The sequence below is a fragment of the Cetorhinus maximus genome, chromosome 23 (genome assembly GCF_964194155.1).
Source record: "Cetorhinus maximus chromosome 23, sCetMax3.hap1.1, whole genome shotgun sequence".
In the NCBI taxonomy this organism is placed as follows: domain Eukaryota; kingdom Metazoa; phylum Chordata; class Chondrichthyes; order Lamniformes; family Cetorhinidae; genus Cetorhinus; species Cetorhinus maximus.
In genome coordinates this window covers 56,715,978-56,788,066 of record NC_135901.1, presented here as the reverse complement: position 1 = coordinate 56,788,066, position 72,089 = coordinate 56,715,978, and the positions used below count along the sequence as shown (strand labels likewise).

At 43.0% G+C, this 72,089-nt stretch overlaps 3 non-coding genes across 3 annotated transcripts; all 3 read right to left on the bottom strand.

Moving 5' to 3' along the window:
• Nucleotides 1–32,959: 32,959 nt before the first annotated feature.
• Nucleotides 32,960–33,032, bottom strand: trnat-agu (transfer RNA threonine (anticodon AGU)). The gene has a single exon. It is a non-coding gene; the product is annotated as a tRNA-Thr (tRNA).
• Nucleotides 33,033–41,619: 8,587 nt separating this feature from the next.
• On the bottom strand, nucleotides 41,620–41,693 carry trnan-guu (transfer RNA asparagine (anticodon GUU)). Its single transcript has one exon. It is a non-coding gene; the product is annotated as a tRNA-Asn (tRNA).
• A 5,310-nt stretch (nucleotides 41,694–47,003) lies between these two features.
• trnae-uuc (transfer RNA glutamic acid (anticodon UUC)) lies at nucleotides 47,004–47,075 on the bottom strand. The gene has a single exon. It is a non-coding gene; the product is annotated as a tRNA-Glu (tRNA).
• Between the last annotated feature and the right edge of the window lie 25,014 nt (nucleotides 47,076–72,089).

Below are 72,089 nucleotides of genomic sequence, written 5' to 3'. Positions count from 1 at the left end.
GGCATGGGGAGGTGCCATAAGTGGGAGTTGAGGAGTAGGGGGTGATGGAGGAGTGGACCAGGGTGTCCCGGAGGGAAGTTCTGCCGAAGGGCCATGAAGGCTCGAAACTTTAACTGATTTCTTCTCCGCCGATGCTGCCAGACCTGCTGAGTTTTTCCAGGCAATTCTGTTTTTGTTTTGGATTTCCAGCATCCGCAGTAGCTTTTAGCTTTTTGTTTTTATCTCTGTGTTTAATTGACTGCCACCTCTCTTCAAGAAATACCCTCTTTGAAGAAGTACGGTTCTGTCCTCCGACAGGATTTCCGACTGCCTCTTCTGCCCTGCTCACCTTCATTGCTTTCCATTTCTCTCCTGGTGTTTGACAAGGTGTTTACTAAAACCCGCTTTCACAGCCATATCTCCTTTCTCAGTGACTGTCTCCGTCTCTGACTCACCCCACGTGGATTTCAACTGAAATTCCATCCCTCTTGTTTCAAACCCACCCAGGATTACAGGTATCTCCGGGACATAAAACGTTTCTCGGACTGCTGTTCCCGTCGCATTCTGAGATCCACACTCACTGCCATGCGCCGCCATATGAACACACTCGACCTCTCCCTCCAGCAGCACCGCCGCACCCCTTTTCCAAAGCTGCGCGTGCCCCCAGTTTCATTTTATTCTTCACCTCATCCGTCGCCTCAACAAGAAACTTTTTCTCTTTCTCTCAAGTGCTAAGGAACGCAAGCTCCAACAACTCATCGACACCAACACCCATCTGGGACCCTCCACCCCTGCTTGTCCCTCCGTCCTCACCCCATCTTCCAATCCCAGCCCCAGGCGCGTATTCACTATACCCCCTGACCTTCCCCTCTCCGATGCTGAACGTTCAGTGCTCAGCAAAGGACTTAGTTTCATAGCCTTACGCCCTCATCTCAATGAATTTCGGGATCGGCATGATGCTGAACTCTTCTTCCGCCGTCTTCGTCTCCGTGCTCACTTCTTTGGGCAGGAGTCCTCTCCCCGTTCAACGGATCCTTTTACCCACCTCCAATATTCTCCCTCCACTTGGACCCCTCCCTCTGGATTCTTACCTTCTCTTGATCTTTTCATTGAGAACTGTCGGCGTGACATTAGCCATCTCAATTTCTCTGCTCCTCTCACCCATTCTAATCTGTCTCTCTCTGAACTCACTGCACTCTGTTCTCTCAGGTCCAACCCCAACATTGTCATCAAACCCGCTGACAAGGGTGGTACTGTTGTTGTCTGGCGCATTGACCTCTACCTCGCGGATGCTGAGCGTCAACTCGCAGACATTTCCTCCTACCTCGCCCTGGACCATGACCCCACCACAGAACATCAAGCCATTGTTTCCAGGACTGTCACTGACCTCATCTCCTCTGGAGATCTTCCTCCCACAGCTTCCAACTTGATAGTCACCCAACCTCGGACGGCCCGCTTCTACCTCCTACCCAAAATCCACAAACAGAACTGTCCTGGCAGACCGATCGTGTCAGCCTGTTCCTGCCCCACGGAATTCATTTCTCGTTATCTTGACTCCCTTCTCTCTCCCCTTGTCCAGTCCCTTCCCACCTACATCCGTGATTCCTCTGACACCTTACGTCACATCAACAATTTCCAGTTCCCTGGCCCCAACTGCTTCCTCTTCACCATGGATGTCCAATCCCTCTACACCTCCATCCCCCACCAGGATGGTCTGAGGGCCCTTAGCTTCTTCCTTGAACAGAGGCCCCAACAATCGCCATCCACCACTACTCTCCTCCGTCTGGCTGAACTTGTTCTCACACTGAACAATTTCTCCTTTAACTCCTCTCACTTCCTCCAAATAAAAGGTGTGGCTATGGGTACCCGCATGGGCCCCAGCTATGCCTGTCTCTTTATGGGGTATGTGGAACATTCCTTGTTCCAGTCCTACTCCGGCCCCCTCCCACAACTCTTTCTCCGGTACATCGATGATTACTTCGGTGCTGCTTCATGCTCTCGTCGGGACCTGGAAAAATTTATTAATTTTGCTTCCAATCTCCACCCCTCCATCATCTTCACATGGTCCATCTCTGACACTTCTCTTCCCTTCCTTGACCTCTCTGTCTCAATTTCTGATGATAGACTGTCCACCAATATCCATTACAAGCCTACCGACTCCCACAGCTACCTCGACTACAGCTCCTCACACCCTGCTTCTTGTAAAGAATCCATCCCATTCTCTCAGTTCCTTCGCCTCCGTCGCATCTGTTCTGATGACGCTACCTTCAAAAACAGCTCCTCTGACATGTCCTCCTTCTTCCTTAACCGAGGTTTTCCATCCACAGTCGTTGACAGGGCCCTCAACCGTGTACGGCCCATATCCCGCGCATCCTCCCTCACGCCTTTTCCTCCTTCCCAGAAACATGATAGGGTCCCCCTTGTCCTCACTTATCACCCCACCAGCCTCCGCATTCAAAGGATCATCCTCCGCCATTTCCGCCAACTCCAGCATGATGCCACCACCAAACACATCTTCCCTTCACCCCCCTTGACGGCATTCCGTAGGGATCGTTCCCTCCGGGACACCCTGGTCCACTCCTCCATCACCCCCTACTCCTCAACCCCCACCTATGGCACCTCCCCATGCCCACGCAGAAGATGCAATACCTGCCCCTTCACTTCCTCTCTCCTCACCGTCCAAGGGCCCAAACACTCCTTTCAAGTGAAGCAGCATTTCACTTGCATTTCCCCTAACTTAGTCTAATGCATTCGTTGCTCCCAATGCGGTCTCCTCTACATTGGAGAGACCAAACGCAAACCGGGCGACCGTTTTGCGGAACACCTGCGGTCTGTCCGCAAGAAAGACCCAAACCTCCCTGTCGCTTGCCATTTTAACACTCCACCCTGTTCTCTTGCCCACATGTCTGTCCTTGGCTTGCTGCATTGTTCCAGTGAAGCCCAACGCAAACTGGAGGAACAGCACCTCATCTTCCGACTAGGCACTTTACAGCCTTCCGGGCTGAATATTGAATTCAACAACTTTAGATCTTAAACCCCCCTCCCCCCATCCCCACCCCGTTTCTTTTCCCCCCCCACCCGCCTTTTTTTTCAATAATTTATATAGATTCTTCTTTCCCCACCTATTTCCATTATTTTTAAATCTAAAACTAAAACCTTGTTAGTCTGTCCACCCCACCCCCACTAGAGCTGTACTTTGAATATCCTGTCTTGCATTCTTAATTAGCACTTTTCTCAGACAAAGACCACCACCTTCAACACCTCTTTGACCCTTTTGTCTCTGACATCTTTTGATTATCTGCTCACACCACACCCTCAATGTGTCTCTTCCCCCCCACCCACCTTAAACCAATTTATATTTCTCCCTTGTTGAAACTATGCTTCAGTTCTGCTGAAGGGCCATGAGGGCTCGAAACGTTGACTGATTTCTTCTCCGCCGATGCTGCCAGAATTATTGTACTAGACCCAGCCTCAGTTTATATTAATCCAAGACCATTAATCCAGTGATCATTGTACTGGACCGAGTCTCAGATTATATCAATGCAGACCCTGCAGCAGTAGTCACTGTAATACATGCCGTCTCAGTGAACACCAGTCCAGACCTTATATCACTAATCACTGTAATAGACCTTGTCTCAGTTTATATTAATCTAGACCCTGTATCAGTAATCATTGTAATACACCATGACTCAGTTGACATTAATCCATATTTTGCATCAGTAACCACTGGTAGAGACCTTGCCTCACTTGATATTAATCCACACATTGTATCAGCAATCACTGAAAGAGATTCTGCTTCACCTTATATTAACACAGACCTTGTATCAGTGTTCAATGTATTCGACCCTGTTGGTGTTTATATTAACCTATGCCCTGTATCAGAAATCACTGTACTACACCCAGTATCAGATTATATCAACTCAGACCCTGTATCAATTGTCGCTGTAATACACCCTGTCTCAATTTACACCAGCCCAGGCCTTGTATCAGTAAACACTATAATAGACTCTTTCTCATATTATATTAACCCATGCCTTGTATCAGTAATCACTGTAACGGACCCTGCCTCAGTTGATACTAATCCATACCTTGTATCAGTAACCATTGAAAGAGACTCTGCCTCAGTTTATATTAATACAGGCCATGTATAGTAATCACTGAAATAGACCCTTTATCCATCTACATTAATCCATACATTGTAACAGTAATCATTGAAATAGGCCTTCCCTCAGTTTATATTGATCTAGGCCCTGTATCAGTAATTACTGTAATAGACCCTACCTCAGTTGATGTTAATCCATGCCTTGTATCGGTAACCACTAAAAGAGACCCCGTCTCCGTTTATATTAATAGAGACATTTTATCATTAGTCGCTGTGTAAGACCCTCTCTAGGTTTATATCAATCCAAACATTGTAACAGTAATCACTGTAACAGACCCTGTCTCTGTTGATATTAATCAATGCATTGTATCAGTGACCACTGAAGTAGACCATGACTCAGTTTATATCAATATAGGCCTTGTGTTGGTAATCACTGTAATAGATCATGTTTCTGATTATCTTAATCGATACCATGTATCAGTAATCATTGTAATATACTGCTTCTCAGTATATATAATCCCCAGACCCTGTATCAGTAATCATTGGAAAAAACCCTGTCTCAGTTGGTATGAATCCATAACTTGTATCAGTAGTCACTGTAATAAACCCTGTCTCAGTTTATGTCAATTGATACCTTGTATCAATGATAACTTTAAAAGGCCCTGCCTCAGTTGATATTAATCCATACCTTGTATCAGCAAACAATGTTAGAGACCTTGTCTCAGTTTACATTAACACAGACCTTGTCTCAGTAATCAGTGTAAAAGACCCTGACTCGGTTTATATCAATCCATACATTGTTACAGTAATCACTGTAACAGACCCTGTCTCTGTCGATATTAATCAATTCATTGTATCAGTGATCACTGAAGTAGACCCCGACTCAGTTCATATTAATACAGACCTTGTCTTGGTCATGACTGGGATAGACCCTATCTCAGTTTATATCAATCCAGGCCTTGTATTGGTAATCACTGTAATAGACTCTGTCACAGTTTCTTTTAATACATACCATGTGTCAGTAATAAATCTAACAGCCCTTGTTTCACTTTGTTTTAATCCAAACCTTGTATCAGTAATCATTGGAATAGACCATGTCTCATTTTATATTAATACAGACCTTGTATCATTAATCACTGTAAAAGACCCTATCTCAGTTTATATCAATCCATATATTTTAACAGTAATCACTGTACAGAACCTGCCTCTGTTGATATTAATCAATACATTGTATCAGTAATCACTGAGGTAGATGCTGACTAAGTCTATTAGCACAGACCTGGTCTCGATGATGACTGGAATAGACCCTGTCTCAATTTATATCAATCCAGACCTTGTATTGGTAATCAATAAAAGAGACCCTGTCTCTATTTACCTTAATCTAGACCATTTATCAGTAAGAAATTTAACAGATCCTGTACCAGTTTATTTTAATCCATATCATTTATCTGTAATTACTGTGATAGACCCTGTCTCTGTTTATATTAATAAGGACATTGTATTGGAAATTACTGTAATAGAACCTGTCTCAGTTTATATTAATTGACAACTTGTATCAGTAATCGTTATAATCAACCCTGTCCCATTTTTAATTAATCCATACCATGTATCAGTAAGAACTCTAACAGACCCTGTCTCAGTTTATATTATTCCAGGCCCTGTATCAGTAATCACTGTAATAGGCCCTGTCTCAGTTGATATGAAACCATAACTTATATCTATAATCACTCTTATGGACCCTGCCTCAGTTTATATTGATCCATATGTTGCATCAGCAATCACTGTAATAAACCCTGCCTCAGTTTATGTTAATGGATACCTTTTATCAGAAATCACTGTCATAGACTCTATCTCAGTTTCTATTAATCCTATTAATCTTGGATCTGTTATCACTGTTATAGACCATGTCCCAGTTTAGATTAACCTAGACCCTGTATCATTAATCGACGTAATAAATCCTGCCTCACTTGGTATTAATCCATACCTTGTATCAGTGAACACTTTTAGAGAGCCTGTCTCAGTTTATATTAATGCAGACTTTGCCTCAGTAATCACTGTAAATGTCTCCATTGATATTAATCAATGCCTTGTGTCAGTAATCACTGAAGTAGGCCCTGTCTTTATTTATATTAATCGAGACCCTGTATCAGTAATCACAGTAATAGAGCCTGTCTCAGTTGATATGAATCGATATCTTGTATCAGTAATCAGTGTAATGGACCCTTTCTCCGTTTATATTAATACAGACATTGTGTTGGCAATTACTGTAAAAGACCCTGTCTTAGTTTATGTTAAATGATACCATGTATCAGTCATAACTGAAATAGACCCTGCCTCAGCTTATATGAATCCACACTTTATATCAGTAATCGCTGTAACAGACCTTCTCTCAGTTATTATTCATCTAGGCCCTTTATCAGTAATCACTGCAATAGACCCTGAGTCAGTTGATAATAATCCACATGTTGTAACAATAATCAATATAACCGAGGCTGTCTCAATTGATATTCGCCAATACCTTGTGCCAGTAATCGGTGAAGTAGACCCTGACTCAGTTTGTATCAATCCAGTTCTTGTATTGGTAATCACTGTAATAGATCCTGCCTCAGTTGATATTAATCCATACGTTCTATCATTAACCACTGAAAGAGACCCTGTCTTAAATTATATTAATACAGGCCTTGTATCATTACTCACTGCAAAAAAACCTGTCTCGTTTTATATCAATCTATACATTGTAACAGTAATAAATGTAACAGACTCTGTCTCTGATGATATTAATCAATACCTAGTATCAGTAATCACTGAAATAGATGCTGACTCACTTTATATTAATGCAGAACTTTTCTCGATAGTGACTGGAAAAGACCCTGTCTCAGTTGATGTCAATCCAGGCGTTGCATTGGTAATCACTGAAAGAGACCCTGTCTCTGTTTACCTTAATCTAGACTATGTATCAGTAATAAATGTAACAGACCCTGTCTCAGTTTATTTAAAATCATAAAATGTATCAGTGGTCACTGTAATATACCCAGTCTCAGTTTATATCAAAACGGACATTGTATTGGTAATTACTGTAATAAATCCTGTCTCAGTTTATATTAATTCATATTTTGTATCAGTAGTCACTGTAATAAACCCTTTCTCATTTTTTGTTCATCCATGCTATGTATCAGAAATCACTGCAATAAAACCTGTCTCAGTTTATATTAATCTAGATTCTGTATCAGTAATCACTGTGATAAACCATGTCGTTTTTTTATCAATCCATACCTTGTATCTGTAATCACAATAAAGGGACCTGCCTCACTTTATGTAAATGCAGACAATGTATTGGTAATTACTGTAATAGACCCTGCCTCAGTTTATATTGATCCATAAGTTGTATCAGTAATCACTGTAATAAACCCTGTGTCAGTTAATGTTAATTGGTACATTGTATCGGTAATCACTGTAAAAGACCCCGCCTCAGTTTATATTGATCACAAGTTGTATCAGTAATCATTATAATAAACCCTGTCTCAGTTTATATTAACCTAGACCCTATATCAGTAATCACGGTAATAGTCCCTGCCTCAGTTGATATGAATCCATCCCTTGTATCAGCAATCACTGTAATAGACCTTCTCTCAGTTTATATTAATCTAGATCCTGCATCAGTAATCATTGCAATAGACCCTGCCTCAGTTGATATTAATCCATAGCTTGCATTCAGCAACCACTGTTAGAGACCCTGACTCAGTGTATATTAATACAGACCTTGTATTGGTAGTTACTCTAATAGACCCTGTTTCAGTTTATATAAATCTCAACGCTGTTTCAGTAATCACTGTTATAGACCCTGTCTCAGTTTATATTAATATTGACCTTGTCTCAGTAATCACTGCAACAGACCCTGTCTCAGTTGAAATTAATCAATACCTTGTATCAGTAATCACTGAAGTAGACCCTCGCTCAGTTTAGATCAGTCAAATCATTCTAGTGGTAATCACTGTAATAGAACCTGCCTCTGTTTATATTAATTCGGACTCTGTATCAGTAATCACTAACAGACGCTGTCTCAGTTTATTTTAATCCATACCATATAACAGTAATCATTGTACTAGACCTTGTCTCAGTTTATATTAATACAGACACTGTATCAGGAATCACTGTAATAAGCCCTGTCTCAGTTGATATGAATCCATATGTTGTATCAGTAATCACTGAAATAGACCCTGACTCAGTCGATATTAATACAGACATTGTATTGGTAATTACTGTAATTGACCCTATCTCAGGTTATGTTAAACCAAAACTTGCATCAGTAATCAATTTAATAGACTCTGTCTCAGTTTATAGTAATTCAGACCTTGTATCAGTAATCACTGTAATAGACCCTGTCTCAGTTCATATCAATACGGACATTGTATTGGTAATTACTGTAATAGAACCTGTCTCAGTTTATATGAGTCGATAACTTGTATCAGTAATCACTGAAATAGACGCTGTCCTGAGTCCATATTAACCTAGATCCTGTATCAATAATCATTCTGATTGACCCTGTTTCCATTTATATTAATCGAGACCCTATATCAATAATCATTGTAATAGACCCTGTCTCAGTTTATATTGATATAGACTGTGTACTGGTAATTAGTCTAATATACTCTGTCTCAGTTCATATTAATCTAGGCCCTGTATCAGTAATCACTGTAATAGACCCTACCTCAGTTAATATGAATCCATGCCTTGCATCAGGAATTACTGTATTAGGCCTTCTCTCAGTTTATCTTGACCCTGTATCAGTAATTATTGTAATAGGCCCTGTCTCAGTTGATATAAATCCATGCTTTTTATCAATATTCATCATAATGGACCCTGTCTCAGTTGATATTAAGCCACGCCTTGTATCAGTAACCTGTCTCCATTTACATTAATACAGACCTTATGTCAGTAATCATTGTAAAAGACCCTGTCTCCATTTATATCAGTCCATACATAGTAACAGTAATCATTGCAACAAGCTCTGTCTCAGTTGATATTAATCAAAACCTTGTATCAGTAATCACTGCAGTAGACCCTGACTCAGCTGGTATTAATACAGACATTCTATTGGTAATTACTGCAATTGACCTTATCTCAGGTTATGTTAAACCAAAACTTGTATCAGTAATCAATTTATTGGACTCATGATCAGTTTATAGTAATTCAGACCTTGTATCAGTAACCAGTGTAATAGAACTTGTCTCAGTTTATATTAATCGATAACTTGTATTATTAATCACTGAAATAGACGCTGTCCTGAGTCCATATTAACCTATATCATGTATCAATAATCATTCTGATTGACACTGTCTCCATTTATATTAATCTAGACCCTGTATCAGTAATCACTGTACTAGACCCTGTCTCAGTTTATATTGATACAGACTGTGTATTGGTAATTAGTCTAATAGACCCTGACTCAGTTTATATTAATCTAGATGCTGTATCAATAATCACTGTAATGGACCCTATCTCTGTTAATATTAATCCATGTCTTGCATCGGTAATCATTGTATTAGGCCTTCTCTCAGTTTATATTAATCTTGATCCTGTATCAGTAATCATTGTAATAGACCCTGCCTCAGTTGACATAAATCCATGCCTTGTATCAGTAACCACTGTTCAAGGCCCTGTCTCTGTTTACATTAATACAGACGTTATCTCAGTAATCATTGTAAAAGACCCTGTCTTGGTTTATATCAATCCATACATTTTAATAGTAATCTTCGCAACAGACCCTGTCTCAGTTGTTATTAATCAAAAACTTGAATCAGTAATCACAGTAATATACCCTGTCTCAGTTTATATTAATAGAGATCTTGTATTGGTAATTACTCTAATAGACCCTGCCTCAGTTTATATTGATCTAGACCCTGTGTCAGAAATCAATATAACAGGCCCCGTCTGAGTTTTTTTAATCCATACCATATATCAGTAATCACTGTAATAGGCCCTGCCTCATTTTATATTAATCCATAACTTGTATCAGTAATTACTGTAATAGACCCTGTTACAGTATATGTTAATCTAGACCCTGTATCATTAATTATTGTAATTGAACCTGCCTCAGTTTATATTAATCTAGACCCTGCATCAGTAATCAATGTAATTGACCCCATCTCAGTTGATATTAATCAAAACATTGTGTCAGCAATCACTTCAGTAGACCCTGACTCAGTGCATATTATTACACAACTTGTTTCGGTACTCACTGGAATAGACCCGGTCTCAGTGTATATCCATCCAGACCTTGTATTGGTAAACACTTTAATAGACCCTGTCCCTGTTTACATTAATCTAGACCATTTTTCAGCAATAACTGTCTCAGTTTATATTAATCCGGACCCTGCATCAGTGATCACTGTAACAGATGCTGTATCAATTGATATGAATCCATACCTTGCATCAGTAAGCACTGTAATAGACCCTGTCTCAGTGTACATCAATCCAGACCTTGTATTGGTAATCACATTACTAGACACTGTCCCTGTTTACATTAATCTAAACCATTTTTCAGCAATAACTGTAACTGACCCTCTCTCAGTTTATATTAATCCAGATCCTGCATCAGTGATCACTGTAACAGATGCTGTATCAATCGATATGAATCCATACCTTGCACAAGTAAACACTGTAATAGACCCTGTCTCAGTTTATATTAATACAGACATTGTATTGGTAATTACTGTAATAGACCCTGCCTCAGTTTATGTTAATCTGAAGATTTATATCTGTAGTCACTATAATAAGCACTGCCTCAGTTTATATTAATCCTTACTTTGTATCAGTAATCACTGTAATTGGCCTTGTCCCAGTTTATATTAAGACAGACATTGTATTGGTAATTTCTGCAATAGACCCTGTCCTTAGTCTGTATTCATCTAGGTTCCGCATCAATAATCATTGTGATTGACCCTGTCTCCATTTATACTAATCTAGACCGTGTATCAATAAGCACTGTAATAGACCCTTCCTCAGTTGATATTAATCCATACCTTGTATCAATAACAACTGTTAGATACCTTGTCTCAGTTTATATTAATACATACATAGTATTTTGTAATTAATGTAATACACCCTGTCTCAGTTTATATTAAGCCATTACTTGTAGCAGTAATCACTGCAATAAACTCTGTATCATTTTTATTAATCCATACCCTTCATCAGGAATGACTGTAATACACCCTGTCTCAGTTTATGTTAATTCATTACTTGTATCAGTAATTAAACCAATAGACCCTGACTCAGTTGATATTAATCTAGACCCTGTATCAGTAATCACTGCAATAGACCCTGCCTCAGTTCATATTATTCTAGTCCATGTATCAGTAATTACTGTAACAGACTCTGACTCAGTTATATTAACCTAGACCCTGTATTAATAATCTCTGTAATAGACTCTGTCTCAGTTTATATTCATCTAGATCATCAGTCATCACTGAAATGGACCCTGGCTCAGTTGATATTAATCGACACCTTGTATCAGTAACCACTGTAATAGAAACCGTCTCAGTTTATATTAAAGCAGATCTTGTCTCAGTAATCACAGTAAAAGACCCTGTCTCAGTTGATATTTATCAATACCTTGTATCAGTAATCACTGAAGTCGACACTGACTCAGTTTGTATCAATCCGAGCCTTGTATTGGTAATTACTGTAATAGACCCTGTCTCAGTTTATATTAATCCATAATTTGTATCAGTAATCACTGTAATATGCCCTGCCTCAGTTTAAATTAATCTAGACCATTTATCATTAATAACTGTAACAGACCCTGTCGCAGTTTATTTTAATGCATGCCATGTATCAGTAATCACTCTAATAGACCCTGTCCCAGTTTATATTAACCCAGACACTGCATCAGTGATCACTGTAATAGACCTAGTCTCAGTTGATATGAATCCATTCCTTGTATCAGTAATCACTGTAATAGACCCTGTCTCAGATTATATTAATCCATACCTTGCATTGGTAATCACTGTAATAGTCTCTGCCTCAGTTTAATTTGATCTTGACCCTGTATCAGCAATCACTGAAATGGACCCTGACTCAGTTGATATTAATCCATACCTTGTATCAGTAATCACAGTAATAGAATCTGCCTCAGTTTATATTAATGCAGACCTTGTTTCAGTAATCACTGTAAAAGACCCTGTCTCAGTTTATATCAATCCATACATTGTAACAGTAATCACTGTTACAGACCCTGCCTCAGTTGCTATTAATCAATACCTTGCATCAGTAATTACTGAACCTGACCCTGACTTAGTTTATATCAATCCATATCTTGTATCGGTAATCGCTGTAATAGACCCTGTCTCTGTTCATATTAATCTAGACCCTGTAATAGTAATCATTCTAAGAGGCCCTGTCAGGTTATTTTAATCCATACCATATATCAGTAATTACTGTAATAGGCCTTGTCTCAGTTTATATTAATCCAGACCCTGTATCAACAATCACTGTAATCGGTCCTGCCTCAGCCTCAGTTAATATGAATCCATACTTGTATCAGTGATCATTGTAATAGACCCTGTCTCAGTTTGTATTAATACAGACATTGTATTGATAATTACTGTGATATACCCTGTCTCAGTTTATCTTAATCCATAATTTTATCAGTAATCACTGTAATATACTCTGTCTCATTTTATATTAATCTAGATCATTTATCATTAATAACTGTGACAGACCCTGTCTCAGTTTATTTCAATCCATACCATGTAACATTAATCACTCTAATAGACCCTGTGTCAGTTTATATTAACCCAGACACTGAATCCGTGATGACTGTAACATACGCTGCCTCAGTTGATATGTATTCATGCCTTGTATCATTTATCTCTGTAATAGACACTGTCTCACTTTATATCCATACACGTATTGTATGGTTCATTACTATAATAGACCCTGTCTCAGTTTATGTTAATCCAAAACTTGTATCAGTCATCACAGTGATAAGCACAGCCTCAGTTGATATCAATCCATACCTTGTATCAGTAATCAGTGTAATAGACTCTGTCTCAGTTTACATTAATACAGACCCTGTATCAGTAATCACTGTGATAGACCATGTCTCAGTTTATATTAATACAGACATTGTATTGGTAATTACTGTAAAAGACCCTTTCCTCTGTTTATATTAATATAGATCCTGTCTCAATAATCATTGTGATTGACCCTGTCTCCATTTATATTAATCTAGATCCTGTATCGGTAATCAATGTACTAGACCCTGCCTCAGTTTCTATGAATCTTTACCTTGCATGAGTACTCTCTGTAATAGATGCAGTCACAGTTTAACTTTATCTCGGCCCTGTATTGGTAATCAATGTAATGGGCCCTGTCTCCATTTATATTAATATCGGCCCCGTATCACTAATCAATGGAATAGGCCCTGTCTCAGTTTATATTAACCGAGGCCCTGTATCAGTAATCATTGTAACAAACCCTTTCTTACTTTATATTAACCAAGGTCCTGTATCAGTAATCACTGTAGTAGATGCTGTCTCAGGTTATTTTATTCTAAGCCCTGTGTCAGCATTCACTGTAATTGACCCTGTCTCACTTTACAGTAACCAAGGCACTGTATCTATAATTACTGCACAAGGCCCCTTCTCAGCTTATAATACTTAGGGTCTGGTAAGTTATTACTGCACTAGACTCTATTTTAGTTAATACCAATCTCATCCCTGTTTCTGTAATCATAGCACGAGGCACTGCCTTCGTTCAGATTAATCTAGGCCCGAAATCAGTAATCACTGCACTATGTTCTGTCTCGGAAGAAATTCACCTAGCGACTGTTTCCTTCTTCTTAGTCATTCCATCAGGGTCGAGGATGACATGCTGCCATGCCACTTCGATATGTTCTGATTTGGCTGTTAAGCCCAATACGTCTTCTGCAGACTCTGCTGAAGATGGATGGACCGAGGACATTGCTTTAATGAACTCCTGCAGTAATGTTCTGGAACTGAGATAATTGATCTCCAACAACCACAACCATCTTCCTCTGTGCAACATATGATAGCGACCAGAAGAGAGTTTCCCCCTTGATTCCCATGGACTCCAGTTTTGCAGAGACTCCTTAATGCCACACTCTGACAGATGCTGCCTTGATATCAAAGGCAGTTGCTCTCACGTCACCTTTAGATTTTAGCTCATTTGTCCATGTTTGGACCAAGGCTGTAATGAGGCCAGGAGCTCAGTGGCCCTGGCGTGACTTCCCTGAAGGGCATTAGTGGACTACAGCCTTCCTGAATAAGCTTCATTGATTTTGGTCAGCCGCAAACTATGGACCCCATGAGTTGGCAGATCTGTTCGACCTTTTCAGGGATGCTTTGAGCACATCCCTCAAGCACTCTAGTTGCCTCCTGCCGCGACAGAGTTCCAAGTGGAAAAATGACTTTGGGAGTTTTGTGTTAGGCATACGAACCATATGTTCCACCCAGCAGAGCCGGTATTGACTGATGAAGGCCTCTCTGTTGGGCATGTTGGTTTGAGAGTGGACACTGCTGTTTGACTGCCTTTCCTCACACTCGATTTGTAGAACATTCTAACGGAACCGCTGGTGTTAATTCTTCAGAGCTTAGAGGTGCCTACTCTACTTTGTCCAACTCTCCGAAGCATTTAGGTGCATGGAGATCACTGCTGCCCGGTATACCATGGCCAGAGACTTGGGTTTGGAAGTCTAGTCCTCAAATACCCTGATCGTCTTTCGGACGACGGCTGACCTGGCGCATTAGACTCGGTGATTAATTTTGTTGTCTATTTCTGCCTTCCTAGATAGGAGTCTCCGAAGATATTGATGAAGATCCATTTTTTTAGGATCTTGCCAATGGGGGAGGTTTAGTGGTCTGGGGGCTGTTTGGAAGTGAGTCTTACCTTTCTTGGTGTTTAATGAAAAGCCATTTTTTTCATATCCTTCAAAGAACGTGTCAGCAATGACCTGGAGCTTAGTTTTCAGTTAGTGCGCACACAAGAGTCATCTGCTTACTGAAGCTCAATGAATGATGCTGGGTGAGTTTGGTTTTGTATTCAAGTTGGTGTAGGTTCAGCAGAATTCCCGTCTGTTCTGTAGCTTATCTCCACACCGGCGGGTAATCTGCTGGAGGGGAGGTGAATTATTACAGAGAGAAAACAATGAGGAGAGGGTTGGTGCGATGACACAAGCCTGTCAGACCCCAGTTTTCATTGAGGTAGGGTCTGTATTGGTTCCTTTGGTGAGGGTCAGGCCTTGCAATCCATCGTGGAACAGATCGAAGATGTGAAACATTTCTGATGGCACCAAATTTGAGGGGATACTCCACAAGTCTTAATCGTCGGCAGGGGAAAAGACATTTCTGATGCGGAGCAAGTCCGTGTGCTGCTCCTGGCATTTCTGGTGGATTTGCCACACAGTGAAAACCTTTCGATGGGCGAAAATGTCACTGCGCCTCTCCAAAGAGCTCTGTGGTCATGGTAAGGGTGTGACGAAGCTGGATGCTTGCAATAATCTTCCTTCTGGAAGACAGCAAAGGGGCTCCTTTCTGGTTACTACAATCGGGCTTGTCTCTCTTCTTGAGCAGGCTCATGATAAGAGCATCCTTGAGGTCCCTCGGCATGCAGTCCCTTTCCCACGTGAGGGGTATGAGGATGTAAACCTATGTCAGGTGATGTATCGGTAATGACTGCACCAGATTCTGCTCTGTTCATTTTAACCCAGGCCCAGTATCAGTAATCACAGAACTTAACCTTCCCTCACTTTATGTCAACCTAAGTCTTGCATCAACAATCACTGCACTTGCCCCTGCCCTAGTTTATATTCACAAAGGCTCTTAATCAGTAATTCCTTCACGAGGCACTGTCTCGGTTTATATTAATCTCTGCACAGTAACAGTCATCGCTGCACTAGTCACTGTCCCAGTTTATATCAATGCAGGTCCTTTATCGGTATAATCACTACACATGACCATGCCTCAATTCATTTAAACTTAGACCCTGTTACAGTAATCACTGCAACTAGACCTCGTCTCAGTTTATATTCATCCAGGGGCTTAACCAGTAATTCCTTCACTCAGCCCTGTTTCAATTGATATTAATCCAGGCCCTTTATCGTCAATCACTGCACCAGGCCCTGCCTCAGTTGTTATTGATCAAACCCTATATCATCAGCCAGTGCACTTGACTGTGTCTCCGTTTATATTGATCAAACCCTGTATCATCAATCACTGCCCCTAGGTGCAGTATGAAATTATTTTCCTCCAGATACTTTGTATGTAATGGCTGCAGTGGATTCTGCCTCAGTTGTACTGCTCTAGACAATGTCACTGTTACTGTTACAGCCGAACATACTTCATCTAATATTAAAATAGTCCATATCTCTATTTTTATTAAATTATGTTAATCTCGGTTATCACCTTCAAGCCGGAGTGCTTTTAAATTACACAAGGTTGTTCCTCGGTTAGACTGATCCAAACACTGTTTATGTTAACACCACACTAGGCCTCAGCTCATTTAAGACTACACTAAACACCATCTCATAGACAGACAGATATATAGATGGATCGATAGATCGATAGATCGATAGATGGATCGATAGATCGATAGATAGATCGATAGATCGATCGATAGATCGATCGATAGATAGAAAGAAGGAAAGAAAGAAAGGCAGGCTTCGCGAAACACATTTAATCTCTCTCTATGTCTGTCTGTCTCTCTCTCTCTCAACAGCTCAGCCACTTAACCTCTTTTCTTTTCAAAACACCAACTCACTCACTTAAACTCTCTCAGACACAACCAAAATTGTTTAACCCCGCTCGCACACAGAGGCCATTTAACTCTCTTAAACTCTCTAGTCCCTTTCTCAGACAACACATGATCCATTTAAAACATTCTTTATCCGAAGAGTCATCCGTGAGGGATTTTTTTAGTTTTTATTTTTTTCTCCCAGTGATAATTCTTAACCCACCTCCACCTTCAATAAACGTGCTACAACCAATATAAACTCATATGTTTTGTTCTTTTATATGGGAATGGATGTGAATGCAATGTTAGAACTAGGAACAATTTATGCTGTGCTTCTTGATGCTGTCAGAGTGAGCTCACCCTCACAGGCAGGAAATCTGTTCATGGTGATAACATGAAACTGACGGCTGTTGTTTCATTCTCAGGTAACACCACTTCCTGTTTCTTTGCTGCTGGTTCCTAACCGCACATCTCACTTCTGAGCAGAAAATAAATCTAGGGGCCACAATCTGGTGGAAACATCTGTCAAGGCGGCCTATATCTGGCCAGAGAGTCAGTGCAGAGTCACACAGATCACATTGCGGTGAGATTTACAAATGGGGCTGCTGTGATCTATTTCTATTTAGAGTTGCCATTCCAGGACATAACTGGATGTGTCTGTGGATCATTCACTGAACATCCCCTGTACTCTAAAGCCGGGAAATGACCACTTGCTCCCTTATATTTTGTGCCATTTCCTCTGTGTTACTTGTTGGCTTTATTTCTCAGCTTATCTCTCTCACCGCCTCTTCCTTCTTTCTGTTTTCCCTCGCTCAGTTTTATGCTCTGTGTCAGTTCCGGCATCTCTCTTCATCTCTGCATCTCTTTCATACACATGTTCAAAATCATTAAGGGTTTGATGGCTTAAATAAAGAGAGCCCGATCAGCTGGCACAACAATCAGTGATCAGAGATGACAGATTCAGATTAATTCAACTGGATGGTGAGATGAGAACTGATTTTTTTAACACCGTGAGTTGTCATGAGCTGGAATAAACAACCTGAAATAATAGCAGAAGCGAATTCAACTTTGGAAAGAGAATACATACTTTAGAGCTTAAAAACTGCCGGATAATAGAAACATAGAACCATATAAAAGTTATGGTGCAGAAAGAGGCCATTCAGCCCATTGTGATTGCACTGGCCAAAGATAAAAGAAACTCGCCGCTCATTTTAATCCCACTTCCCAGCACCTGGTCCATAGCCTTGCAGGTTACAGCAGTTCAGGTGCAGATCCAGGTGTCTTTTAAGTGGGTTGACCGTTTCAACTTCAACCACCAACTTAGGCAGTGAATTCCAGATGTCCACCACCCTCTGGGTGAAAATGCTTTTCCTCATGTCCCCTCTAATCCTTCTACCAATCACCTTAACTCTTTCCCCCCTGATAATTGACGACTCAGTTACGAGAAACAACTCTTCTCTGTCTGCCCTACCTAGGCCCCTCATAATTTTGTACACCTGAATTAGGTCACCCCTTAGCCTTCTCTGTTCTAAGGAAAACAGCCCTAGCCTATATAATCTCTCCTCATAGCTGCTATTTTCAAGCCCTGGCAACATTCTTGTAAATCTCCTCTGAGCTCTCTGCGAGCGATTATGTTTTCCTGTAACGTGGTGACCAGGATTGTACGCAAATCTCCAGCTGTAGCTTAACCAGCGTTTTAAACAGTTCCATTATTACATCCTTTCTTTTCTGTTCAACACCTCGCCCAATACAGGAAAACATTCCATATGTTTTCTTGACCACCTTGTCCACCTGTCCCGCTAACTTCTGGGGAGCTGTGTGCATACACTCCAAGGTCTCGCACTTCCTCAACCTCTCAATATCTTCCTCTTTATTGAGAATTCCTTTGCTTTGTCCCCTCCCCCCTCTCAAATGCATTAGCTCACACTTTTCCAGATTGAATTCCATTTGCCACTTCGCCTACTCAACCAAACCATTGATGTCATTTTAGAGTCGACAGCTGTTCTCTCCACTATCAAGTACACGGCAATTTTTTGCGTCAGCTGCAAATTTCCCAATCATGCCTCCCACGTTTAAGTCTAAGTTATTAACATATATAATAAACAGCAAGGGCCCAGCACTGAGCGCTTTGGAAAAGCACTGGGAACCGTTTCCCTTTCGCAGAAACATCCATTGACCATCACCCTTTGTTTCCTGTCGTGAGACAAATTTGGATCCGACCTGTCACCTTCCCCTGTATATCCTGAGATCTCACTTTCCTGACCATTGGGGAATGTAACTAATTGGACAGACCTTTAAAAGATGGGTTTAAGGCCTTTTTCAATGATTTTCTGTCTTTCTTACAGTTTATGTTTCTGTTTTTATGTATCTTCTTGTTGCAGTATCATTTCGGTACCTCCTCTGTCCTTTATTGGGCCCAAATAAAATGTGATAATTACACAGTTTACCTGGTGGGCTAATCCTGCCGTCTGAAAGTGCCTGCACGTGTAATGCTGATTATTGTCAGGTATCTTTCAAGAGTTTTTTTTTATAAACTTCAAGTGAATGTCACTCGATCGAACTCTGATCATAAAATCTCCAACTCCTGAATCTCTGTAGCGCTGAATTTTGCCCGGGGAAATTTTGCTATTTGACCTTTTCAGTCACGATGTGTATCAAGAAGAAGATTGAAAATGTCGGTTTCTTTGAGCTGTCAGATTCGGCCCATGTGCCTCTGTGTAACTCCAAAACTTCAGGAAAAGCTGTGAAGGAACAGATCCGTTTCTGTTCCTCTGACAGGTGCGTCACTGTCACCTCAGATAGCAGAAACCTTTGCAGTGTCTATGTCCTCATTGCCTCCCCCTTGGGTATAACCATTCTTAGTCAGCAGGAGTCAGTCACACGGGCCTTTGTCATGATGTCTCCATGACTTTCTTATCACACAATTCCCTCCCCCACTCATCACTGCACAGGAGCCTGCACTATGCCCAAAACACCATTGTTTCCTTCCAGTTTGCTTTACAATTACATTCGGATGTTCTTTGCTCATCTACCTCGCTCAATGCAAGAGTACAAGCGGTAAAAACGGCCTCTGTCATTCATACATTGCAGGCGGCCTCTGTGATCATTATTATACCAGGCTCCAATCTGCCCGAGCCATGTAATCGCCACTTGTTTCATAAATCTAAATGGAAGAATTTTGTTTTAGTGAACGCGCACGTCAAACGTGTGATTGTGTCGCAGGAACCCCTGCCTGGCTGGATAGGGACACTGTGCAGGATTCTTCTGTCTGCTATATTACCTCACCGATTCTGAGTATAAGAAACTATTGGGCAAAAGGACGTAAAGGCAATTAAACTTGAATTTACACTGACACCTGTAGAATCCACCCAGGTTATGGGGTCCAGTCTCTTTTTTTCATTCATTCACGGCATGCGGGCTTCGCTGGCTGGGCCAGCATTTATTGCCCATCCCATATTTCCCTTGAGAAGGTGGTGGTGAGCTGCCTTCTTGAACCACTGCAGCCCATATGGTGTCGGTACACCCGCAGTGTTATTAGGGAGAGAGTTGTAGGATTTTAACTGGAGGGAGACTTGAACCCAAATATTTTGACCCAGGAGTGAGAGTGCTGCCAAGTATTCAACACGGACATGATCTGTTCACAGTTCACATCGCAAACCTTATTCCATTCAGAGTTCAATGGTCCTTGATTCTGTTATTCGGCAAACTATTTGCAACTTTGTCGGAATCGCACTCACTAATGTATGACACCCTAACTTCGGTTTTGGCGCACTAGAGACCGATGGTGCTCTCAGCACACTGGATTCAGTGATGTGTTCAGTAATACACTGCAACCTGCGGCTGTTAGTATTGGATCGAACACTGTCCTCGTTACATTAAAATTCAACAATGCCTTTGCTGTAAACACACTGGGCTCTGAGTCCATTCTTAGTGCATTGCCTCCTATTTCGGTAATTATTACACTCCACTCCGGCCACTGTTCCAGCCAGAAAATAACCTGCTTATCGATCCAATTTAATATACGCCTATTATTATGGGAACATTGTTCCCGTCTATTTTCAACAGTAACATGTTCCTAACATTCATGAATTTGACAGTCCTCACTTAGTGATACACTGGCACCTATTTCGGATATCATTGTGCAAAGTATTGTATTCATTATCATTAAACAAAGACTTTTTTCTTCTATCTTTACACTAGGACCTGTCTCTGCTATTAATGCAGTAGTACATATATTTGTTTATATTACACCGGGTCCTGTCTCTGTTATTACCGCATTAGATTATCTCTGTTTCTATTACAATTGGCCCTACCTTTGTTGATACTGCACTAGCCCATATCTCTGTTTGTAATACATCGACCCTGCATCTATTTATGCTACAAAGGGCCTGAGTCATTCCATGGAATATGCAGCATAGGAGCAGAATATGCAGTGCAAAAAAGGATTAGTGCATTTGTAGTGGAAAGAGTGGAAGTAACACTCAAAGGTTGCAGAAACAAAAGAGTGAAAATTCCCTGGAGATCAAGGAATGTTTCAACCCTTTCCATCCCTCTGAGTAATAAATCATAGAATTACAGTTGTAGTAACCTCACAACAGGTACAGTTTCAATTTGTCCACATTGCTTCCACAAATGATCACAGACTCATGGTATAGACAGGAGCTTCTGTAAGATGTTGATGTGATCATTTGCCAATAAGCTGCCCTTATTCTCGAGGTAATGTAATCCACATTCTACCTGATCACCTGAGACAGATTAGTCTAGCTGGGAAAGGACATAGACAGTCTGAAATCACTTTATAAACAAGAGCACACAGCAGAATGGTTATTAATAAGTAGTTACAATATTAAACGATCTTCAGCTGAAATACATGAATTGTTCTTTTTGGTGTGTTAACACATTCACTGAAGTTACAGAAAGACCGTGAGGTGTGTGTGTGTGTGTGTGTGTGAGGGAGAGAGATAGAGAGAGAGAAATGGACAGACAGGCAAACAGGCGGACAATGAGTTATGCATTGCATCAGATAGAGGGGCGAGAGATAGATTGGTGATTGGCACCTTCATCTCAGTAACGAAATGGCCAGTATGCCATGATTTTCTACACAATAGTACAGAGTAGAAAATGAGACCAATATTTTTTTTCTGCATTAAAAGATCGGCAGCCACAATTTGAATAAGAGAACATGAAATGCCAAAAAAATGGTGGCGGTAAATTATTTATCTTTGAGGAATTACAGTGCAAGTGTGAAGAATGATTCTCTTCATGAAAATATACAGAACAGGTGGCATATGATCAGTGATACTGTCGACTGTAATGAAACTGAATATCAGGCGCTGCATTGAATGGGCCGCCGATCTCAAGCCGCCCATCTTTGGCCAAGGTCAGGGACCATTTTCTAGCTCATTACCTTTATTTATATTATCTCTCTATTTCACATAGACACAGCCTAGCGCAGTAATAACTCAGATTGGATCAAGCTTAATTTAAGCTAAGACATGGTCTACTGAAGTAGCAACAGAGATCGGGACTAGTGCAATATAAACAGAAAAGGGGTCTAGTTTAGCATTAAAAAGGCAGGGTCTAGTGCAGTAATAACTGCAACTGCATCTTCTGTAGCCTGTGAGACATGGTCTAGTAGAGTACAAACAGAGATAGGGCTAATGCAATATAAGCAGAGACATGTAGTAATGCTGCAACAACTAAAACAAAGCTTAGTGCTGTATATAGGGACCATTACTCCAGCGCAGTAAGAACTGGGACTATGCCGTATGTATTACAAAAAGAGACATGGTATACTTCCAGAACAACTGAGATGGGGCCAAACACTGATATAACTGAGGCAGGAACTGGTGTAATATTATGATAGGATCTATTTGGATATAAACCGAGACAGGGTCAGGTGCAGTAATACTGAGACAGGGAGGAGTGCACAAATTATTGCTACAACATCTTCAATAATATAAAAGGAAACTGGGTCAAGTTCAATAATTACTGAGACAAGTTCCAGCGTATTAGTAACAGACGTGGCCTTATGTAATATAATCACAGGCATGGTCTGCACTGCATACAAAAAGACAGGGTCTATTTCAATATAAACACATGCAAGGAAACGTCCAGTGGAATGTCAGCAGAGAGATGACCTAGATTGACATGAAAAAAGAGATGATCTAGTGTAACGTAAACAGAAATGTGATCTCGTGTATTATAAAGTGCAGCAGTGCTGGGTGCAGGAATAGATGAGGCAGTAGCGTGTGTAATTTAAACTGATACATGGACTGACGGAATAATAAAGGAGACAGAATCTAGTGTAAGGAAACTGACACAGGGTCTAGTGCAGTTTTACTTGATAAAGGACCTTATGCAATATAAATTAAAATAAGACCTAGTGCAATCACTCCTAACCACGTACCTAGATTAATATCAATAGAAACATGGACAAGTGCAACAATGAGAGAGACATGGTATAGTACAATAGTAACAGAGAAAGGACATTGTGTGATATAAACAGAGAAATTGATATGCGCAGCATTAACTGTGAATTTTTCAAGTTTAGTATAAACGTGGCAGAGCAAAAAGTGAGACACAGCCTCGTGTGATGCAAACATGAGCATTTTCTGGTTTAGTATTAAAAGAGACAGGGCCAAGTTCAGTAACAATTGAGACATGACCTAATGCCATGTTAGCCGAGAGATGTTTCTGTGCAGTCATAACTGAGAGAAGGTTTGATATAATAGAAAGAGGGCCCGGACCCGGTATATCAACAGAGATTGGGCTGAGTAAGGAAACAAATAAACATGACTTGCGGTAAAATGATCAGAAATATGAACCTGTGATATGATCAGAGACGGAGCCTAGTTTAATTTGAACAGAGATAAAGCCCATTCCGGTAACAATTGACACAATGACTGTTTAATGTAAAGCAACCTCGGCTTCACTGCCATCTGCTGGACAAATGCTGCTATAGTCAATGCCGCGTAAATGCCAATTTCAGTTCATGCTTGTGATATAAATCATTGAATCATGGAATGCTTGCAGCACAGAAGGAGGCCTGTAAAGCTTAGGAGATTTTGAGATATAAAACCATTTTAGTTAATATATCTACGTTCCGAATTCTTGATTTATATTAATGGAGTATTTAATTGTGCCTGATCTAAAAAGTTCCCAATAAGTGGTATTTATGGATCGAGTAGAATTTATGAAGCAATATTTTCAGGAAGAGAGTTCCAAAGACTCACGACCCAGAGCGAGAAAGAAAAATCGCCTCATCTACGTTTTAAAGGAGCAGCGCCGTATGTTTAAACAGTGATCCCTGGTTCCAGATTCTCCCATAAGACAAAACATCCTCTGCACACCCTCGCTGTCAAGGACCCCCAGAATCTTACATGTTTCAACCAAGTCGCCTGTTACTCTTCTAAACTCCAGCCTAGCCTGTCTAATCTTTCCTCATAAAACAATCCGCCCACTCCAGGTATGAGTCTGGTAAACTTTCTCTGAACTGACTCTAACGCATTTACATCCTTCCTTAAATAAGGTGACCAAAACTGCACACAGTACTCCAGATGTGGTCTCACTAGTGCTTTGTGTAACCGAAGCATAGCATCCCTACTTTTTAATTCAATTCCACTTTCAATAAATGATAACTTTCTATTTACTAATTACTTGCTGTACCTGCATACTAATTACTTGCTGTACCTGCATACTACACTACCCTTTTGTGATTCACACACTAAGACATCCTGGTCACTGAATCTCAGAGCACTGCAATCTCTCACCATTTAGATAATATGTTTCTCTTTTATTCTTCCTGCCAAAATGGACAATTTCAAATTTCTAATATTATTCTCCGTTAGCCAGACCTTTGCCCACTCACTTTACCTATCTATGTCTTTTTGTAGCCTCCTTATGTCGTCTTCACAACTTACTTTCCTACCTATCTTTGTGTCATCAGCAAATTTGGCAACCATCTCTTCCATCCCTTCATGCAACTCATTTATGTAAATTGTAAAGAGATGAGGTCCAAGCATTGAGTCCTTTGGCACATTACTCGTTACACCTTGCCAACCTGAAAATTCCATTTATTCCTGTTAGCCAGCCAATCTTCTATCCATACAATATGTTACCCTATATACCATGGGCTTTTGTCTTCCGTAATAATCTTTGATGTGGCACTTTATCAAATGCCTTCTGCCAGCCTTACTGCAGTATATCCATCGTTTCCCATTTATCCACAGGCCATGTTACTTGCTCAAAATCATGCTGGCTCTCCCTGATTACCTTGAACTTATCAAAGTTATCTGCTACAGCTTTTTTTCACAGTAGCTTCTAACTTTTTCCCCATAACAGATGTCAAGCTAACAGGCCTGCAGTTTCCCGCTTCCTGTCTCCTTCCCTTTTCTATCCCAAACTAAAGGGACCTCCGCTGAATCTAGTGAGCTTGGAAAAACATTAAAGCAATGCATCAACTATCTCACTAGCCACTTCTTTTCAGACCCCAGGATGACGTCCATCAGGACCCGGGTAGTTGTCAGCCCACAGCTCCAACTATTTACTCAGTACCACTTCTCTGGTTATTGTAATTTTCCTGACTTCCTCCCTACCTTCCATTTCCTGATTTACAGCTGCCTCTGGAATGTTAATTGTATCCTCTATAGTAACTACTGATGCAAAGTACCTGTTCGATTCATCTGCCATTTCCGTGGTTTCCATTATCAATTCTTCAGACTCACTTTCTCTGTTGCGAACGCTCACTTTGATAACTCGTTTCTTTACAAAAAGTATTCATGGAAGCTCTTACTATCTGTTTTCATATTTGTGGCAAACTTTCTTTCTTATTTTATTTTATTCCCCTCCTTATTAAACTTTTAGTCATCTGAAGCTGTTCCTTCTCTTCTGCTCAATCTACTGGCATTCCACCTATCAATGCACAATCATATATTTGTTTTCTTTAACTTAGGTACTCTCGTTCACCTTTCTAGTTAACCACGGATGGTGTGTCGTCCCCTGGACTTATGTTTTTACTCGCTGGAATGTATCTATCCTGTGTAACTTGATATATCCCCTGAAATGTTTACCATTACTTCTCTATTGACCTATCCCTTAACTTAATTTTCCAATTCACTTTAGTCAGTTCAGATTTCAAGCCCTCATAATTGCCCTCATTCAGCCTTAAAAACACAGTCTCGGACCCAGTCCTCTCTCCCTCAAACAGAATGTAAAATTCAATCATACGATGGTCACTACTACCGAGGGCCGTCTTCACTATGAGGTCATTAATTAAAACTATCTCATTGCACAATACCATGTCTGGTATAGCCTGCTCTCTAGTTTCCTCGAAAACTAAGAAACAATCCCGGAAGCATTCAATCAGCTCCTCATCTGGGCTACCTTTGCCCATCTGACATTTCCCATCCATACGTAGTTTAAAAGCTCCCATGATTATGGTTGTGCCTTTCTGACAAGTTCCCATTATTTCTTCCTTCATGCTACCGTGTGGTTACTATTAGGAGGCCTGCACACGACTCCTACAAGCGATTTATTTACTTTACCATTTTTCATCTCTATCCAAACCGTTTCCGCGTCCTGGTTTCATGAGCTTGGGTCATCCCTCTCTATTCTGCTAAGCCATCATTAACTAGCAGAGCCACCCCTCCACCACTTCTTCTCTTCATGTCCTTCCAAAATTCCCTTTGATATTCAAGTCCCAATCCATGACCTCCTTCAGCCATGCCAGCAATTGCTATCAAATCGTACTTCTTTATTTGTGGATGTGCTATTATTTGGAAAGAATCAAAATTAACCTCTTTCATTGACTTGGGGTGAGGCTCATTTGGTGTCACTTCATCTCTATATCTAAAGCCATGAACACTGAAGACAAATCTGCATCTCTTATTCCCTGGGCCCCCGGTTGTATATTCAATTGTGAGCAAATAACACACCATTGTAAATACAGAGCTATTGCAAACAATGTTACATCTTCTTATCAATAATACAACTTATCGCATATAGCCACGTCAACACTTGTTTTAGCACCATACCAGAGATACGATACATTAATACTAAATGTTAGTAATACTTCCTACAGTTATGTCAAGACAAAGGCTGCCGGCCAATACAGATATTCTGTTCTACGGATATGGTTAATCAATTGAACCAAGTCATAGATCGTTTAGTTTTAAGATGAGGTGTCATGTTAAGCTAAAGCTGCTGAATTCACCTTTTTTGTTTATCCCTTTGAAACTGACAAAGAATCCCTCAATTGCACAATTCAAATAAAACACATATAATTCATCGAACCTAGGCTTCTCGGTACCTTAAAGTAATTAAGGCAATAACACCGGTTCCTGCTCCCAGCCTAAAATCTATATAGCCTCAGTAGCAGAAACTCAAACTGAGCTGTAATGATAACATAAATATTATTTCATTTCAACATAAAACCCTTTAATATTCCATTCGTTCTTACTGTTCTTGTACTGTAAAGGATTAATTCATCTCCTGCCACCCTCTGTCTGCTCCCCGGAGGCAAGATGTTTCCCTCCTTTTCATATCATTATCCAATTCCATTTTGAATGACTCAATTATCAGGGCCTCCACCACATCCTCAGGCAGTACATTCAAGGTCCTATCCACTCGCTGCATGAGCAAAAGTGTTTCCTCGTGACGCTAATGCTTATTTTCCCAATTACCTTAATTCTGTGCCCCTTGGTTCTCGATCCTTCCACCAATTGGACCGTTTTCTACTTTCTACTCTGCCCAGACACATCAAGATTTTGAATACATCTATAAATTCTGCCTCAACCTTTTCTTCTCTATGGAAAACACTCCGAATTCCTCTAATCTACCAGTTTAACTGAAGGTCCCCATCCCTGGAACCATTCTCGTGAATCTTTCCTGCTCTCTCACTGATACGTTCACACTTTTCCTAAAGTGTGGTGCCCAGAACTGGACGCAAATGTTCATGTTGAGACTTTAACAGTGTTCGAAAAACTCTTTGCTTTTCAACACTGTGCCCCAATTTATAAAGCCTCAGATACCATACGCTTTATTAACCAGCCTGTCAGCACTAACAACAGAGACAGGGCATCGTGTTATATAAACAGAACATGGGCTTGTGCAGCATTAACTGTGACCTCCTCTAGCTTCATGTAAACATGGCAGGGTCAACTCAAGTAATAACTGAGGGAAAGCCTCGTGTAGTGCAAACAGGCACATGTTCAAGTTTAGTACAAAGGGAGACATTGTACAAGGCATTAACAATTGGGACATGAAGTTTTGTCATATAAGCTGTGACATGGTTCCGTGCAGTAATAACTGACAGTGTCTCACAAAACAGAAAGAGGGCCTTGGTTGAGTATGCTATCAGCAGAGATTGGGCCGAAAACAGAAATAAGTGAGACATAGCCTCCTCTAATCTAATCAATGACACGACCTATTGTTAGTTAAACAGGCACGGGATCTAGCTTGATATGAGTGGAGACAGGACTAATGCAGCAACCATTGAGAAATGCCTGCCTCACGCAATTTGAACAATCACGGTTTCGGTTCCATCTGCTGGACAAACCTTGCTATTGCAGATGCTGTGAAAATGCTGATTTAATTTACTGTTTCTGAAGAATTGAAGAATTCTTACAGAAAAGAAGGAGGCAATTTTTCTGGCCCGTACTAACCCTCTAAAGGAGCAATTAACCTCGTTCCACTCTTTTCCCCCCAGTCCAGCATTTTTTCCCTTTTCCGAAAATGATGCCATTTATTTTTGAAAGCATCAGTTGAATCTGCCTCCACCCCACACTCAGCCTGTCCACTCCAAATCCTAATCACTCACTGCGCGAAAAAAAGTTTATTTTTAAATGTCGCCGTTGCTTCTTTTCCTGATTATCTTATATCTGTGCCCTCTTGTTCTCGAACCTTCCACCATCGGGAACACTTTCTCCCTGCATACTCTGTCCGGACCGTCATGATTCAGGACAACTTTAACAAATCTCCTTTCAAATAAGGAATGGCAAGGGAAGAAAACGCTAATATATTTGTGTTGTGGATACAAAATAATCACATATATGGTGTGTGAAAATGAGATCCAGTGAGGGCATCGCAACTGATGCTAGGCGGTCTGTAATTGCGGTAAATATGTACTTTTGTTTCATCTTCTATGAAAGAGGGAACAGTTAACATATACATTTGATCCGCAAATGAGACCATTGGACTTTCAGTGGTAAATTGCTACATTTATCACATTAGCACCAGCATGGTTGATGAAGAGCTGTGGAAATTCAGCTGAATCAATCCACGGTCCAGATACGATGCATCCGAGGATTTTTATGGAAATAAGCTAGAAACTAGCAGGTTCTCAGTCATAAAGCTATGAAAAATGATTGAATTCCGCAAAGACGCCTGGCGAGCAGATAAAATAAATGCAGCGTTTATTGTACTTTGGTAAAATGTTTGCAAAAGTGAGTCAGGAAACTACAGACCATGAGTTACCCCTCGTAAACCCATATGAACGGAACGTTTATGGGGCATGTGGAGAGAAGGAGAACCTTTCATTGTAGCCAGTAAGCGCCCTTGAAGGAAAGGACTTGCTTATCTAGCTGACTGGTCACTTTGAACGTGAGCAAACCGAGCTTCATAGGGGCAAGAGAGAAAGTGGATGTGATGCATTTGGATTCCTGTCGGCTTTCTAAACAGTTCCTCTGGAAAGGATAGGATTCTGGAAGAAATATCGCCACAATAAGAGGGGGAAATGCAAGGGAATCGGAATTAGTCGATTGATAGATTCCAGATTGTAATGATACATGGATTGTATTCGGACAGGAAGAATATTAACGGTGAGATCCCACATTGTTCTGTTTCATTCCTCAATAGCTTAAGATGATAATAAATGAAGCCAGAAGATCAATGCTTAAAACTGCAGCGAGGGGAAAGGCTAATGAAGTTCATAGGTGCATATCTGATCAGGGTAAGCTATGGGCGGATTTAAATACTTGAAAAATAAGCAGAAAGGCAATGGATAGCATTGCTCAGAGAGGAATTCAAAATTTGTCACATGCAGATAAGGACTGAGGGAAGGAAATATCACATATGGAAAAAAAATAACCTGTATGGAAAAAGAAAAAAAAACCTGTGGTTTCTGACTGACAAGAGTTGATTATATTTCAACAATGTGCAAAGCAAATGAGGCCATGGGACGGACAGAGATTCCCTCTCTCCACGCTTCCTGGCGCCTTCCCCGGCATAGTGCCAGCCTTGCCTGCTTCCAGCCTGCCTCTAATGGACCTGGAAAGTTCAGGTTAATATTCCACTGTGTGTTCGATGTATGGAGCAGACTCTCGAAAGCAGGGAAGCCGTTAACATTGATTCTTACAGGAACAGAAGAAAAGGAGCAGGAGTCGGCGGCATGGCCCGTCAAGCTGCTCTGTCATTCTGAACTTGGGCTTCAACTCCATGTTTCCGCCCTTTGCCCATATCCCTTAAATACTCGAGACACTGTAACTCTGCCTATCCAGAACTTAAGTGGATGGAGAATCCAGAGCTCTCTGGGGTAGAGAATTCCAAAGGTTCAGAACCCTTTGAGTGAAGTAATTTCTCCTCATCTCAGACAAAAATGTTCGGCCCCTTATCCTGAGACCATTCCCCGTGTTTTAGATTCTCTGACCAGGCTGTAAAGATGTGAAAATAAATTCTCTCCCATATATTGTTTGTGTTTGATATGTATAATTTTCCCCCTAGGACAAAGAATGTGAGAAATGGAGAACATTGTCTTCGAGACATAAGTGGTAAAAAAGCTTTAAGAAGATCGAATGTGTCGGGTTGAACATTGACAATGTCTTGCAGAGGAATTACAGAGCACAGCAAAGTTTAACTACTCCCATTCTGAAAGAGATTAGAGTCTGATAACTGTATCAAATGTGCACATTTCAGTCTGAAATAACTCCCAACAACCAGCTCCAGCCAATACCTCCAATGGGGAATGATGAGAGTTCATGTACAGGGTCAGATGTTAAAAGAGCGAACCCTGCTGCAAACTTCAATCCGATACAGTATTGTTCGATATTTACAATTCATCAATATGTTTTGAAATGCAGCCATGCAGTAACTGAACTTCTCTGAGACTGGCAAACAGCTCCGCCTGTAGTGGCGGTAAGGTGCCAGCAGAGGGTAGGGTTGTATCACTTTAATCACAAGACAATGAAACGGGTTTGAGACGAGGCTTTGACCCATTTAATTCATTCATGCGGTACTCTTTGCCATTGAATAAATTCATTTATCTAAAATTCTTCAGCTGGAATACTTGCATCATGTATCACAAATGCATTGTCAGCATCCTGGAGGTTACCATTGACCAGAAACTAAACTGGGCTAGCCATATAAATACTGTGGCCACAAGTGCAGGTCAGAGAGGCTGGGAATTGTGCGATGAGTAACTCACTCCCTGACTCCCCAAAGTCTAAACCATCTAAAGGCACAAGTCAGGATTGTGATGGAGTACTCTCCTCTTGCCTAGATTTGTGCAGCTCCTAAACACAAACTCAAGAAGATTGACACCAAAGCATCCCACTTGATTGGCACCCCATCCACAAACATTCACTCCCTCCACCACCGACGCACAGTAGCAGCAGTGTGCACCATCTACAAGATGCACTGCAGGAATTCACCAAGTCTCCTTCGACAGCACCTTCCAAACCCATGGCCACTACCATCTAGAAGGACAAGGGCAGCAGACACATGGGAGCACCACCACCTGGAAGTTCCCCTCAAAGTCACTCACCATCCTGACTTGGAAATATATTGCCCTTCCTTCACATGCTTCCTCCACTTTCTCGCTTTATTTGAAATTAATATTCATAAATCTAATTGTGTGGGAACTTACTGAATAACAGCAGAAATAGCAAAGTTTGGGCAAGATTTCCTTGTAGCCAAAGGGCACATAGCAGAACCATGTCAGTGATATAAGTAGACGCAGGAAGAGAGGGAGTCTAAGTTGTCTTAAACCATTAAACCTTCAGTTGGAAGCTAATTTCGTTCAAAACGTATGCTCTAGAAATACCCTAGTGGGTCAGATTCGGTGCTTTCACCGCCTGGGTTCTATTCCCTGTCTCGATGTTGTGCAAAATGCCGTAACCAGCACCCAATTCATGGTTTGGAAAAGAGTCATATTAAACTTGAAACCTTCACTCTGTTTCTCCCTTCACATTTGCTGTCAGACCTGCTGAGAACTTCCAACACTTTCTGTTTTTATTATAACATGAATTACTGTCTTTATCATACACATGAACACAAGAAATAGGAGCAGGAGTAGATCACATGGCTCATCGAGCTTGTTCCATCATTCAGTTCAATCATGGCTGATCTTGGGCTTCAACTCCATTATCCTGCCCGTTCCCCATATCCCTTAATTCCCCGAGAGAGCAAAAACCTGTCCATCCCAGTCTTAAATGTATTCAATGATGGAGCATCCACAACCCTCTGGGTAGAGAATTCAAAGATCTGCAACCCTCTGGGTGAAGTAATTTCTCCTCATCTCAGCCCTAAATTATCGGCCCTTTACCCTGAGACCGTGCCCCAGTGTTTTAGACTCCCTGACCAGTGGAAACAATCTCTGTGTCCACCCTATCAAGCCCTCTCAGAATTTTGTAGGTTTCAATGAGGTTGCCTTTCATTCTTCTAAACTCCAGAGAATAAAAGCCCAATTTATTCAGCCTCTCATCATAGGACAACCACTTCATCCCAGAGACCAATTTAGGGAACCTTCTCTGTACCGTCTCCACTGCCAGTATATCCTTTTATAAATGTGGAGATGAAAACAGCACGCGGGATTCTAGATGCCGTCTCACCAAAACAGACATCTTTATCCTTGCTTTATTACAATCCCCTTGCCATTGGCCTTCTTAATTGCTTGCTGTACCTGCATGCTCGCTTTCTCCGTTGCTTGCACAAGTCTCTTTGAACATCAGCACTTACAAATTTCAAAAGCATCCTGCTGTTCTAATTTTTACGACCAATGGAACATATTCACACACCTGTCAACAATATATCCTATCTGCCATCTCATTGCCCACTCACATAACTTTCTGATATCCTGTTACAGTGCTCTCCTCAAAGGTTACCTTGCTACCAAATTTCATACATTTTAGTTGCAGGCCCCAGTGAGAATTGAACTCACGACCCCTAGTTTACTAGACCAGTGCGCTAACCACTGAGCTATGGAGCCACTTGCCACAGCTTATTCACGGTAAGTCTCCTAGTGGAACGAGGAACAGGACAACGTTCTCCATCGATGAGAGATGATAGATCTGGAAATGTCTGAGATGGAGAACAGATAATTAAAAGATGCGACATGAAAACGGCAGAATTTGATGTGCTTTCAGTGATGAATGTCTGCCGTGGTTATGTGAGAGATTTTACTGCTGCCTGTTTACACTGACACAAATATCACTCCTGACCAATCAATCTCCTTGAAAAAAGCGCGCCAGGCCGAATGGCCTCTTTCTTTGCTGGAACTGCCTATAATGTTATTTTTTCCAAGCATCATTTCCCAGTCATTCCGACATTTTTATTGCACGCTTGGGGGAACGTACTTTCTTACATTCTCGCTTTTGAAGTCAAGACACTGAGCAATTTCAAAATTTTTCATTAATTTCAGCACAGGGTTTGGAACCAGACCAGTTGAACGACACTTTATTGGTGCGAATCCTTCACTGCAGCTCACCCATTAAAAACAGTGCCTGTCATTGTCCGAAGATGTCATTTATGATAAAATTCTGTCGGAGAAACTTATCTTTGGTGAAAGTATCCGAAAAAGGGCAAATGGGGCGGGGATAAAGCACGTTGCAAGAGTTATAGACAGCTTTCCTTGTGATTTCGAGGTGAGGATTCGGCCCTTTCATTGCCGTGGCCTGGACTCGATTCCCGGCCAGGCAATGAAGGTTTATTGATCTGGCACAAACTGTTAAAACAGGCCTCATTTACTTATTGATTGATATCCGAAACGCGCAATAGTTCCGCCCGAATCTGTGGAGCGAGAGTTGAAGTTTCACACCAGAGCTGCAAATATCACACGTGGAACAGCTTCGAGAAGAAATACAGTTCCTCATGTCCGAGGGGTATCAGTTTGGAGTATTTGTATTTACAAATCATTCTCTTGATGTGTTAATTGCCTTAACCACTCGACCATATGGGCTCGGTGTCTGTCTGTTTAAATGTTGCTCAGTGAAAATTTCAATTATCCTCCGCTAATGTAACATACGGACTCTTAATAACTGAACAGTCTCCACTCAGAAATAGAGAAAGAAAATTCCTCCTGAACCTTTTAAACCTGTTTTTCTTTTCTCTCTACGATTTTAATATGAAGCCACGCAACTAAGGTGAATAAAGTGGGGATTGGTAAAAATGAGGAACTGAAGCACTTTGACACACACAGCGGGACACTCACAGACAAATACACGGAGAGTGACAGAGGGCTAAGGAGAGACAAACAGCCAGAAAGAAAGCATGTCACCAAACCGGCTCAGTTTTGTTCCATTTCCATATGCAGATTTTGCAAATCATTGCAGAAGAAAGCGCGGGAGTTGTTGTTTGATTCCATTTATCCGATAACTAATCCTGTTGGCACCTGGTTAAAATCGGGAATAACGAGAACCGCAGTCAGCAAACCAACATTGGGGAAACCCCGATGGATGTCAGTACCATTGCCCTCAGCATTCGTCCGCGACTAACAGCATTTCCTGAGGGAAAACATGTTCATATCAAATCAGAGATGACTATGAAGTAAGTCGTACGGCCCGTCGTGTCTGTGCTGGCTCTCAGGAAGAGCAACTAAACCAATTCCACTCACACGCCTTTCTCCCACAGCAATTTCTATTGACATTGTCTCTCCTCGTTCACCCTGTCAAAATAAAGGACCACAACCCGCCCCAACCCCCACCCCCCGTATTAAACGGGACTTGTCTTTTGCTCACACAAATGGAATTCCTAACCTGCCCGAAAGTGGGAAGCAACTGAAAATTTGGGAGCGGTGGGATTCGGACCCACTCCTCCAGAGACTGGAACCTGAATCCGGCTCTCCCGTTTGTAGAGCAAATGGAATTAGATTGTAGACATCTGCTCAGAAATAATAATGACCTGCTTGATCAGGGTAAAGTTCTTTTGCAATTCGATATGAAATCAATTGCATAAATAAATAATGATTGTATCAAAAACTGTCTGAGGAATCCTAGTCCAACTCTTCATGTCATTGGGTCAGGGAAACTTTGTTAACTAAGGCAAACTGTGCATGGATTCTGCAGAAACTCCTTCTTCAAGCGAGAAATGGACAATGATTGAAAGGGGGAAAACTAAGGTTTAAGGAAAGAGAGAAGGAATTTGAGACGAATTGGTTAGCTCTTTAAAAATAGCTGGCACAGATACGATGGGGTGAAGGGCTTCACGTTGTAGTAAAAACAGGAAATGCTGGAAAAACTCAACAGGTCTGACAACACCTGTGGAGAGAGAAGCAGAGTTAATGCTTCGAGTCGGCCTGAATCTGAAGAAGAGACATACGGACTCAGAACGTTAACTCAGCTTCTCTCTCCACAAATGTTGCCAGACCTGATGAATTTTTCCCAGCACTTTCTGTTTTTATTTCAGATTTCCAGTATCTACATTATTTTGCTTCCATCTTAGGGCCTCTGACTGAGCTGTGCCATTTGATGATGACATTGTTGATCAGTCTGTCTCCAGCATTCCTAATGAGAACAGCCGAATTCCATTTCTTCAAAACAAAGACCCAAAGTGCTGCTGCATGACGTCACCGTTTAACATTCCAGACAGCTCCATTGGGATCTTTACAGCGCAGGGTTTGTGCAGGGCAGTGGGGGGTCACGGTCATTTCACATGTGGCAGAGCAGCGGTTTGAAGCCGGGCAAAAACATTATCCAAACTTGCTCATTTAAGTGTGAGTGAATGTTCAATCATTTACATTTGTTGTTAAAAATGAACACATGAGTTCGAATCCTGCCGCCTGAGGATTTATCATTTAAATAGGAAAAAACCTATCCAAACACATCCGTATTTTCTTATTAATTTGTTGGCATTCAGGAAGTGGCGTAGTGGCATTGTCATGGTCTAGAAATCCAGAGATAAAAACAAAATACAGTGGATTTAAATAAAAAAAGAAAATGCTGGAAAAATTCAGCATGTCTGGAAAGAGAAACAGAGTTAATGTATTTCCGTATGACCCTTCTTTAAAGTTCTTTGAAAGCAGCACACAGGGCCGAATTGCCTCTTTCTTTACCATAACTTTCTACAATTTGATATTTCCTAACATCACGGTTACTTCTTTCACACTGATTCTGCCATTTTATAATCCACTCTTGCGAGTGGGTTCAAAGCTTAACAACGTGCACAAGACTGGGAGGAGTCTGCGACTGTGGATAATCGGCACTGTGCACATTCCTGTAATCCGTATCTGGGAGAATCAGGAAGATGAGATTCTAGTTTATCTTTTCCATGTCACCTGCAAACTCACTATTTCTAAAATCCGTGGGTCCCACATTCCCAGTCCCTGCTTTCCATGTCATGAACTTACTGTACCTGCATCAAGCAGCTAATTAACCTGGGAGCTGGACAGGTAGAAGGAGCTGGAGGCGAGGCAGGGACAGAAGCAGAAAGAGATGAGACATGAAAGAGTTTAGAATTTGATGTGTCTCAGTTACTTTCAGTGATGAATGTCTGCCGTGTGTTCCCTTGTCAGTTTCACAGGAGCCGCAGTGATGGGTTTAGGAAATTGAGCAGCTTGTGGGGCTATTTCATCTCACTGTCAATTTCTTGTTCCAGCTCACAGAAACCGTTGTCGTCATTGACTGAAGAATTGGTTCCATCTAAAATGGAAAAATGGATAAAAGCAACGTCGATAAACCAAACTGAAAGCAACTTGACAGCTTCCCTAACAAAAACAGAAAAAAGAATATCTGGAAAAACTCAGCAGGTCTGACAGCATCTGCGGAAAGGAATACAGTTAACGTTTCGAGTCCGTATGACTCTTCAACAGAACTAAGGAAAAAAAGAAGAGAGCTGACATATAAGCTGTTTTATGGCGGGGGAGGGAGTGGGTGGGGGGCGGGGTGTGGGGGGTGTGGGGGGTGGGTGGGGGGCGGGGGGGGTGGGGGGGTTGGGGGGAGACAGGTAGAGCTGGCTAGAGGGCCAGTGATAGGTGGAGATTGCCAAAAGATGTCATAGACAAAAGGACAAAGAGATGTTGACGGTGGTGATATTAGCTAAGAAATGTGCTAATAGGTGACATTAAGGGTAGAAATCAGGACGAGCAAGGTACAGGTAGCCCTAATGGGGGTGGGGTGGGGGGAAGGGATCGAAATAGGCTAAAAGGTAGAGATAAAACAATGGATGGAAATTCATTTAAAAATAATGGAAATAGGTGGGAAAAGAAAAAAATACATAAATTGTTGGTAAAAAAGGGGGATCGGAAAGGGGGTGGGGATAGAGGAGAGAGTTCATGATCAAAATTTGTTGAACTCAATATTCAGTCTGGAAGGCTGTAAAGTGCCTAATAGGAAGATGAGGTGCTGTTCCTTCAGTTTGCGTTGAGCTTCATTGGAACATTGCAGCAGGCCAAAGACGGACATGCGGACATGAGGGCAGGGTGGTGTGTTGAAATGGCAAGCGATAGGGAGGCCTGGATCATGCTTGCAGACAGACCGAAGGTGTTCCCCAAAGTGGTCACCCAGTCTGCGTTTGGTCTCTCCAATGTAGAGGAAACTGCATTGGGAGCAACGAATGCAGTAGACTAAATTGAGGGAAGTGCAAGTGAAATGCTACTTCACTTGAAAGGAGTATTTGGATCCTTGGACGGTGAGGAGGAGGGAAGTAAAGCGGCAGGTGTTGCTCCTTCTGCGGTTGCATGGGAAGGTGCCGTGGGAGGGTTTGAGGTGTAGGGGGTGATGGAGGAGAGGACCAAGGTGTCCCGGAGGGAACGATACCTGCGGAATGCTGCCGGGGGTAGGGGTGAAGGGAAGATGTGTTTGGTGGTGGCATCATTCTGGAGTTGGTGGAAATGGCGGAGGATGATCCTTTGAATGCAGAGGCTGGTGAGGTGATAAGTGAGGACAAGGCGGACCCTATCATGGTTCTGGGAGGGAGAGGAAGGTGTGGGGGCAGATGCGCGGGAGATGGGCTGGACACGGTTGAGGGCCCTGTCAACCACTGTGGGTGGAAAACCTCGATTAAGGAAGAAGGAAGACATGTCAGAGGAACTGTTTTTGAAATTGGCATCATCAGAACAGATGCGACGGAGGAGAAGGAACTGAGAGAATGGGATGGAGTCCTTACACGAAGCAGGGTGTGAGGAGTTGTAGTCAAGGTAGCCGTGGGATTCGGTAGGCTTGTAATGAATATTGGTGGACAGTCTATCACCAGAAATTGAGACAGGCAGGTCAAGGAAGGGAAGGGCATTGTCAGCAATGAACCATGTGAAAATTATGGAGGGGTGGAAATTGGAAGCAAAATTAATAAATTTTTCCAGGTCCCGACGAGAGCGTGAAGCAGCACCGAAGTGATCATCGATGTACCGGAGAAAGAGTTGTGGGAGGGGGCCGGAATAGGACTGGAACAGGGAATGTTCCACATACCCCATAAAGAGACAGGCATAACTGGGGCCCATGCGGGTACCCATAGCCACACCTTTTATTTGGAGGAAGTGAGAGGAGTTTAAGGAGAAATTGTTCAGTGAGAGAACAAGTTCAGCCAGACGGAGGGGAGTAGTGGTGGATGGGCATTTTTCTGGCCTCTGTTCGAGGAAGAAGCTAAGGGCCCTCAGACCATCCCGGTGGGGGATGGAGGTGTAGAGGGATTGGACGTCCATGGTGAAGAAGAGGCAGTTGGGGCCAGGGAACTGTAAATTGTTGATAAGATGTCGGTGTGTCAGAGAAATCACGGATGTAGGTGGGAAGGGACTGGACAAGGGGAGAGAGAAGGGAGTCAAGATAGCAAGAAATGAGTTCCGTGGGGCAGGAACAGGCTGACACGATCGGTCTGCCGGGACAGTTCTGTTTGTTGATTTTGGGTAGGAGGTAGAAGCGGGCCATCCGAGGCTGGGAGACTATGAAATTGGAAGCTGTGGAAGGAAGATCTCTAGAGGAGATGAGGTCAGTAACAGTCCTGGAAACAATGGCTTGATGTTCTGTGGTGGGGTCATGGTCCAGGGGCAGGTAGGAGGAAGTGTCTGCGAGTTGACGCTCAGCCTCTGTGATGTAGAGATCAGTGCGCCAGACAACAACAGCACTACCATTGTCAGCGGGTTTGATGACAATGTCAGGGTTGGACCTGAGAGAACGGAGTGCAGCAAGTTCAGAGAGATACAGGTTAGAGTGGGGGAGAGGAGCACGGAAATTGAGATGACAGCTTCCCTGATGGTCTAGTGGTCAGGATTCAGCACTTTCTCAGTAGCAGCCCGGGTTCGATTCCCGATCAGGGAATGTAAATTTGTTATCTTGTTAAAATGAGTATTAATTACTTATGGATTGAAAAAATTTAACAGCTCCACCAGAACCAGTGGGGTGATAGTTGAACGTTCGCCGCAGAGTTGGAAATGTCATATTTGGACAAGTCGAGAACAAAGACAGAAGCGGAGTGAGGGAATGAAAAGAGGACAAGAGAAGGGCTGGGTGCAAAGCACTGACCACAGAGCTGGTGGCGCCAGAAAAAATATGTGTGGGAAAAGGTCAAATTTTGCTGCCTACTGTTTGCACTGACATAAATATCACTCCTCATGGATCAACCAATCATTACTGCACATTGACAGCTGCACGCCAGGCCGAACGGCCTCTTTCTGTGCTGCAACTTTCTATAATTTTATGTTTCCCAACAGCACGAGTCATTCTTCCATTTTATAACCCACTCGAGCGAGATGTACTTTCTTACCTTGTATTCGGCTTGTTTGAAATCAAAGCACAGAGCAAATTCAGCGAGATTTATTGTCATTTCCAGCACGAGATTTGTCACAAGACTAATTGAGCGACACATGAATGGTGTCAATCCTTCACTGGAGCTCACCGCGTCCAAAGAGCATTGTTATCGTCTGCCTGTTATGTAACTTCTTGCAGTACATCTGCTGAACTATATAAGCTTTTCACAGCTCTGCTTTCTTCACATTGAAATCCAATGTGAAAATATGAGCATTTTCAAAGCTGAACAACGTAGACAAGACTGGAAGGGAAGTGAGATTGTGGATAATCGGCACTGTGCACATTCCTGTAATCAGTACTCGGGCGAATCAGGAAGATCCTGGTGTCTCTGTCCGCTGCTATCTGTAAACCGATCACGTTCTGTTTTACGTTCACACCATCTGACTGTGTTTGCATCAAGCAGCTAATTGACCTGGATGGGCAGAAAGAGCTGGAGGCGAATATCTGTCCTGCACAAGTTTCACAGCTAATTCAACAACCCCGCCTTTTCTCCACAGCCATTTATATTTTGATGTCTCTCAGTATTTCTGTTAAAGTGAAACACCGCACACACCTGCTTTAACTGTGAGCTGCCACTTTTTCGACCAAAAGGACAATTTCAGCAGCAGTGGAAGTGGTATTTGAAACCGAGCTTCATTATTACTGCTCATCGCCTTTCCTAGCATTGCTACTCAAATAGAACAGAATCAAAGCAGCAACAATACGTCATAAGGCCCCACAAGCCTCCTCCGTCACTTTATAAGATCATGGCGGATCTCCAGCCTCAACACCAAATTCCCACCCGATCCCGATCGCCCTTCATTCCCTTAGAGTCCAAAAATCAGGATAATGTTTGGATATTTTTTCTTCCATTGATCCGAGTGTTCTGTGGACACCAGGTTGAAATCAGCAATAATAAGAAGCACAGTCGGTAAGATTGGAACTTTCCTGGGGAAACCCCAGTGGATTTTAAAAGCATCGTTTTCACCACTGGGACACGACGATTGACCAAGGCCCCAATGCTTTGCACTCAATCATCAATAACATAATTCATAGCTTCCGCTTCTCAGCTGCAACTGCTTCCAAACATTATGATCCATTTTCCTCTGGATCTGTTTCTGGATTCAACATTTAACTGCTTGTGTCCTCATTTTGAAAACAGATTCGCTTCAATATCCAGCACAAATTGAATTGCAAATCTGAAGGACAATCATTGTAAAACAAGTCACTCGGTAACTCAAATCCCATGGTGCTCATTTTCAGATTCATATCAGTCAGCTTTTGAATAAAATGAAGGAATTTGACAGTGAAAAGATTTAGAAAGTTGGTGTGACTTTTATTTGTGACTCACTCACTCGGGTATTCTGTAAATGCTGCTCCGAGGTTTTGTGACCGTGATATAATCTACCTGAGTTTTCCTGAGCCTGTGCTCGGTGTGTTGTGAGGTTTGGCCCTGGTTGGGGTATCTTGCGTCTCAGGGATGGGCAGTAACCCGCTGACTGAAGCTGCAGTCGCCGCTTTCTGCTGGCAGCGGGTGATTGGAGAGTGCGGGGCCGGAATATTGCTGCTTTTCTGCTTTTCCCTGTCTCACTCACTGTGCAGCTGAGGAAGAAAGAACAATTGATGGGTTTGTTTGAATCCAATAACTTCATAAATTTCCAGTGTGTTGGATATCGGTACATGGTAGGTCTAAATGTTTTCTCATTATATTTGAAATGAATATTCGAAAAAAAACTGCTTACCTGGGAGCTCACTGGATAATAGTGGAGCCGGCAACTTTTCCGGGATCTTGACATTCAGCACCAGTAGTCAATGACAACCGGGAACTGAGTGACAATTAATGCTGAAAAAAAGGGGAAGTTTCGTCCCTGGGTGGTCTCGAACCACCAACCTTTCGGTTAACAGCCGAACGCGCTGACCAATTGCGCCACAGAGACCGATGCAACTGCTTATAATGGTGTCATCAAGTTAAAGTTTCAGATTGCTGCTCCAGGAATGACAATTATTCTCTATCAGTTTTACTCTTCCAAAATAAAGGGTGGGACATTCATTGTGGATACATGGAAACAGTCTGATCCCACCCACTGCAAACACATCCCTGTCACCGGGAACCAGCTCTCCTACAACCGGTGCCGTCTTCCTTCGAGTCTTTCTCTGTCTTGTCTGTTACCAAGTATTCTGATTGTCCCAAAGCCGATATTAAGTTTGAATTCCTGAGGTGCAGTAACGAGAATCCTTTCAATGTCTCAGATCAGCTAATTTCACTGATAACATGGGGTCAATGTTCCAACGTCTTAAAGAAGGGAAAGGTGCCTTGACTGTCTCTGGTCAGTCGGACAGTTCACCCTTCATTCTCCTCTGATTCCGGTTCCCAAAGAATATCTGAAGATTCACAAAGCTGGAGACTGAGAGTTCTGTTTTGGTTCTTTCTCCATTTTCCGACCTGCCAACTGACAATATTTTCTAAAATCTCGTCTCAATCCTCCGCATTGCATCATGTCCAGAGATGAGGAAATTCAGTTTTGTGGAGAGTTTATGGAGACCGGGATTGTCCTCTATGGAGCAAAGAAGGTTAAACGGAGATTTCACGGAGCTGCTCAAAGTGATGGGGGTGGGGGCAACGGGGACGGGGCGGTTTGATGGAGCAGATGGGGAGAAACTGTTTCCACTGACGGGGGTCAGTAACCAGAGGAATGGGATTTAAGATAATTAAAGAAGGACAGACTTGCATTTTAATAGCGCTATTCCAGACCAGTGGATGTCTCAAACCACCTTCCAGCCAATTAAGAAATAAAAACAGACAATGTTGGAAAACTCAGCAGGTTTCTCTCTCAAAAGATGCTGTCAGGCCTGCTGAGTTTTTCCTGTATTTTCTGTTTTCCTTTCCAGATTTCCGCAGTTTTGCTTTTATTGAAGTGGAGTCATTGTTGTAATGCAGGGAACACGGCAGCCAATCACCGCTCAGGAAACAGCCAAAAGCAGGCACGTCACAATGAGCAGATCATGTGCTCTTGGTTGAGGGATAAACACTGACCAGGTCACGTGGCTTCAACGTGAACCCACAAATTATGATTATGGCTCTGCCCAGTTTTGAACCGGAGAACGTTTCATGTGTTAGACAAGCATGAAAATCACTGCACCACAGAAACAGAAAACAGCACAAAGGCTCAATTGGCTTCACTAAAATGTTAAGCGGTGACGTCATGCAGCAGCACATTGGATATTTGATTTGAAGAAATGGAATTTGGCTGTTCTCTTTAGGAATGCTGGAGACAGACTGATCAACAATATCATCATCAAATGGCACAGCTCTACAAGAGGTCTTTCGGACAATCAATCTATGTTAGTTTTGTTTAACGAGCTTTCTAGTTAATCTCAATTTACTTGTCTCTTTCCATAACCCTGATCTTTTTCTCCCTTTCAAGTCATTGTCCAATTCCATTTTGAAAACTCTGCGTTAAGAAAAAACAATATTGAAAGAGATGCAGGGCCCTCTGCTGTGTCTATGCACAATGTCTGAAAGTTAACAAAGTTTTCCTGACCCAATGACATGAAGAGTTGGATTCTGAAACCTTTGACAGTTTTCAAATTTTTTGAAATCGTTGATGCCAAATCGAATTATCAAAAAATATTTACCCTGACCAAACATCTCCTCATTTTTCTCAGTCAACATTTACAATCTCATTACCTATTACCAACATTTCATTGAGTAAACACGCAGAGTCACAAAGGAAAAAAATAAACATCATTTGAAACATCGAAATAATGAAACATTGAAAAAAGAAGTTAGCAGTGGAGATGATTTCTGTTTGTTACAAAGTGCAGGATGATCTGATTCACTGGCGGAGCTGGTTCTAGTTTCCCAATGACCCCCCCCACCACCCGCCCTACTCCTTTGCTTCTGTTCTTTTCGTTGGCAAGACCAGTGAAGTAAATTATGTCTAGCCCTTTAGAAACTGTTGGCGTGGCTGAGTGGTCTAAGCCGCTGGATTAAGGCTCCAGTCTCTATAGAAACATAGATTCCATTCGAATCCCACCGTCGCCAAACGTTCAAGTTACCTTCCTTTTAGGATCTGCAGCTGTCCAATTTGAACCAACAGATCCCAACTCACATTAAACCCAGCGGAGTGTGCGGTGTTTTACTTTGATCGGGGGAATGAGGAGAGACAATATAAATATGAGTTGCTGTCGGAAAAAGGCGGGGTGTGGAATTGCAGTCGGTGAGTTGCTCTTCCAGAGAGTCGGCATGTGAACAATATGCTGAATGACCGTCTGATGTAGCCGTCTATGATTTTATACAAACTACATTCAAGCAAATCTGGGGCTTGGATTCGCGACTGTCTTGCTAAGGCAACAGGTTTTGAATCTATTGGGGTCTCCACAGGTGGGCTGGAATCCTGACAACTACTCTTCTTATCATTCCTGAAATTTACAGTGTACCTGCACAATTAAATTTCGACTAAGTTGAATAAAAAACATCCAAAACCCCCAGCGTTCTCTAATTTCCATTCATCTGCAAGCGTTCAGAAAAGTTACAGCTAGAAATGGGACAAAAACAAAGCCTTGCTTTCTGGATGTTTGCCTCGCCTTAGAGACAAACCCTTGCCCTCTGTCAGTCTCAGTGTATATTCCTGTGTGTGTTTCAATGCGGTTCAGTTCCCCATTTCACCATCCAAACATTATTCACGTTAGTTGTGTGGCTTCATATTAAGGTGGTACAGAGAATAAAAAGAGCAGTTTTAAAATATACAAGAGGAGCTTTCTTTCTTTTTTTTGAATGAAGACTTTTCAGCTTCTGAGGGTCGATTAGGTACAAAGTGGAGGATGAACGAAATTGTCACTGAGCAACATTTAAACAGACAGACACCGAGTCCTTGTGGTTGAGTGGCTAAGGCAATGGACACATCGAGAGAATGAATTTTTAAATACAGATAGTCCAAACTGAAATCACTCGGACATTAGGAACTGTTTCTACTGCTGTCGGGTGTCGGAAGGAACAGAAATATAAAAGTTGATTCACAAATGTTCCAGGAACGGATAGGTTATAATCACCAGGAAAGGCTGAACAGCCTGAAGCTCTTTTCTCTAGAAAAGAGAAGGCTGAGAGAGGACCTGTTAGAAACGGGATGCTTTGTCCCTGTTTCGTCAGGGATTCGAGGTGAAATTTATTCACTCACCTGCAGATTTACACCTGCTGAATCTGCATCAAACAAACCATGAAATGTTTAGGAGATTGAAAGAAAGATTCTACATTGAGATGGATTTCTTAAGATCGAATTTTCTCATCTACTGAATCAGCATTTTTGTCAAACTCTCTCTGCTTTTAGATTACAACAGTGACTACATTTCAAAAAGATTTCATTGACTCTAAAGGGCTTCCCGTTGTCCTGGGTTGGTGAAAGGGTCTGTTTAAATGTAAGTCTTTATTTCTCTCTTTCTGTCTGTCAATCTAAGTTAACAATCATGTGGAATGGTGAAGTGTATCTGTTCTTTTCAGTGTCTACCACTCTCTCTCCCTCTGTCTGCCTCTTTTTGTCCCTGTATATCTGCCTCGCTCTCTTTCACTCTCTCAGTCTCTCTGCCTGTGTCTCGATCTCTGTTCACTTTTGTGCTCTTTGTTCCCTCCATTCACTCGCTGTCTGTGTGCAACCAAGGTTCACTGGGTTGATTCCTGAGTGACAGTGAACATGCTGAGAGGCTGTTTTCCCCTGTCTGGAGCGTCTAGAACTGGACTCACATTCTCCGGATAATGTGTCAGCCATTTAGGACTGAGGTGAGGAGACATTTCTTCACCCAAAGGCTTGTGAATCTTTGGAATTCTGTAGCCTGGAGCTCTGTGGATCCTCAGTCGATGAGTATATTGAAGGCTGAGATGGATAAATGTTTGGACTTTAAGTGAATGAAGGGCTATCGGGATCAGATGGGAAATTGGTGCTGAGTTTGGGGATCTGACATGAACTTCTTAAGTGGTAGCGGAGGCTCGAGGGGGCTGATGGCTAATTCCTGTTCCTTTTTCGATGTTTTTAATGTTTAGTGTTCAGTGGAAACACCATCAAGGCGACGGAAAACAGTAGGTTGAGAGAGGTAGCCTGGCCGAACGGCCTCAGGCGCTGGATTCAGGTCCATATTTGTGGATCCGCTGCCAAAGTTACAGGTGGTTCAGCTGTGGGTAACTTTGAATGCTCTCCTCTGATGACAAAGTGCCAGCTCAAAGTGAATGCGGGCGTGTATTGGGTTTAATTTTAACTGGAAGGAGGAGAGGCAATACAAATATTAATTGCTTTTGTGAGAATGCACGGCAGTGGAAGTAGTTGAGTTTTCTTCCAGACAGCCAGCACGGAGAAGATGGGCCGAAAGTCCGCCTCTCTGCTGTAGTCATCTTATATACCAACAACATTAACCTGTCCATAGGGTCAGTTGCCGTGGCCGAGTGGTTAAGGCGATGGAGTTCAAATCCATTGGGGTTTCCCCGCTGCTCATTATTCCTGGTTTTAACTCTGTGTCTACAGAGTTAATTCTCGGTTAGATTCAATCAAATCCATCCAAGCACTAAATCGTCCAAGGGGGTTTTCCTATTTCCGTTCATTCATGAAAACGTTCACGAAACTTGTCGTAGGGGAACAAAAACCGAGCCAGGTTGGTGACATGTTTGCTTTCTGGGTCTTTGTCTCTCCTTAGAGACAAACCCTTGTCTTCTGTCACTCTCGGTGTATATGTCTGTGTGTGTCCCTCTGTGTGTGTCAATGTGGTTCAGTTCCCGAGGCGGTGAACACATTTTTTCCACCACACACTTTATTCACATTAGCTGTGCAGTTTCATATCAAAATGTTACAGAGAAAAATATCAGGATGGAAAATGCAGGGGGAGTTTGCAATGTTTGGAAGGAGGTGCAGCTAAGAAGTGGAAGATTAAGCGAGGAGTTTTCTCCTCATTTAACACGAGATTTGGGACCAGATCTGGGAGATATTTGTGCCGATGTAAACGGTAAAATCTTCCCTCTTACCGCTAAATTTTGCCGTGCAGCATCCTCTCTATTGTCAGCGCTTTGCAGCCGATCACAGCCCTTCTCTCATTCACTATCTTGACCCCTGTGTTTGTTCCTTACCGGGTGTAACCGGATGACATTTCCAACTCTGGTGCAAAGTTCAAGGTCCCACGCCACTGATTCCGGCTAAGGTGATCGGCATTTCTCTAACGGAATTATCCAAACTCTTTTTCATTGTTTGCACGAGGTCAACAAATTATCATTCCCTGACCGGTAATCGAACCCGGGCCACGGCGGTGAAAGCGCCGAATCCTGACCACTAGACCACCAGGGAAGCTACGCTAAATTTTTACAACCTGGCTTATCTATGTTACCTGTGCATTTTATTTTTATTTCCGACCCCTTTCACCAGAGACACGTTTCAAATGAACATAAGAACATGAGAAGAAGGAGCAGGAAAGGCCCCTCAAGCCTTTCAATAAGATCATGGATGATCTGCCCAGGCCTCAACTCTTCTTTCGTGTCAGCTCCTCATAGCCCCCAATTCCCCGATATTTCAAAAATCTATCTACCTCCCCTTTTAATACTTTCAAATATCTAGCCTCTACAACTCTCTGGAGTAGAGAATTCCAGACATTTACTACCTTCTGAGAGAAGAAATTCCTTTGCATCTCAGTTTTAAATTAGTGCTCCCTTATTCTGTAACTATGTTCCCTAGATCGAGTGGAAACGCCTTCTCTACATGAACCTGTCAAGACTCCTCAGAATCTTGTAGGTTTGAATAAGATCACCCCTCATTCTTCTAAACTCTAATGAATAAAGGTTTAACCTGTTTCGCTGTTCTTCATCCCAAAAAGTAACCTGCTGAATCTATTTTGAACTGCCTCCAATGCCAGTATATCCTTTCTTAAATACGGGGGCCAAAATTGTACACAGTACTCCAGATGCGGCCTCACCAACACCCTGCACTGTTGTAACAAGACTTCCAGATTTTTAAACTCCAACCACGAGCAAAACAGGTCAAAATTCCATTTACCTTCTTAATGACTTGCTGCACCTGCATGCTAACCTATTGTGTTTAATGCACAAGAACACCCAGATCCCTCTGTGCTGCACTTTTTTGGAGTCTCTCTCCATTTAAATAATAGACTGCCTTTTGATTCTTCCGTCCAAACACTTTCCTACATTAAACTCCATCTGCCAAGTTTTTTGCCCACTCACTCAACCAATCTATACCCCCTTGCAGATTCCTTATGTCCTCATCACAAAATGCACTCCTACCTATTTTTGTATCGTCAGAAAATTTGGATACATTACACTCTGCCCCTCCTCCAAGTTATTAATATAGATAGTAAATAATTGAGGCCCTAGGATTGATCCTTGTGGCACTCCACTAGTTACGTCTTTCCAACCTGAAAAATCCCGACTCTCTGTCTTGTGTGTGTGAAATTGGGCTCTTTACATTGCAGGGTCTGTGTAGGGTAATAGGGATCACGGTCTCCCACACACGGAAAGTTTCCCCGCTACATTGCAGGGTTTGTGTAGGGTAATAGGGATCACGGTCTCTCACACACGGAAAGTTTCTCCGCTACATTGCAGGGTTTGTGTAGGGTAATAGGGATCACGGTCTCTCACACACGGAAAGTTTCCCCGCTTGAAGCATTAACAGTATTAAATGTAGGGAAAGGTTGCATCATTCCTGTTTGTTGTTAAATAGTAACCGGATGCATCATCTCAAAACAAAGTGACATTTATACTTCTCCAGGTTTTGAATGATCTTCTGAAAAATGCATGGCTCGGAAATTAGAGGGAAAGATGGGGGCGGATTTTCCGTAAGTTTGTTCGCACATGTGTGAGGTGTTGAATGAGCTGCTGATGTGCTCTGTCGCCTGATGATTCTAATGTTAGATCAATTTCTCTGCTGCATGGCTAAGGTTTTCCACCGAATTGTACTTCCACAAAACAAGGTCCTGCAGTGCAATAAGACAGCATAGTTTGATGTTCTGCAAAGAGCTGCATGTTGCTGTCGTAGCTTAGTAGTTATCACATTTCCTTTACACGCGGAAGATTCTCTGGTTGGAAACTCACATTAGAACTGGCAACATTTGTGGAAAATTTTCTTGCCGCCATTGACAACACAGATCCGTATGACAATGAGTGTTGATGGCGGGGGGTGGGTGGAGAATCGGAAGTTTGGTCCCCGAGTGGTTTTGAACCACCAAACTTTCAGTTGGTCGAACACGCTGCTGCAGGAACTAATACAACTTCCTGTCTTCCTTATACAAGCATAGCCAAGTCTCTTTGCACATCAACACACAACTTTCTCACCTTTTGAAACATGTCCTGCTTTGTTGCTTTTTAAAAATTACTTTTACGACCAAGTGAGTTACTTCAGTCTTTGCAACATTTTTCTCCGTCTGCCGTCTTGTTAGCCAAGCACCTCTTATATATTATAAAAACAGAAAATGCTGGGAAAACTCAGCTGGTCTGACAGCATCTGTGGAGAGGGAAACAGTGTTAACGTTTCGATTCCATGTGACCACTCTTCAGAGCTGAAGAGAAGTAAAAAGTGATGGGGTTTAAACTGTTCAAGTGGGGCAGGGTGGGGAGGGGGCGGGTAGGATAGAGCAGGTGAAGCTGGGTAGAATGTCAGCGAGAGGTGGGAGCTAAGGAGAGACTGACAAACGTATCAAGGACACAATAAAAAGGGAGTGTTAATGGCAGTGGTGAGGGCTGAAGAAGGTGCTGATAGTTGCATAAAAGTACGAAAGCAGAATGTGTGAATAGCAGAACAAGGGTCAGCACTCTGGGAAAGAACAACATGGAACGAGTAACAGATGGCGCTTTTGGAGTTGGGGTGGGGTCGGAAGAGAGGGAGGTAGTTGGGAAAAAAAGATTGAAAAGGGATAAAAAGGGGGATGAAATAATGAATAAATGAGTAAAAAAATAAGTAAATAAAATACATTTTTATAAAGGGATTTTAAGAAGTGTGTAAATGGAGGAGAGAGTTCATGGTCTGAAGTTGTTCAACTAATGTTAAGTCCAGAATGCTGCAAAGTGCCTATGCAGAAAATGAGGTGCTGTTCCTCCAGTTTGCGTTGGGTTTCATTGGAACATTGCAGCAGGCCAAGGACAGACATGTGGGCATGAGAGCAGGATGGGGTGATGAAATGGTAACCGACAGGAAGGCCTGGGTCATGCTTGTGGACAGATTGAAGGTGATCTGCAAAGTGGTCACCCAGTCTGCGTTTGGTTTCCTCAATGTAATAGTTGCAGATGTACAACTTCCTATTTCCAAAACCCACCAACTTAATCAATGCGGCTCCCCTGAAACTTTCAATGCAAATATTGATCCTTTATAAGGTGCCGTTCCCAGAACTATACACAGTCCTCTATTTGTGACCTAACCAGGGCTTTGTATAGCTGTAGCAAACCTTTCCCAACAGGTTCTACAGCAAGAACAATAAGATTGTATATATCGACTGAGAAAACGAGGAGATGCTTGATCAGAATAAATTTCGTTATTTCCAAATCAACAGTTTAAGTACTTTTTTTGTTCAAAAGCTACGTAATAATCATAAGTACAATTCTTGGTGTCATTGAGTCAAGGAAACTTTGGTAACGCTGCAGAATTTAGCAGACTGGGCACCGTAGAAGCTCCTTCTCATCTTTCAATATCATTTTTATTAAATCAGTATTTTCCAAGTGAAATTGGAGAATAAGTTGAGAGGGGGAAATCGGGGTTATGCAGAGAAGGAAGGAAAATCGGATGAATGAGGAGGCTCTTTGTAAAAAGCTTAGGCATAGAAAGGATGAGTGGAAGGCTCTCTTACTGCGCTGTGCCATTTGATGATGACATTGTTGATCAGTCTGTCTCCAGCATTCCTAATGAGAACAGCCGAATTCCATTTCTTCAAAACAAAGACCCAAAGTGCTGCTGCATGACGTCACCGCTTAACATTCCAGCCAGGTGCCTGCGCAGTTCAGAGGAGACAAGTAACATCCCAGATTTATCTGATATTTGATGTATTCGTTTTAATTTTCCAAATTCCCTATATTTGGGCAAGATTCCATGAGATTGGAAAACAACAAATGTAACACGTTGGCTCAAAAACTGAGTGAGACAGGAAACAAAAGGTTCGATGCTATTTTAGTGACGTTATGGCAGAACACATTAAAAAGTTCAAGGTAATCAGGCAGAGTCAACAGGGTTCTGTTAAAGGAAAATCGTCTTTGACCAATTTGTTAGAGTTCTTTGAATTAGCATATATCATGGATAATGGAGAACTGGTGGATGTGCTGCACTTCGGCTTCCAGAAGGCATTTTATAAAGTGACACATCAAGTGTTTTTTGTGGAAAGTAAAAGTTCATAGTGGAGGGGGTAACAGATTGGAATGGATAGAAGATTGGCTAGCTAACAGGAAAAGAGATTAAGAAAAATGGCTCACTTTCTTGTTGGCAGGATCAGTGGTATGTCACAGGGATCAGTGCTGGGGACTCGGCTTTTTACAATGTGTATAAATGAGTTGGATGATTGCCCAAGGAATGGTTGCTAAATATGCTGACGACAGAAAGATAGTTGGAAAAGTAATTTGTGGAGTTGACATAAGGACCTGAAAAGGGACATAGATAGATTAAGTGAATGGATAAAGATCTGGTAAATGGAATATAATGTGGGCACATGTGAAATTGTCCATTTTGACAGGAAGAATGAAAAAGTATATTATCTAAATGGTGAAAGATTGCCGTGCTCTGAGATGTAATGGTTAGCATGCAAACATAGCAAGTAATTAGGAAAGCTAATAGAATGGTATTGTCGCTGGACTAATAGTCAAGGGAGCCAGGGTAACACTCCGGGTTCGAATCCCTTCTCTTCCTCTTTCATTCCCACACTCTGCCTCTGTGTTTGTCCTCGACTGTGATATTTCCACTGTAATTGGTGAAACGAGTGTGGATTGCTGTAAAAACCCGTCTGGTTCACTAATGCCCTTTAGGGAAGGAAATCTTACCTCGTCTGGCCACACGTGACTCCAGGCCCACAGCACTGTGGTTCACTCTTAAAATAGCCCCTGAAATGACCACTCAATTGTAACAAAGACACATAAAAGGAATGAACGGACTACCCAATATTTGACCAAGGCACTGGAAGCGACAATGGCAATCTCAGCCCTGTCGACCCTGCAAAGTACTCCTTACCAACATCTGCCTAACAGACTAGTCAAGCAAACAGCCTGACATATGGAATCGTACCGTACAGATAATGCCTCAGACACCACCATCTCTGGGTATATCCTTTCCCACCGAGGACAGGCCCAGCAGAGGTGGCGGCACAGTCGGGAGGGAGTTGCCCTGGGAGTCCTCAATATTGATTCCGGACCTCATGAAGCCTCCTGGAAACAGGTCAAATGTGGGCAAGGAAAGCCTTGTGTTGATTACCACGTATCATCTTCCCTCGGCTGATGAATCAGTGCTCCTCCATGTTGAACACCTCATGGAGGTGGCAAGGGCGCACAATGTATTCTGGGTGGGAGAATTCAATGTCCATCGTCAAGCATGGCTCGGTAGTGCCACTACTGACCTAGCTGGCTGAGTCCTAAATAACATAGCTGATAGACTGGGTCTACAGCAAGTGGTGAGGGAAAAACATACTTGACCTCATCCTCATCAACCTGCCTGCCTCAGATGCATCTGTCCATAACAGTATTGACAGGAGTGACATCAACCCGTCTTCACATTAACAATGTCCTCCATCGTGTTGTGTGGCACTACCACCATGCTAAATGGGATAGATTTCGAATAGATCTAGACTGGGCATCCATGAGACGCTGTGGGCCATCAGTAACAGCAGCATTGTACTTGAACATAATCTGTAACCTCATGGCCCTGCATATCCCCCACTGTACCATCCCCAGCAAGCCAGGGGATCAACCCTGGTTCAGTGAAGAGTGCTGGAGGGCATGTCAGGAGCAGCACCAGGCATACCTAAACATGAGGTGTCAACCTGGTGAAGATACAACAAAGGGCTACTTACATGCCAAACAGCATAAGCAGCAAATGATGGACAGGGCTAAGTGATCCCACAACCAATGAATCGGATCTAAGCTCTGCAGTCCTGTGACATTCAGTCGAGAATGGTGGTGGACAATTAAACGACTCACTGGAGATGGAGGTTCCACAAATATCCCCAAACTCAATGATGGGGGAGCCCAGTACATCAGTGGAAAAGATAAGGCATTTGCGACAATCTTCAGCCAGAAGTGCCGAGTGGATGGTCCATCTCGGCATCCCCCAGAGGTCCCCAGCATCACAGATGCCAGTCTTCAGCCAATTCGATTCATCCCACATGATATAAAGAAGCGACCGAAGGCACTGGGTACTTCAAAGGCTATGGACCCTGACAATATTCTGGCAATAGTACTGAAAACTTGTTCTCCAGAACTTACTGCGCCCTTAGCCAAGCTGTTCCAGTACAGCTATAACACTGGCATCTATCCGGCTATGTGGAAAATTGCAAAGGTATGTCCTGCAAACAAAAAGCAGGACAAATCTAACTCAGCCAATTGCCGCCCCATCAGTCTACTCTCTGCCATCAGTAAAGTAATGGAAGGGGTCACTGACAATGCTATCAAGCAGCACTTACTTAGCAATAACCTGCTCACTGATGCCCGGTTTGGGTTCCGCCAGGGCCACTCAGCTCCTGATCTCATTACAACCTTAGTTCAAACATGGACAAAAGAGCTGAACTCCAGAGGTGAGGTGAGAGTGACTGCCCTTGACATCATTGCAACATTTGACCGAGTGTGGCATTAGGGAGCCCTAGCAAAACTGAAGTCAATGGGAATCACGGGGGAATACTCTCCACTAGTTGGAGTCATGCCGAGCACAAAGGAAGATGGTTGTGCTTGTTCGAGGTCAGTCATCTCAGTTCCAGGACATCTTTGCAGTAGTTCCTCAGGGTAGTGTCCTCAGTCCAACCATCTTCAGCTACTCCATCAATGACTTTCCGCCCATCATAAGGTCAGAAGTGGGGATGTTCGCTGATGATCCTCAGATACTGAAGCTGTCTATGTCCAAATGCAGTAAGGCCTGGATAGTATCCAGGCTTGGGATGACAAGAGGCAGATAACATTCGTGCCACACAAGTATCAGGCAATGACCATCTCCATCAGGAGAGAATCCATTCTTTGCCCCTTGATGTTCAAGGCATTACCATCACTGAATCCCCCAGTGTCAATATCCTCGTTGTTACCATTGACCAGAAACTAAACTGGGCTAGCCATATAAATACTGTAGCTACAAGAACAGGTCAGAGGCTAGGAATCATGCGATGCGTAACTCATCTCCTGACTCTCCCAAAGCCATCTACAAGGCACAAGTCAGGTGTATGATGGAATACTCTCCACTTGCCTTGCTGAGTGCAGCACCCACAACACTCAAGGAGCTTGACACCATCCAGGACAAAGAAGCCCAATTGATTGGCACCGCATCCACAAACATTCACTCTCTCCACCACCGACGCACCTAAGCAGCGTTGTAGGTGCACTGCAGGAATTCACCAAGGCTCCTTAGGCAGCACCTTCCAAACCCACGACCGTAACCATCTATAAGGACAGGGGCAGCAGGTAGATGGGAATGCCACCACCTGGAAGTTCTCCTCCAAGTCACTCACCATCCTGACTTGCAAATATATTGCCATTCCTTCACTGTCGCTGGGTCAAAATCCTGGAACTCCTTTTCTAACAACACTGTGGGTGTACCTACACTACACGGACTGCAGCGGTTTAAGAAGGCAGTTCACCACTACCTTCTCAAGGACAACTAGGGATGGGCAATAAATGCTGGCCCAGCCAGCGATGCCCACATCCCGAGAATGGATAAAACAAAGAAAAATATCAGCATGAAAGATATAATGAGAGATTGGCCCTTTCTATGTATATCCTACAACAACAACTTATATTTCTGAAGCACCTTTAACCAAATGAAACGTCACAAGGCGCTCCCCAGGAGCATTATATAACAAAGTGTGACACTGAGCCACATATTCAGTCAGATGACTAAAAGCTCGGTCAAAGGGGGAGACTTTAAGAACTGTCTTAAAGTAGGAAAGTATCGACTTCATGTTCCAGCTAACAGCAATGGTGCTTCTCATTAGTGTAGAAGTCACTTGTGTTCAAGTTTAACAAGACATTTAGTCGGAGAAAGTTTTCTCTGGTGAAGAGATCGGGAATGAAAAAAAAGCCAAATGTCCAGTTTATTGGTAGTTTCCCTGATGACAACTGACCAGGAATCGGCGCTTCCATTGGACCAACAGCGAATAGGGTGGAGGGTTTTGGGAAATTGAAAGTTACACATGAGCAGCTCGTGGGACTATTTCACCTCACTGTCAATTTCATGTTACAGCTCACAGATACCGTTATTTTCATTGGCTGAAGAAATCGTTTGTGTTGAACCTAAACAGGCAGTTTTGTGGTTTAAGAGATTTGAGATGGAACAAAAAGATGCAAAAGCAGCATAGATAAGCCAGCTCGAGAAATGATTTGGTTGCTTCCCTGATGGTCTAGTGGTTAGAATTTAGCGCTTTCACTGCTGCGTCAAGGGTTCGATTCCCGGTCAGAGAATGAAGGTTTGTGGATTTTGAGAAATTGTTTAAGCAAGTATTGATAACTTATTGATTGAAAATATTTAGCATCTCTGCCAGAAGCAGAAGAGTGAGAGTATCGCCTCGGAGCTGGAAAAATCACACTTGGAACAAGTGGAGAACACAGAGGCGGAGTGAGGGAATGTCTGAAGAGTAGGGCTGGTTGTAAAGCACTGACCAGAGATGTTGGTGCGAGGCAAAATATGGGTGGGAGGAGGACAAATGTTGCTCCCTACTGATTGTACTGGCACAACTATCACTCCTGATCAATCACCCTGCTCTTTGAAAGCAGCACGAATGGCCTCTTTCTTTGCTCTAACTTTTATAATTTTATGTTTCCCAACAGCACGGGTCATTCTGCCATTCATTAACCCATTCGAGCGAGATGTACTTTCTTACTTATATTCGGCACTTAACAAGGCAAAACATGGAGAAAATTCAGCGAATTTTCTTGTCATTTCTAGTACCAGGTTTGTCACGAGACTAATTGAACGACACATGAATGGTGCCAATTCTTCACTGGAGCTCACCACGTCCAAAGAGTACTGTTATCATCAGCCTGTTATGTACCTTCTTGCAGTGCATCTGCTGAACAATATAAGCTTATCACAGCTCTGCTTTCTTCACATTGAAATCCAGTGTGAAAATATGAACAATTTCAAAGCTGAACAACGTACTAGAATGTGCTCGTACAACGTACGAACGGACTAGAAGGAAAGTGTGACTGTGGATAATAGGCACTGTGCACATTCCTGTAATCAGAATCTGGGAGGATCAGGAAGATGAGATCCTGGTGTCCTTTTACCCTGCAAAGTTTTCTGCAAACCTATCACCTTGCGTCTTATTTTCCCACGAACTGACTCTGTCTGCATCCAGCAGCTAATTGACCTGGGAGCTGGACACGAGACAGGGACAGAAGCAGAAAGAGATGCGACATGAAAGTGCTTCGAATTTGATGTCTGCCAGTTGCTTTCAATGGTGAATGCCTGCCTGGCAGCGATTAGTTGGAGTTTTTTTCCCCTTTTTGAAAGAAGCAAGATTTTAAAAGTCCCACAGCGACCAGCGTGGGGCTCAGACACACGACACTGAGGTTAAGAGTCACATGTTCTGTCGACTGAGCTAGCTGGGCAAGTGATCAAGGTCCGCTTCATATCCCAACACAAATGGAGATACTTGTTGCTTTCAACCTGATACCTCAGCTTGTTCCGAATATCAAAGTGTGTAAGGTAATCACCCTACAAAAGCCCCAAGGTTGCAATGCATTCCTATCAATCATTAATAACATCATTCACATCTTCCACTTCTTAGCTGCGCCTCCTTCCAAACATTGTGATCCATTTTCCTCAGGATTTGTTCCTGGATTTAATATTTATCTGCTTTATGAACTCATTTTGAAATCAGATTATCGTCAACATCCACACAAATTGAATTGCAAACCTGACGGACAAACAATGGAAAACAAGTAACTCAGTCACACAAATCCCATGGTGCTCATTTTCAGATCTTCAACAGTCAGATTTTCAATACAATGAAGGAATTTTACAGTGAAAAGACTTGGAAAGGTGGCGCGATTTTTATTTGTGACTCACTCACTCTGGAATTCTGTAAATGCTGCTCGGAGGATATAATCTACCTGTGTTTTCCTGAGCCTGTGCTCGGTGTATTGGGAGGTTTGGTCCGGGTTGGAGTATCTCGCGTTCCAGGGATGGGCAGTAACCCGCTGATTGAAGCTGCAGTCGCCGCTTTCTGCTGGCAGCGGGTGATTGGAGAGTGTGGGGCTGGAATATTGCTGCTTTTCCCTGTCTCACTCACGGTGGAGCTGAAGATGAGGGAATCGTTGATGGGTTTGTCTGAAACCAATAATTTCTTACATTTCTACTGGGTTAGATGAAGGTACATAGTTCGTACAAATCTTTTCTCAGTATATTTGACAGAAAAATAATATTTTTCAAAAAGCTGTTTGTGCGGGAGCTCACTGGACAACAGTAGATCTGGAACCGTTTTGGGGATATTATCTGTAGCCCACGTACCCAATGACAACCCGGAACTGCGTGACAAAGAATGCTGATGGGGGGAAAACAGTAAAGTCTTCACTCCTGGATGGACTTGAATCACCAACCTTTCAGTTAACAAGAAAACACACTGACCAATTGTGCCTCAGAGACTTATACAAGTTCAGTCTACAAAGTATCCTAACCAGAGTGTCAATGAGTCAAATCTTCAGATTGCTATTACCCAGATAACTATCGCTCTCTATCCGTCTTGCGCTTCCAAAATAAAAGTTGGGTCATTCATTGTGAACACATGGAAACACTCTGATCCCACCCACTGCAGGCCCAACCATATCACCGGGAACCAGCTCTCCTACAACCGATGCCATCTCCCTTCAAGCCTCTCGCTGTATTGTCTGTTTCCAAGTATTCTGATTGTCCCGAAGCAGATATTAGCTTTGGATTCCTGATGTGCAATAACGAGAATCATTTAAATGTCTCGGATCAGTTAATTTCACAGATAACATCAGAGTCAATGTTCCAGCGTCTTAAAGAAGAGGAAGGTGTCTTGACTGTCTCTGGTCAGTCGGACTGTTCACCCTACATTCTCTGATTCCATTCCTCAAAGCGGATTTTCATTTTCTCTTTGAGTTCCTTGACTACATCTGGCAGCATTTTTGATTTGAGAGGCATAATTTATAGTTCAGATGTAATGCAGTTCCGATGAAAGATTACAGACCTGATATGAAAACTATGTTTATCTCTCCACAGAGGCTACCAGGTCTGCTAAGAATTCCAGTATTTTCTGTTTTTATTTCAGATGACCAGCATCTGCAATATGTTGCTTTTCTTTACCTGATTAGTGAAACATATAAGATTCTGAGCGTACCTGGCAGGGCGGATGTTGAGAGGATGTTACCTCTTGTGGGAGAATCTAGAACTAGGGGTCACTGTTTAAAAATAAGCGGTCACCCATTTAAAACAGAGAGGCAAAGTTTTTTTTTTCTCAGAGAGTCATGAGTCTTTGGAACTCACTTCCTGAAAAGACTATGGAAGCAGAGTCTTTGAATATTTTTAAGGCAGAGATGGATATATTCTTGGTAAGCAAGGGGTTGATAGGTTATCGGGGGTAGACGGGGTACAGATTTCAGGTTACTGTCAGGTCAGCCATGATCTTATTAAATGACGGAGCAGGCTTGAGGGGCCTAATGGCCTACTCCTGCTCCGTGTTCTTATGTAGTGTTAAGGATGTGGAACTCATTACCAGCAGATTTCGAGATCCATGTCTGAGCTGATAACGTGCAGGTCAGTTCACATTGTAAACATATTGTTCACTAGGCGGAAATGGAAAGGGATTTGCCCTATCATCCCAATTACTGACACAGCAACACAGTTTCCCTGGTGTTATTACTGATGCAGTTGGTAAAGCGGAGTTATTTAAAATTCCCAGAGGGAAACCTTAAACAACTGTCACAATCTATCATTTTAAGTGTTATGTTTGAGATGCGACCCTAAATTCAGGAATCAGACCACCAGCTCTCGAAGTTTTAAATTAAACAAAATGAAACATTTTATTAATTTACAACAGATTAAAATATATATACACATGGCTACAAATCATTACTCTCAGAACATTTAACTAATTCCCAAACTAATCTCCATTAAGGCAACAGCAACCCATAGACTTAACCAAACACTAGGCAAAGCACTATCACCGTACAACTTCAAAATGAGGTTCTTTTCATTTGTTCCTCAATTAGAGGCTTGCATCTGCCTTTTGATCTGACGTTGCCTCTGTTCTGCACACCCAAAATGGTTGTCTTGTTATACCTACTATCACTGATTGAATGCAAATTCTCATTTCCCCACCAGCCTCTTTGAACACCACCTTTTAACAATGAAAGACCTTTCATAATACCAATTTTATTAAAAATATAAATATATTGCTTGGTAGCAGCTCGGTAGGTGTCCGTTTTCACCCTACTTTTTGAATGCTATTAAAAAATGCAAATGCACGTTATTTCTCTTACATCTCAAAACTAGCACACATCAAAGCACCCAGGCTAGCTGGCCTTAATCCACATAAGACACACCCACAGACTAAACCTCTATTTTAAAAGAAAAGTATTTTCCAAAATATTATGTACATTAACAGCTTCATGACACCGGTGGGAGGCCATTCAGATAGGCAAAGGGCTTTATTCAGTTTGCCCACATGTTAACACTCCATCTTTAAAGGTTCAAAGGACTTGATTCACAATCAGAGGATTGCGACTGGCAAAGGACGGTTTAAAAGCCACCAACTCACTCCATCTGCTGAGCTTCCACTGAGTTCAGATCTAACTCAAGGGGTTTGTTCTGCTTTTCATTGCACCCAGGAGAGAATTATGGTGGAGCCCAGAGCAATTTGGTCGCTGTATCAATTGAATCAACAATTTTATGCCTTGCCCCAATGACACCCATCGTATCTGATTACAGGACATAGGTTTATATCCTACATTTTTGCCCTTCAATGGCGGAGCGGTCACCCAGCATTCACTGCGCGACAAAATGTGCCCTATTCTCACGACAGCAATACGCCGCACATGCGCATTGCGGTCCGTTTCATGAGCATGCGCAGGGCTGATCTGTGACCGAATCTGCTCAGGGCGGGTGAGAGAATATCGAGTGGCGCAAACTAACAGAGTTAGTGGGTATGTGAGGAGGAATGGAGCCAGCGGAGTGGGCAGGGAGGCTTCATAAAGACACAGTGCAGGTTGAAGACCGCAACGAACAAGGTACGGGGTTTGCGGTTGCAGAGAACGGGCCGAAAATTCTGGTTTTCTTTCTTCGCCAGGCCCAGGGTAACGGCCGCCATCTTTATAGTGGGGGGCGATGTGCAGAAGAGCGCATGCGCGAGCTTCCTGGTCTAGGTAGCAGGAGGAGAGAATGTTGTGCATTTCTATCCTGGACTGACAGGGATGGATTTTGGAAACTCCTTTTACAAGGGGTGAGAAGGGGATGATTTACACACAGCAAACTCAATCCAAGAGAAATGTTTGTCTCTTCTCAATTTATGTCCTGTATTGACAGTGATGGATTGTTTGTAAACTCCTTTTTCACAGAATCACTGAATCACACAGTGCTGAAGAGGCCCTTTGGCCCATCGAGTCTGCACCGACACGTGAGAAAAACCTGACCTACCTACCTAATCCCATTTACCAGTACATCGCCTTGAATGTTATGACGTGCCAACTGCTCATCCAGGTACTTTTTAAAGGATGTGAGGCAACCTGCCTCCACCACCCTCCCAGGCAGTGCATTCCAGACTGTCACCACCCTCTGGGTAAAAAAGTTTTCCCACATCCCCCCTAAACCTTCTGCTCCTCACTTTGAATTTATGTCCCCCGGTGATTGATCCTTGAACTAAGGGGATCAGCTGCTCCCTATCCACCCTGTCCTTGCCCTTCATAACCTTGTACACCTTGATCAGGTCACCGCTCAGTCTTCTCTGCTCCAACGAAAACAACCCAAGTCTATCCAACCTCTCTTCACAACTTAAAAGTTTCATCCCAGGCAACATCCTGGTATATTAAATGGGAAGGATTTGCAGATTGGAAACAGAAACCAAACATCACATTAAGATCTGACAGAATGAATTGATTCATCAGAACTTGATATTATCGGCCTCTAAGGTTAAGCATTGAGTTCCAGGTCATTGCCACTTGCTGTGTAAAATTTTTCCTCACATGCTCCCTGTAGATGTTGCCCCAAATCTTAAATCTGTAATCCCTTAAATCTGTAGTCGTGCAATCCTTTTACAATCAGATAATGTGAACAGCTTTGCTTTAACTACGTTATGTAAGCCAATTGTAAACTGATACACCTCTATCAAAGCTTCCCTCAATCTACTTTGTTCCAAGGAGAACAACCCCAGTTTCTCCAAACTAACCTTACAATGTCACTCATCCCTCGACCCATTCTGGTAAATCTCCTCTGCCCCCTCTCAAGGACCCTCCACATCCTTCAAAATGTGTGGTGATCACTGGTTTGCACAGACCCAGATGTTCTGTGTCTGTGACATCATCACACGTCAACAATTACACTGTGACATCATCACACATCGACAATTACAAGGTGACATCACCCCGCTCCCCAGGTATTTCCTCAACTGGGAGATTTTTCTCTGACTCCAGTGCTTCTGATATCTTTCTAGCTGCAGGATCCAGCAGAAAAGTTTAACATGGCAAACTCTGAACTTATTTCAGAGCTGCATGTTTTTGACCATTCATCTACAATCGAGACCTTTAGTGCTGTGCTCTGTTATCTGGAAGAGGTTTCATGCCTCAGGGGCTGGTGTCACTTCTTTACTGTGGATCGAAATCCATGTTCATCCATTCCTCTGTTTCACCTCTGCCACCCAATCACTTCTCTGCCATTGTCTAAATTCCTCTGTCTCTAATAATGGGTGTCTTTTAGCTCCATTTAGGATTTTACTGTTACTTCTGCGGACAGTGTCTAAATGAAGTTTCCATCGCTCCCCAACCCCGACCATGTGCTGATAGCTTCCCAGCTTTACATTCCCATCTTTCATAGTCAGGAATTGTTTTTCCTGTGCTATAGTCCATTTCGCTTCCACTTCTGAGGTTATATTGACCATCAAATTCTGTGTAATTTTTATTCTCTGCAATTCATTCTGCATGGCCTGAAATATTAGCTCTGTTTCTTTCTCCACAGACACCACCAAATATTGCCAATCCCCAGTCGCCTGTGGGGAAGATGATGTTTGACCTTCTTGAACCGCTGCAGTCCGTGTGGTGAAGGTGCTCCCACAATGATGTTAGGTAAGGAGTTACAGGTTATTCACCCAGCGATGAGGAAGGAACATTGATATACATCCAAATCAACGACAATAATTTGTATTTATATCGCACTTTCAATGTAAGACAATATTCCAAGGCATTTCACAGAAATGTTGCAAAGCAAGGTTTAACACTGAGCCACATAAGGAGATATTAGGGCAGGTGAGCAAAAGCTTGGTCAAATGGGTCGGTTTTAAGGAGCATCTTAAAGGGGAGAAAGAGAAGTGGAGAAGTTTAGGGAGGAAATTCCAGAGCTTGTGGCCAAGGCAAATGAAAGAATGGTCACCAATGGTGGAGCGATTAAAATCAGGAATTCTCAGGAGGCCGGAATTAGAGGAGCTGAGATACCTCAGAGGGTTGTGAGGCTGGATTACAGAGATAGGGAGGGTGAGACCCTGGAGGGATTTGAAAATACGGATGAGAAATTTAAAATTTTGCTTCTTATCCTGGAGCCTTTGTAGGTCGGTGAGCACAGGGGTGATGGGTGAACAAGACTTGGTGTGAGTAAGCGCATGGGTAGCAGAGTTTTGGATGGCCTCAAGATTACAGGGAGGTTGAATGTGGGAGGCCAGCCGGGAGTGTGTTAGGATAGTTAAGTCTCGAGGTAACAAAGGAATGGATGAGAGTTTCAGCAGCAGATGAGCTGAGACTGGGGTGGAGTCGGGCGATGTTACTGAAGTGGAAATAGGCGGTCTTGGTGATGATGTGGATATGTGGTTGGAAGCTCATCTTGGGGTGAAATATTTCACCATGGTTGTGAACAGTCTGGTTCAGCCTCAGACACTTGTCAGGAGAGGGATGGAGTCGGTGGATAGGAAGTGGAGTTTGTCGTGGGGACTGAAGACAATGGCTTCAATCTTCTCAATATTTAAATGGAGGAAATTTCTGTACATCCAGTACTGGATGTCAGACAAGCCAGGATGGTGTGTGACTTGGAGGGGAACTTGGAGGTGATGGTGTTCACATACACCTGTTACCCTGGTCCTTCTAGGTGGTGGAGGTTGAGGGTTTGGGAAGTTTTGTCAAAGTTCTGGTTTAGTTGTAGATCTATAACGAACCTCTCCTCATCCCCTACCTCTCCCACTCCCCTCCTCTCTCTGCCTCTCCCACTCCCCTTCTCTCCCTGCCTCTCCCACTCCCCTTCTCTCTCTGCCTCTCCCACTCCCCTTCTCTCTCTGCCTCTCCCACTCCCCTTCTCTCTCTGCCTCTCCCACTCCCCTTCTCTTTCTGCCTCTCCCACTCCCCTTCTCTCTCTGCCTTTCCCACTCCCCTTCTCTCCTTGCCTCTCCCACTCCCCTTCTCTGCCTCTCCCACTCCCCTTCTCTCCCTGCCTCTCCCACTCCCCTTCTCTCTCTGCCTCTCCTACTCCCCTTCTCTCTCTGTCGCATAGAATTCTCCAGCCCAGCAGGTTATGGATGCTCCATTATTGAATATATTTCAGGCTGAGATGGGGAGATTTTTGGTCTCTCAGGGAGTCGAGGGATATGGGGAGTGGGTGGGAAAGTGGAATTGAAGCCCAAGATCAGCCACGATCATGTTGAATGGTGGAGCAGGCTCGACGGGATGTCAGGACTTCTCTTGATCCTACTGCTTATGCTCCTAAAGAGGCCAGAGTCTTGTGTAGGCCCAGACTGGGTGGCAGGTTCCCTTCCCTGAAGGACATTAGTGAACCTGTTGGGTTTTTATGACAATCCAGCAGTTTTCATGGTCACTTTTTCCTCGTGCCGGCCCCACAAATTCCCAGATTCATTCAGCTCAATTTCACAACCTGCCTTTGTGTTTTTGTGGGTTCTCTCTCACTCCATTTTTTCTGTTTTAAATCAATTTCACAGGGTATTAGAAGGGGAGGATTTGCAGTCAGGAAACTGAAACCAAACATCACATCAGGATCTGACGGAGTCGCCCTATTGAACATGGACGGACAAAGCACCGTTCACAGTGGGGAGACACCGTGGAAATGTGGGGATTGTGGAATGGGATTCAGATTCCCGTCTGAGCTGGAAACTCATCGGCGCAGTCACACTGGGGAGAGGCCATTCAGCTGCTTTCTAGTGGGAGGGGATGTACTCGATTGTCCAGCCTGCTGAGACACCAGCGAGTTCACACTGGGGAGAAGCCGTTCACCTGCTCCGAGCATGGGAGTGGATTTACGCGACCATCAGGGCTGGTACAACACCAGTGAGCTCACACAGGGGAGAGACCGTTCACCTGCACCGAGTGTGGGCAGGAGTTCACCCGATCGTCAGGGCTGCATCAACACCAACAACTTCACACAGGGGAGAGACCATTCACCTGCTCTGAGTGTGGGAAGGGATTCATTCAATTATCGCATCTGCTGACACACCAGCGAGTTCACACTGAGGAGAGACCTTTTAAATGCCCAGACTGCGGGAAGTGCTTTAAAAGTTCCGGGAACCTGATGTCCCTTCAATGTGTTCACACTGACGAGACCATTCAGGTGCTCGCACTGTGGGACTGGGTTCAGGGAATCATCTCAACTCACTGTACACCAGTGAACTGGAGAGAGACCGTTCACCTGCTCCAAGTGTGGGAAGGGATTCACTCGGTCATCCAGCCTGTTGAGACATCAGCAAGTTCACAAGTAACTCAGAACATTGAGTGGATTTTCCTGTTAGTCACATCCAGGGCTGAACCATGTACATTGGGGTCTGTTTCTGCTGATGTTAGTAAATTTCAGCCCAGTTATAAGTTTAATATTTAAAAAATATATATGATAAAGTCAAATAAATCAGCTTTGTATGAAATACTGTGAGTTGAATCTTTTTAATGCCTCGAACACAAGTTAGTTCCTTTTGAAGGACTCTCCCTCTCCCCTGCCTCCTCCACCCTCACCTCCAACAACAAGTGTGAGGAGCTCATGGAGCTTCTTTGTCACTGAGATTCAGAAAATCTGATCAGCTGCCTCTGCTGCTTCCCTCCCTCCCACTAGCCCACTTGGTCAAACTGTCTCTAAAGTTCCCCTTGTCTGAACCTTGAACCCACATCTTCCTCCAGTTTCTTTCCCATCTCCCCTCATGCCCTCTCAGTGCACATCTTGTCCATGAGACCCACCTCCTGATCTATCGATCCTATTCCACTAAACTGCTGATCATCTAATTTCTCTATGTAGCTGATATTATTAATGGTGTTCTCTCTCTCCTGGGACTGTCCCTCTTCACCTTTCAATGCATCGTCATCACCCATCGAAAAAAACAATCTCTGATCCCCCATTGTCTTCACAAACTACTGCCCCAGCTCCAACCTCCCTTTCCTCCTAAAGTCCTTGTACTTGGTGTCCCCGAAGGATCTATCCTTGGCCCCTCCTATTTCTCATCTACATGCTGCCACTCGGTGACATCATCCAAAAGCACCGTGTTAGTTTTCACATGTACACTGACAACACCCAGCTCTACCTCACCACCATCCTTCTCCATTCCTCCACTGTTACTAAATTATCCAACTGCTTATCCCAAATCCAGTAGTGGATGAGCAGAAATTTCCTCCAATTAAAAATTGGGAAGATCAAAGCCATTGTCTTCGATCAACACTACAAATTCCGTTCCCTAACTACCGAGTCCATCCCTCTCTCCGGGAACTGTTTGAGGTTGAACCACTGTTCACAATCTCGGTGTCTTATTTGACTCCAAGATGAGTTTCTGACCACATATCCACACCATCACTAACACCAGATATTTCAATCTCCATAACGTTGCCTGACTCCACCCCACCCCCAGCTCATCAGCTAAAACTCTCATCCATATCCGTGTTACCTTTAGACTTGATGATTCCAATACATTCCTGGCCGGCCTCTCACATTCACCCCGTCCCACATGGAATCATGAGATCATCAAAAACTCTGTGCCTGTGTGTTCTCACCTCAAATCCCATTCACCCATCAGCCCTGTGCTCAGTGACCCACATTGGCTCCTGGTCAAGCAATGTCTCCATTTTAAAATTGCATACTTGTTTCAAATCCCTCCATGGCCTCATCCCTCTCTAATCTCCAGTCCTACAACCCTCCTCGATTTCAGCACTCATCCTCCTGGCCACTTTGGCATCCCTGATTTTAATTACTCCACCATTGATGGCCGTGCCTGGTGTGAAGCTTTGAAATTCTCTCCCTCAACTTCTCCACCCCTCCAGCTCTCTCTCCTGATTAAAGATGTTGGTTAAAATCTACCTCTTCAATCACGGCTTTGTCCATTGACCCTAATATCTCCCTATGTGACTTGTCAGTTTTTTCTTTATGAAACTCCTCTGAAGCACCTTGGGATGTTTTATACAAGTTGTTCCTGTTTCATGACAGCCAGTTTGTGCACAGCAAGATTCCACAAACAGCAATCAGACTAACTGATTAATCTAGATTTTGGTGCTGTCAGTTAAAGCACGAATGTTGGTCCCACTGCACCAGGAGAACTCCCCTGTGGACAGAATGTGGAGTTGTTGAGCTCTTCTGAGCTGAGAGTGAAGCTGATTGAGCTGTCGGGCCTGCAGTGTACCTTGAAGAACCGCTGTCTGGGATCTTTCCTCTTAATTCACTGACCCCCAGCTGAAGTTGTTGCTGCAGTTAAATAGTTAACTTTGAATATCAATCCCAATTTAACCTTTGGAGCAAAATCTGCAACTTTAAATCAGCTGTAAAAGAGAAAGATAATTCATGCTAATGCATTTGGGGAGGGCAAACAAAGCTGGAGAATACACAATAAACAGGAGAATATTGGGAGGGGTAGAAAAAGTGAGAGACCTCGGAGTCCATGTCCACTGGTCCCTGAAGGTGGCCGGACAGGTGGATCAGGTGGTAAAGAAAGCATATATTTATCAGAACTCACCATACACCAGCACATTCACACCGGGGTGAGGCCATTCACCTGTACGGAGTGTGGGAAGGGATTCACTCAGTTATCCACCCTGCTGAGACACGAACAAACTCACACTGAGGGGAGGCCATTCAGCTGCTCCGAGTGTGGGAAAAGATTTGCCCATTCAAACAACCTTGTGAGACACCAGCAAGTTCACACTGGGGAGAAGTTGTTCAGCTGCTCTGAGTGTGGCAAGAGATTTACTCAGTCATCCCACCTACAGACACATCAACAAATTCACACTGCCGAGTGGACTTTAAAGTGGACAGAGAAGTGCTTTAAAATTCCAGTGAACTGATGTCCCATCAACGTGTTCACACTGACGAGAGACCATTCAGGTGCTCTCACTGTGGGACTGGGTTCAGATGGTCATCTCAACTCACTGTACACCAATGAATTCACACTGGAGAGAGGCCGTTCAGCTGCTCCGAGTGTGGGAAGGGATTCATTCAGCCGCTAACCTGCTGAGACACCAGCAAGTTCACAACTAACAAGTGATTGGATTTTGCTGTGAATCACATCCAGGTCTGAACCATGTTCATTGGGGTCTGTTTCTGCTGATGGTAATAAACTCCAGCCCAGTTATAGGGGTTTATATTCTGGATAACAATCAGATTTGTGTTAAACACATGGTGTATTGAGTCTTTTTTAATATTGCTAACACAAAATAGTTATTTTTGAACAAAGGAACATGTCTCAGGACATTGGGGCAGCAATGAAAAAACTCAGGGGAATATTGGATACAGAGTCAAAACAACATTATATTCTTTCTCCATGTGACCTGTCTCAGAATTCTCTCATCAAACAGACCATCAACATGAGAGGAATTAACATTTTCAGTCATTCCAAGAGGAAATTAGAGGCTGTAATTATCCAGGATGTTGTTCTGAAATTTACACTACCTCCCACTGTCACCAAGTCTGGCAATAGACAGCTCATTGTTCTAATTGTGTTGTAGCCTCTGTCCCAGATGTTGTTCGTTGGAGATTTAATGTTCAGAGAAAGGGGTGAGATTGGATGGTCAAAACCGCTCACAGGCTATGGAGGGTGATGTTGACTTGAATGTGCCAAAATCAGTGTTCTCCATAGGCACCAATACTTTATCCCCAGTATTAGTCACTTTGGTTGGTGTTGTCCACCTGATAGGACAGGATGTGTCCTCACGTGTCTGTTTGTATGAGGGCGGGTGTATCCCTGAGTGCGGAAGTGTGTTTAAATGTGTGTGGGTGTGGAGAGGATTTCTGAGTGTGTGAGACAAAGGGAGAATGTGTGTGTGTAGGTCTCTGTGTGTGGTTGTCTGTGCTGCTTCTCATTAGCTATAACACAAACCTCCCTCTCCAAGCAGACAACAAGGCTCCTGAGAATCCCATCCAGTGATGTGAATGGTACGATTCGGAGATTTTTCATCCAGGGTGAAACCACAGGCTGACTGTGTGCTGCGTAAAACCTGACATCTACACAACCAGGCCCCACTTCTCCTGGAGCAACATGAACTGCTTTCAAGATCCATTCCTTTCCCATCACCATTATTCTCAGATAGTTCACAAATTCCTTGTGTACATCATCCTCCAACACGCCTATGGTTTCCACTTTAAATATTTCCATCGGTCTTTTTCACAGAAAGCAATGCGATTGCTGCTATCACAGGAATCAGTTCTGAAATACTGTCCCTCTGATCATTAGGCTCCCTGGAGTAATACACTGATCCCGATCTTCCCACCTAACACAAATCCATATCCCCATCTGAGTTCCAGATTTTAATGTGATTGTCTAACATAGAAAACATATATCATTTAACCCATTTAAACCTGAGTCAGCACACCCGCTCCACACACACTACAAGAGGTTGTCTTGAGATCAGTTGTTCCTTTGTAATCTGGGTTGTTCTGAATGATGACAATATGAACCTTCTTCCTAACCTGTCCTAAACCTTGAAAGGGGGGAATGCGTCATTAACACATAGATGCTTCAAGTTATTAATTCTGCTTAGCCTGTCTGACATAATTAATTTAGGACTAACAGAAGGATTAGGGTATGGTCGAATGGACAGATCTTTATAAGGGGACATAAGGGGACTTCTTGCTAATGTCGGGATTACAAGGTTAGACATTATTTTTACATTCATTTTTTTAACAATTTGCTGATTTTTGATGGAAAGGGAGACAGTGAGGAGGAGCTAGAAAGGCAAGGAGGTCAGAGGAAGTGCACTTGTGGTGTGGGGTGGGAGGGGAATAACAGAGGAACCAGCTATGGGTGCAGACCATTTCTACATAGGCATGAATGTACAGGATCGAAATTATAAACAAAGGCACACGGTTCATTCTGTAATCATCATCAATGCTGTAATGTCTACAAAATACTCCAAACGTACGGGAGAAACTTGTATCGATGAGATGTCTTTGGGGCTCTCCTGTATCCCCATATTTGTCGTTAATGTTGCTTTTCCATCACACAGCTGACTCATGTCGAGTGTCTTAGATTCTCCACAACACCCTTCTGTCGGTTCATTCACTGAAACCAGGGACTCTCCTTGTTCTAACGGTGACATTCCCTGTCTGCCCGGTTATTTCTTGAAGTCAGTCAGCCCTTGAATTGTTTGTACATTGTTTCATCATGTCCCACCCAGCTGGCCACCAGTGCAGAGGCATTGGAGGAGGATGGTTTGGTCCACGTTGTTAGAGGCTGTGGACAGGCCGAGAAGGACAATGAGGGAGTTTTCCTTTGTCACATTCACATCGGGTGTCATTGGTGACTTTGGGAAGAGCTATTTCGTTACCGTGACAGGGACAGAGATCTTATTGGAGGGATTTAAACATGGAGTTCTGGGAAATGTGGACATGGATTATGAAGGTGATCAGGACTTTGGAGAGTGAAAGGAGGTTGGAACTGGAGCAGGAGTTTAATAGGATAGTGGGGTCAAGTGTTGGTTTTATTGAGGACAGGTGATGATGGCAGATTTGAAGGAGAGATGGGCAGTAACAGGAGAGAACCGTTAATCTCAGTGAACATGGGGAAAATGGGTGATCAGCAGTTTAGCGGGAATAGGGTCGATGGAGCAGGAGGTGGGTCTCATGGACAAAGTGAGCTCTGAGAGGGCAGGAAGGGGAGATGGGAGAGAAACTGGAGAAAGATGTGGGTTCAGAGCTCGGACATGGGGGATCTTTAGAGAAAGTTTGTCCCGGTGGGCTAGTGGAAGGGAAGAAAGCAGCAGAGGCAACTGATTGGATTGTCTCAATCTTAGTGACAAAGAAGCTCCATGAGCTCCTCACACTTGTTGCTGGAGGTGAGGATGGAGGAGACAGGGGAGAGGGAGAGCCCTTCGAAAGGAACTAATGTCTTAGGGATAGTAAAAAGATTCAACATCTTCTATTTAATAGAAAGCTTAATGATTTTATTTGTATCCAGAACATTAACACCTATAACTGGGCTGGAGTTTACGAACATCAGCAGAAACAGACCCCAGTGAAACATGGTTCAGTTGCAAAACTCAATCACTGTAGTTACTCGTGAACTCGCTGGTGTCTCAGCAGGTTGGATGACTGAGTGAAACCTTTCCCACACTCAAAGCAGGTGAATGGTCTCTCCCCAGTGTGAACTTGCTGGTGTCTCAGAGGGTTGGATGATTGAGTAAATCCCTTCTCACACACGGAGCAGGTGAAAGGCCTCTCCCCAGTGTGAACTCGCTGGTGTGAAATAAGATTAGTTAGTCGCCTGAACCCAGTCCCACAGTGAGAGCACCTGAACGGTCTCTCGTCAGTGTGAACACGTTGATGGGACACCAGGTTCCCGGAATTTTTATAGCACTTCCCGCAGTCTGGACGTTGAAAAGGTCTCTCCTCACTGTGAACTCGCTGGTGAGTCAACAGATGGGATGAATCAGTGAATCCCTTCCCACATTCTGAACAGGTGAAATGCCTCTCTCCAGTGTGACCATGCTGGTGTCTCAGCAGGTTGGATGACTGAGTGAATCCCTTCCCACACTTGGAACAGATAAATGGCTTCTCCCCAGTGTGAATTTGTTGGTGCACAGTCAGATGAGATGATCGCCTGAACCCGGTCCCACAGTGAGAGCAGCTGAACGGTCTCTCGTCAGTGTGAACACGTTGATGGGACATCAGTTCCCAGGAACTTTTGTAGCTCTTCCCGCAGTCCAAGCATTTAAAAGGTCTCTCGTCAGTGTGAACTCGCTGGTGTTTCAGTAGGTAGGATGAACGAGTGAATCCCTTCCCACAGTCGGAGCAGATGAACGGTCTCTCTGCTGTTTGACTGCACTGATGTCTTTCCATTCAATTGAATCCCTTCCCACAGTCCCCACACTTCCACGGTTTCTCCCTGTTGGGACTGTATTTATGTCCTGCCAGATTGGATGATTGGCTGAAGCCTCGTCCACACACAGAACACGTATGGTTTCTCCCCACTGTGAACGGTGCTTTTTCCTTCCATGTTCAAAATCCGATGACATTCAGGTTATGATAAACTGTGCAACTCCATCAGATCCTGATGTGATGTTTGGTTTCAGTTTCCTGACTGCAAATCCTCTCCTTCTAATAACCTGTGGAATTGATTTAAAACAGAAAGAGGGAGTGAGAGAGAACCCACAAAGGCAGGTTGTGAAACTGAGCTGAATGGATCTGGGAATTTGTGGGGCCGGCACGAGGAAAAAGTGATCACGCAAGATGCTGGATTGTCACAAAAACTCAACTGGTTCACTAAGGTCCACCAGAGAAAGGACCTTCTACACAGTCTGTGCCCATAAATTTCAAAATTGTGCCTGAACACTAAGGTCTAGGTCATAGGAGCAGGAGTCCTAACACTGACTCCTGGGGAAATCCACTTTCAACCTTCCTCCATTCTGAAAAATCATTACTCTCTGTTTCCTGTCACTCAGTTAATTTTGTACCCATGTTGCTGCTGCCCATTTTGTTCTATGAGCTATAACTTTGCTCACAAGTCTGTTATGTGGCACTTTACCTAATGCCATTTAGAAGACCATGTACACCACATTAACAGCATTACCC